The 70,757-nt window shown below is 43.4% G+C and overlaps 2 protein-coding genes and 1 pseudogene across 5 annotated transcripts in view; all 3 read right to left on the bottom strand.

Moving 5' to 3' along the window:
* Positions 1-26,710: 26,710 nt before the first annotated feature.
* On the bottom strand, positions 26,711-34,390 carry LOC124251189 (zinc finger protein 547-like). 4 transcript variants are annotated; one of them, XM_046683753.1, is made up of 4 exons: positions 34,170-34,385; positions 31,233-31,257; positions 29,773-29,857; positions 26,711-28,545 (listed from the first exon to the last, which is right to left on the bottom strand). In XM_046683753.1, the coding sequence occupies exons 3-4, from the start codon at positions 29,804-29,806 to the stop codon at positions 27,113-27,115; spliced, it is 1,467 nt and encodes a 488-aa protein (XP_046539709.1). In that variant the 5' UTR covers positions 29,807-29,857; positions 31,233-31,257; positions 34,170-34,385; the 3' UTR covers positions 26,711-27,112. The 4 variants fall into 4 exon arrangements, with proteins under 4 accessions (XP_046539709.1, XP_046539707.1, XP_046539706.1 ...); XM_046683751.1 differs by lacking the exon at positions 31,233-31,257 and adding an exon at positions 33,424-33,654 and having other exon boundaries at positions 29,773-29,899; XM_046683750.1 differs by lacking the exon at positions 31,233-31,257 and having other exon boundaries at positions 29,773-29,899; positions 34,170-34,390.
* Positions 34,391-42,102: 7,712 nt separating this feature from the next.
* LOC124250256 (zinc finger protein 17-like) lies at positions 42,103-44,583 on the bottom strand (annotated as a pseudogene).
* A 23,118-nt stretch (positions 44,584-67,701) lies between these two features.
* Positions 67,702-70,757, bottom strand: part of LOC124250008 (zinc finger protein 543-like) — a 30,929-nt gene continuing 27,873 nt past the window's right edge. The window contains exon 5 of the mRNA XM_046681683.1: positions 67,702-70,743. Within this exon, the coding sequence (XP_046537639.1) occupies positions 69,707-70,743 (1,037 nt within the window). The 3' untranslated portion in view covers positions 67,702-69,706. The remainder of the gene's footprint in view (positions 70,744-70,757) is intronic.

Below are 70,757 nucleotides of genomic sequence, written 5' to 3' on the forward strand. Positions count from 1 at the left end.
CCTCGGGATAAAAACCAAGTGGCAAGCCCAGGGGTCTTGGGACAGGGAGTTCCAGGCCTCCCCAGAAGGGGCGGGCTTCGCTTGCTCTTAAAGGGAGCGTACCCAGATTTCTTGGAGCTCAGTCTAGACAGTCAACAAAAGGTTAAAGACCTGTTATTTCAGACCCTATCAAGTAAAGCAAGTTACACATCCAAAGGGACCACCCTATTGTAGTGACACTCTGTGACCACTCACAGCCCTCAGCTATCTTATCTCTTTTCAAATACATGTAGATGAAGTCAAGTTAATGAGCTTCTGCGATATGTGGCACAGGAAAGAAAGACTCCAGACACACCCACAGCGGGAAAGATGGAGGAGGGATGGCAGCAGACAGAAACACGGAGAAAGGATGAAGCCGTGCCTCTGGTTCCCAGAAAAACATCTTTCCTGCCCCTGTAGTCGTGATCATGTTTGAACCCAGTGAGCAAAAGATTTCTTCAAATAATATTAGTCCATATATTTTCTTAATCTTTTAAGAATCTGAACCCTATCTGAAAAGAATAGTGACATCACATGCCATCTTCTGCCAGGACAGTGTGTGCTCTTGGGAGCATCTTCTCCCCAAGACAAAGCTGTGAGATCCGATCATCTCATCTCCTTGCGGAGAAGTAACTTATCATGTCACCTAAAACTGAAACAATAGTGTCTTCACAGGGAGTTCAAATTATTGTGAAACCATTTGTGAAATGGAAATTACTGAAAGGAATTAAAAAGGATTATGTAGTTATCCAAAGAAAGCAGAAATACTTCTAGGAAAACATACCTGTGACATAAAAAAGTCAGACCTCAGTGAAGGTTAAGCCAGAGATAGTGAAGTCTGAAAAGCCAGAGAATGAAGCTGAGGATGTGGCTGTGCTGTAACCTTGGCCACACTCAGGCTTTTGTCTCCAAAATGTGATTCTTTTTCATACTTGAAAATGTGGCTCGTTAAATGCTTGGTGGGATAGAAACAATATTTTGAAAGACTTGCCAGAAAAATGAAAATGAATAGGGAAGCTGTGCGCTGTAGTTACTGATCTAAGCAATGTTCAAGGAGCACCTTCTGGGTTTCAGGCACAAAAGCAGGAGTAGTGGACACCCCAGGAAGGGGGTTGCCAGCTGCCTGCATATAAAGGACTGTTCTGTCGTCTTAGATTCTGTATTGGTCTATTTAGCATTCATTTATCACAAGGCCAAACTAAAAGTCAAAGATGTGTACTTCTCCTTCGTGCAAGTCAGCTTGCACAGGCTTGCAAAACTTATTACAAATAGCCCAAGGACAAACTCTAATGTGTTCTGGCTTCCTGCCCTAGGGGATGACCACCTGTGTACTCCCTGGCACTTTAGTCACAAAGGCGTAATCCCAGATTCTCCCCTGCCCCCTCCTTCCTCCATGTGACAAGATTTCATGTGGGCCTCCCTGGTGTGCCCTGCCTCTCATTTGCAGGGTGTGAAGAGTTTAGCTAAGTTACTCCATGGTATCGCTGCCTCGGCATCCATTTTGTTTGGCCTAGCAGCCTGCAGGGACTCTAAACCAACACTCACCCCCCTCACAGAAGCACATGCCCCAGACAGCAGCCCGCAGAGTCACAAGCAAATCTAAGTTCCTGACATGACTTTCCAAAGCCCTTGTGATCAAGTCTTCCCTGCCTCCCAGCACCTGTGTGTCCCATGTCCCCCTGGAGCTTACCAAAACTCTGCTCTTTTCGGTATGAATTGACCAACCTGGACTTATCCCGGGAACCCCAAGGCACTGCACCCACAAACCCTAAGAAAGGCATGTGCCCCAGGTCCTGCCACTCTCTCTCTGCCTGACCCTGCCTTGACCTCCCTGTGTGGCCCCTGGAGGTGTGCCATGTACTTCCTCCACCACCTGTGAGTAATAAACTTCTCCACTTCGACTTCTCTTGTGGTCTTGGTCTGTTGTGGAACTCACCATCTGGCACCCTGTGCTCGACTTCACAAACGTTAATTTAAGAAAGTCATCACACAGCTGTTGAGTGTTGTGTTGAGTAACACAACTTCCCATTCAATGCCCCAGACATCTCCATATTGCCATTCACTCGCCTCTATATGAGGATCTGGGCACAATTCAAGGACATGACCTGTATTTGATGAGTTGGTCCTGCTTCCTATATTGCCTTTGTCAGGATGCCCTCAACAGCCTGTATTCAGCTTTTTACAATACATCACAAAATAGTCAGGTTAGGGACTTGATTAATTCCTGGCACCTTCCCTAATTTTGGCCACTTCCCACTTAGGACCAACCAGAAAAAGCCAACTATGTACCCCTAACGAATCACACAGGAGTCCCACTTCTACTTCACATGTCAGCATTTCATAATCAGGGCATAGTGGACATCTTACCTTTTTTCTGTTATAAAGTATTCCCAATCCTCTGCTTGCCTTTGAGTCTCTGCCAAATGCAGGTGATGGTGAATAAATAGGCTTTATTTATAAAGAGTGGAACAAAACTCATTGAAATAGAAAACAGAGTAAATTTATACCAGAAAAAGCGATGAAACAAAAAGTGTTTCTTTTGAATGGTGAATGAAATTGACAACGTTAGGTAGACTGACCAAAAAACAAGAAAAAAGAGAAATTAAGAAAATCAGGAATGAAGGAGAAATCTGACAACTGACTCTACATAAATTAAAAGTATCATAAGGAGGGGCCAGCCCGGTGGCGCAGCGGTTAAGTGTGCACGTTCCACTTCAGCGCCCTGGGGTTCGCTGGCCCAGATCCTGGGTGCGGACATGGCACCGCTTGGCAAGCCATACTGTGGTAGGCGTCCCACATATAAAGTAGAGGAAGATGGGCATGGATGTTACCTCAGGGTCAGTCTTCCTCAGCAAGAAGAGGAGGATTGGCAGCAGATGTTAGCTCAGGGCTGACCTTCCTCAAAAAAAAAAAAAGTATCATAAGGAAATAGTATGAACAACTTATCTACCCAAATTTAAACGAGTTAGATGAAATGCACAAATTCCTTCAAAGACAGAAATTCTTACAATTGACATGAGGCAGAAAATCTATAGAGAACTATACTAAGTAACAGTCATTGAAAATCTTCCTCACAAGGAAATCCCAAGCTCACAATGCCTTCAGAAGGGAATTCTATCAAACATTTAAAAGAAGAAATGTCACTAATCTTCACAAATTCTGCAAGAAAATAAAAGAGATGGAACATATCCCAACTCATTCTATGAGATCAGAATTCCTCTGATCTCAAAGTCAGACAGAGACAACACATGAAAACTACAGACTAATTAACTCTTATCTATATCTAATGGGCACAGATGTGAGCTCAGGGCCAGTCGTCCTCAGCAAAAAAGAGGAGGATTGGCAACGGATGTTAGCTCAGGGCCACTCGGCCTTGGGGGGCAGGGGAGAATCCATATACAGAACTTACAGTTTACACAAAACTCCACTCAAAATGAATCACAGACCTAAATGTAAAACACAAAACTATGAAATCCCTAGAAGATAACATAGAAGAAAATCTAGGTGACCTTAGGTTTGCTGGTAAATTTTGAGATACAACATCAAAATAAAAATTTATGAAGGAACTGGATAAGCTGGAGTTGATTAAAACAAAAATATCTTTTCTGCAAAAGACATTGATAAGATGGTCAACATCATATGTCATTAGGGAATTGAGATAAACAAAAAACCAAGTTAAAAAACAATAAGATGCCACTACTTACCTATTCGAATGGCTAAAATTCAAAACACTGACAACATTAAATGCTGACAAGGATGTGGAGCAACAAGGCAGTTTGACAATTTCTTTCAAAACTAAATATACTCTTGTGATACGATACAGTAATTGTGCTCCTTGACATGTACCCAATGAGTGGAGAAGTGATATCCACACAATACCACCACACAGATGTACAGCAGCTTTATTCATAGTTGTCAAAACTTGGAAGCAACCAAGAGCTCCTTACATAGAAGAATGGATAAACAAATTCTGGTACATTCATACAAGCAATATTATTCAGTGATAAACAGAAATACACTATTAAATCATGAAAAGACATGGAAGAACCTTAATTACATATTACTAAATGAAAGAAGCCAGTCAGAAAAGGCTATGTAGCAGATGATTCCAACTATATGACAGTCCAGAAAAGGCAAAACTACAGAGATACTAAAAAGATCACTGGTTAGAGAGAAAAGGCAACCAACTGAATGGGGAGAAAATATTTGCAAACTATATATCTCATACAGGGTAAATCTCCAAAATACACAAAGAACTCCTACAACTCTATAACAAAAAACTAACAACCTGATTTAAAAATGGGCTAAGGCCTTGCATAGACATTTCTCCAACGAAGACATACAAATGGCCAACAGGTATGGGAAAAAATGCTCATTGTCACTAATCATCAGGGAAGTGCAAATCAGAACCATAATTAGATATCACCTCACACCTATCAGGATGACTATTATGAAAAAAGCAAGAGAAGTCTTGGGAAAGATGTGAGAAACTGGAACCCTTGGACACTGTTAGTGGCAAGGCAAAATGGTGCAGCTGCTACAGAAAACAGTATTGAGCTTCCTCAAAAAACTAAAAGTAGAACTACCATAGGATCCAGTATTCCCACCTCTGCGTATTTATCCAGAAGAACTGAAATCAGGACCTGGAAGAGATACTGGCAGTTCCACGTTCACTACAACACTATTCACAATAGCGACGATAGGAAACAACCTAAATGTCCACCAACAGATGAATGAATGATTAAAATGTGATATTTACATATAGTAGAATATTATTCAGCCTTTAAAAAAGGAAATTTTGCAATATGTGACAACACGGATGCACCCTGAAGATATTATGCTAAGTTAAATAAGCCAGACGCAGAAAGACAAGTACTATATGATTCCACTCATATGAGGAATCTAAAATAGTCAAATTCAGAAAATCAACGACTGGATTGGTGATTATCAGGGGCTGAGGGGGAGGGGGAAACAAGGAGTTACTAATCAACGGGCACAAAGTTTCAGTTAAGTAGCATGAATAAGCTCTAGAGACCTGCTTCACATCATTGTACCCACAGGGAATAATAATGTATTGCAAATGTAACATTGGTTAGATCTCATGTTAAGTATTCTTACCAAAAAGACAACAACAAAACCCAGTGGTTGCCAGGGGAGAGGAGAAAGGGGAATGTGGGTAAATGGTGGAGCACAGGGGATTATTAAGGCAGTAAAACTATTTTGTATCATACTGGAATAGTGGCAGTATGATGTTATGCATGTGTCAAAACCCATGGAATGATGAACACAGAGAGTGAACTCTAATGTAATCTGTGAACTTTAGTTAATAATCATCCTTTGGCTCATCAGTTCTAAGAAATGTGTCACACTAAAACAAGATGCCGTATCGGGAAACTTCCAGTGTGAGGATGGTGGTTGTGAAGGGGAATATGGGAACTCTGCACTTTCTGCTGAATTTCTCTGTAAACTCAAACATGTTCAAAATATAAAGCTTGATTTTAAGAATGTTAATCATTCGCCAACTCTATAACCCTGCCATTCTGTTCCCAGGTATTTAACAATGGAAAATAAAACAGACATGATCACTGCAGCCCTAGACCCTCCTGTGAGGTATACATGATTGCTTCCACATCACCTCACACCTGCTTCCCAACGTTTAGTAATTTGAAGGACTTACAGTAATATCCTTACATTTAATTTGCTTTCCTTTAATACTAATGAGTTCCAGCATCCATTCATAGTCTTGATAGCCATCTGCCTTTCCTCTATTGGTGATGATACAATCATACTTTAGTTCATCTGCAGGGCCTTTCACAACATATTCCGAAATAAGAATCTAAATCTTGTTGGTCTAATACTGAGCAGATGTAGATGTATAAACATCTTCTCTCAAGCCTGCAACTCTATCTAAATTCTGACTGTCATGAGTTTTATGGAACAGAAAGCATTAAATTTAGACAATTAATCAATTTTTCATCTAATATGTTACGATATGGAATTAAAAAATACTACCAGAGATTAAAATCTGAGATTGGTTCCCAGATATCTATCTCTTTCTATCTCCTGTATCATACTCCCTGTTGAATTTTCTCAAATCAGTCAACAGGTTGAGTATTTCATGGGATGGTCTTGTGAAAGCCCCTAACTCAAGACATGTCACATGATAGGTAGTCAGTAAAAATCAAATTTTCTCCTGTTTCTTCTGTATCATATTATCTGCCCTTACATTATTTCCTCGTTTTATTCTACCCCCTCATCTTTTAACTCCTGCTGTTTTTTTCATTCTCCTATCCTCTTATGTAAAGTAAATTGAAAAGAAAAACACGAAAGATCCCATTCCCAATGGCAATGATTTCTTGGATATGACAGCAAAAGCATATACAACAAAAGCAAACGTAGATAAATTGGACTACACCAAAAGAAAAAACTTCTGTACATTAAATGACAAAATTAAAGTGAGTTAAAAGGCAACCCAAAGAGTGAGAAAATATTTGCAAATCATGTGTGTGATAAGGGTATAATATCAGACTATACAAGGACGACTAAAGGTGAATAACAAAACAAATAATTCAACTTAAAAATAGGCAAAGGTTCTGAATAGGCATTTCTCCAAAGGTGATACACAAATGGCCAAGAAGCACATAGAAAGATGCTCAAGACTACCAACCATGAGGAAAATGCAAAACTAAATTTCAGTGAGACACCACCTCATACACAATAGCACAGCTATCAAAAAAACAAAAAGTTCTGGCAAGGATTTGGAGAAACTGGAACCCTGTGCACTGTTGGTGGGACTATAAAATGGTACAGCCACTATGGAAAACAGTTCCTCAAAAAAACTAAAAATTGAATTACCATATGAACCAGCAATTTCATTTCTGGGGATATACTTATAAAGAACTGAAAGTAGGGTTTCAAAGATATCGCTACACTCATGCTCCTAGTATTATGCACAATAGCCAAATAGTGGAAGCAAACTCCTAAGGCCTTTTCCAGTGAGAAGTCTCCAGTGCAGAGGAGCGTAGAGCTGCATCTCAAGAACTTTCCTCAATGGCTAACCTCCTAGGGACGCTCTCCAGTGTGAACTCTAATGTATACCAAGGTTAGAGCTGTCCCTAAAAAAGCGTCCACATTTGCAGCACCCATAAGGCCTTTCTCCAGCAAAACTCTCCTACCTTTAATAGACTGGCACTGCACCTGAGGAATTTCCCACATTTGCTCCACTAATGAGGCCTGTCTCCAGTGTAGATTTTCTAGTACTTAACAAGTTTCTGTTTGAGGACAAAAGTTTTCCCACATTTCACTACACACATAAGGCCTTTCTCCAGTGTGAATTTTCTGATGTTTATTGACGCTGGAGTTAGAGCTATAGGATTTCCCACATTCATTGCACTCATAAGTTGAACAAGTTGAAGCTTTCTAAGAAAGACCTTTCCAAGTGCACTGCAGTGATAAAGCCTTTCTCCAGAGTGGATTTGCTGATGCTCAAGAAGCATACATTTTATGAAGGCCTTCCCACATTCACTGCACTTATAAGGCTTTTCTCTGCTCTGTTGCTTAATGAGACTGGAGCTGCCTGTAAAGAGGTTCCTGCATTTACTGCACTCATAAAGCCTTTCTCCAGTGTAAATTCTCTGATGTGTAACGAGGTTAGAGATGTACCTAAAGACTGTCCCACATTCTCTACACTCATAAGGCCTTTCTCCAGCATGAATTCTCTAATGATTAATGGCATCAAAATAGTCTGTGAGACTTTCCCACATTTGCTGGAATCATAAGACCATTCTTGACTGTGTATTGTCTGATGCTGATGGAGTATGGACTTTGTAGTGAAGGCCTTCCCACATTCATTGCAGGCATAAGGCCTTGCTCCAGTGCAAACCCTCTTATGATTAATGAGACTGGAGCTGCAGGTAAAGACTTTCCCACATTTTCTCCACTCATAAGGCCGTTCTTGAGTGTGTATTGTCTGATGTTGAAGGAGCTGGAGTCTTATAATGTGGGCCTTCCCACATTCATTACAGTCATAAGGCCTTTCTCCACTGTGAACTCCCTGAGACTGGGGTTGAGCCTAAATAATTTCCCACAATGGCTGCACTTAAAACCCTTTCCCATACTGTGATTTCTCTGAAGTTTAATGAGGTCCTAGTCATGCCTAAAAAAATGTCCCATTTTCGCTGCACTCATAAGGTCCATTTCCAGTATGGACTTTTTGGTGCTCCACAAGTCTATGTCTGCGGCTGAAGGCTGTTGCACACTGAGTGCACCTGTAACCATTTTGTCCACTTTCAAAGGCCTCCTCACACTCGGTGTCCCTGTGTGGCTCCCCTCACTGTGAGGGGCTGGGTGCTAGAGAAGAACTGTGCCAGCTGGGAAGCCTTTCCCACCTTCAGTGCATGTCAAGGTCTGCTCTGTCATGTGAACTCCATGGTTTGTGACAAAGGAAGGGCTCCCATTATCCTTTATGGAATGTTTAACTCTAGTCTACTTCTTTGGATGCTGGTGCAGGCTTGTCCCATAAGTGTACAGCCCTTGATCAGAGGATGTTCCATCATGCTTAGCCAGGTGCAAAACCTCTTTCAAGAGTGGGCCATAAGTAACACATGTGGGCCTTCTGGGTGGCTGGACCCAGATTTGAGGTGCTGACCTGTGACACTCACATGGAAACACCTTGCTCAAAAGGTGCCTCTTCATCCCCGGCTCCATGCCAACTACCTGTAAGCAGAGAGACGCTGGTGAAGTGCATGCTGACTCTGGTGGCAGGCGGCAGCCCCACTAATGAGTGTCAGTCACATCCATGAATAAGTCCATGGAACTGGTGAATGACAAGGGCTACAGCCAGTGAGAGGAAGGCTTTCTGTGCAGAGCCGGGCCTGGGAAGCTCACATGATGGGAAGGACGCAAGGAAAGGGTACAATGAAGGGAGGAGAGGCAAGGTCCTTAACTCACTCTTCTGCAAATGGCTTTCAACAAGGCCAAGGCTGCTGGTGACTGGTAAGCACTGAGTAGAAGGTGTGTCCAGATCCAGAAATGTCTGTGAACCAAGAGCTGGTGCTCACGGACTACTTAGGGATGGATATGTACAGACCTCTCAACACCTTCAGTGTAGGTCAAATGTTGGAGAGCCCTGCAAAGGAAGCCGTGGAAGAGAACGGGTGAGAGGTGGAGGTCAGAGTTGTGTGTCTGTTGGGGGAGTCAGGGCCTGAAGCTAGGGTAGAAATGATGATGAGGAAGAAAAAGTAGAAGTAAGATGTGGCCAATGATCCTGCATCACACAATGGTGGGCTCAGGAAAGGTTCCCAGCATGATGTGAACTCAGCTCTGAGTTCTTTCCTAGCTCCAATGCACCAGCCCAGGACGTTTTGAACTTCTCCTGCCATTGTTCTCCTGCAAGTGCACCACCCTACCAGGCACCAGGGAGTGGCCAATACGCACCCAGAGTGACCCACCGCATGACATCCCACATTCTAAAATTACAAGGTCAGAGGAAGGTCTTTAAAAAAACAACCCAGTAGTCCCCAGAAGTAGTGACCATGTTGGTGTCTGAAATTACTGGTCCCAACAGGCTGGCCCCAAGAAAGACTAAGAGGGAGGGAGAAGGCCTGGGAGACAGAGGTTCCAAGCATCGGGACAGAATCACTGGATCAGAGACAAGCTGGTGACATCTCTCAGACAAACTTCAAGATTTTTGACTCCTGAGCCCTGTCTTGCAAGCTCTTCAGAGCAGCAGGGATGGGGGGGCGCGGGGAGAGCAGGTACAATGCACACAGTCCAGCCCTGGCACCAATAACACATATGCCAGGAAACCAGGAAACGTAGTGGTACCCGTGGTCTCATGGTGAGAAGGACAGAACTGTCCCAGGAAAAGGAGAAGAATGGAACCCAGCCCAGCAACCAGGGTGAGTGTGAGGGCCTTAGCTACAGAGGACAAATGTGCAACAATCTCCAACATCACATGACGGTACAAGCATCTCTGAGGCTCATAAAGGAAGTCCCACTCCTCCTGGGAGAAATAAATGGCCACGTCCTCAAAGACCACACAGCCCTGTCACAACTGGAACAGTTCAGTCCATGAGCAGCTTCTTGTTCTGTGTTTTCTTGAATTTCTATTTATCTAATTGCCATCCATGAACTACAGAGCCAAGTGCCAAGTCCTGAGGGCCTTCCACTCACTCGCCTCCTCATGTACACATCACACTTTGAACTGTACCACTCCCATGAACCCAGTCCCTTCATTGTTGCAACACTTTCTGGCCACCTGGGACCATACCACAGACATTTCCATGGCCCCTGAACAGGCAACACTGCACATGGAAACTAGGCAATGCACGGCAAATGCAACCAGCATTATTATGCCCCAGGACACCCTTGGCACCTGGAGCAGCCTCTAGCCCTGACTTGAAGGTCTCCCCACCTGCTCCTGCTTGTAGCTTTAACACAGTCACTCAAACCTCTAGGAGGACCTCATGACCCTTGGCTCTCTCCCACTTCTGCACTGGACATGTTGCCCCATAAGCAGTCAGAACCTTCCTCACTCCACCTGAACATCACTCTAAGACCAATTGCACTGACTCCCAATCACTGTCCGCACTACAGGCCTAGCAAACTCCTAGCTCATCCCATTTCCCCTCAAATTCATCTACTAGCCTGAATTAATCCAGGCCCCACCAAGAATTACCACAAAACTCTGGTGAGTGATTAGAAGGATGATAAGACCCACACTGACATTACTGCCATCTTTACTGCTGCAATAAGATGCCTCAGCATCCACCTTATGACCCACCTCATGACCTCTTGGAGGCCTTGCTTACTCCTCCATCCTCCCTGTCACAGGCACACCACCTGATGACCACTGCACTTCTTCATCTGTCTTTGTGATGTCCACCACCACCACCACGACTGCCGTGCCCAACTTAGAGACCTAGTCCTTGGTCTACTTCAACCAAGGTTCTACTTCAACCATCTCATTGTTGAAACAAGGCAAAAAAAACCTGGAGCCTCCTTGACTTCCCCCATTCCATCCTACCTCCTAGGCTCACTTACTTGTCACAATATAAAATGTGGTCAGTTCTAGTTTCAAAACAGATTCAAAGGCCAAACTCTCATCCCACCTCCACAGCCACCAATCTTGTCCAGCCCCCACCAACACTCACCTGCACTGTGGTAGGAGCTTCCTCCCAGATCTCCCTGCCTACACCCTCACCCCTACTTCTTTCCTCCACTTGAGCCAGAGACAGCCTACTCAAATTGGACGAGATCACATCACTCCTCTGCTACAAACATTCCCTCACTCCCATCGCCCTGCACATTAGAGGCCCAGAAGCTGAGGCTGTCATTCCAGGCCTGATCCCTGGGCCACCCCACCACCCAATGCCAGCTCCATATTCCCAGAAGATACAACAGAGACTTGCAGTTTCCGGAAGATTCCAGCTCAGTCTCACCTGTAAACATTGAACAGTTTGGATCCTGTGCCCAGGACTCCCCGTCAAATGTTATCCCAACAGTTGTCAGAAAGGGAAACAGCACCGTACAACCTGAGAGTGAGGTCAGGACCTCTGGCCTGGTGAAATCACATTGTCCTCTCACCCAACAGTGGAAGGATAGGCGAAGAGTCTCAGAACATCAGCGTTCCCTATATGGTGATGTCAAAAACACTGAGGTGATAGTGAGTTGAGCAAAGGCCTGGGACACCCTCTACTCACCTGTGCAGGGTCCATAAACATTTCTGCCACCGACATGGGACCCCATAGGAAGAGGGAGGCCATGAGAAATGGGCAACCATAGTAGGATCCTACAGGCTGAGCTGCCCCACCTCCTATGCCTGCCCTGGTACAAAGTGATCTCAGGCGGATGGATGGTCTAAGCTTAGCTCCTCAGACCTCACTGCTGCTTCTTACCAGCTGTGTGACTTTGAACAAGGACTGCACCTCCCTGAGCCTCAGTGCCCTCATCTGTAAAATCGGGATAAGAATGGTTTCTACCTTACAGGGTTGATACTGATACCAAGCCTGCATGACAGACACTACAGATCAGCAATTACTGTCCACAGGATTAACAGTTTTGTTTATTATTTCAGTGCAAATGAAGTAATAGGATTTAGAAACTTGGGTATTTTTCCCACTTTTTGATGTTTAAAAAGATGTGATATATATATAAAGCCTTCCAGTGTAAGGAAATACCTAGAAGTAAATTTAAGTCCCTACCAATCATTAAGTGTTTGAATAAGTTTAACGTAATGAATATGTTCATCTCTAATTGTCTGCCAGTTGTACATACTCAGAGAAATACTGCTTAGCCGGTACTTAATAACAGTTTCACATGCTTTTAACTTATCCAATTGTAAGGAGGAGCTGAGCATGCAAGTCAAGCTACTAGTCCTTTCAGCAACCGGCCTGCCTGCACCACAGTCCTCTGAGGGAGCCTGCAGAGGCCTTGACTGGACTGCGGACCATCGTCTTGCTCTGAAGCCTGGAGGAGGTGAGGCCGCAGTGCCCTCGTCTGGGACCCAGCTGCTCCACCAGCCTGGCTGACCTTTCCCTTTGTCCACAGGGAGCGGCCTGAGGGTTTGCTCAGCCTACAGCCTGGAGAATCGAAACCACCTCACACCTCAGTCTCCATCTCAGGCCAATTCCTTACCCATGTAGACCTTTCTTTCTAGAGACACAGGCCAGAACCCTCCAAGGAAGGCTGTCTCATTTCCGGAGGAAGCATCAGGGATGCCCACCTCCCGGTCCCTCGTCCCCCAAGTCTCAGCCCTCCCCTGCCTCAACACGGGGCCCATCTGAAACCACCACCTTCAGACACTCCCTCCTCCATCGGATCCCCAGAACACGCCCTGGTCCAGTCCACACCCTCCACCCTTGCACACCTGCAGCCCAGCCCTCTGCCTGCTCTCCGAACCTTCATGGCCACCTACCCAAGCGACGTCTTCACCTTCTCACGACTCCATCCCAAGACCTCTCAGAATCACCGCGTCCAGAAGGAACCCGTCATCTTCTCCGTGAAGCCCGTTCCCTGCACTCACTTCACCATCTCTGTTCTTTTCAAGGTTCAGGCAAAAAGAAACTGGGGATGCTTCTCTCCCTACTTTTGCTCACCGCCACACTGCACGCAGCAGAGAATGCTGTGACCCTAAAAGTCGGTCCCAAATCCCATCACATACCTGCTCTACGCCACGGCTGTAGGCCAGCGCCTCCATCACCCCCCGGACTCCACTGCCCTGTCCTCCACCCCGTCTGGCCCCTTTAAGCGCCTCTCTGGGCACGTCCGCCGCTTCTCCCGCGTCACAACGCCCCGCTGCGGGCGGGACTGCTCCTCGCCCCCGCTCCCTGCGGACAAGACGGCCCCCGGCGCCCCCGAGACTGCTGACCCCGGAGCCCCCGCAGCCTCGGCCCGGCCGGCCCTGACGGAGCCCCGTCCACACCTCAGCCCAGCGGCTCCCACGGCACCGTGCCCGCCCCTCCACCCGGACCCCGAGGCCGCGCCCCTCCACCCGGGCTCCAGCGCTCGGAGGCGGGAGTCGGGCAGGGGGAGGCCCGGGGACGCGCCACCCACTCCAGGCGACGCCAGCGGAGCGGCCTCCGCCACCGACCGGCTGACCGGCGGACCGGCGGGGCCGGGAGCAGGGCCGCCGCGTCCCCACCGGCTCTGTCGGGCCTCACAGCCGCCTCTGCGCTGCGGGGACAACGTCCCTTCTCGAACTTTCCCATCCCTGAGATCCCAACCCAGGGTTCCGGAGTCCCAGAACGGCTAAAAAGACCCGAAAGCACCTATGCCACACGACAGCACGACGGCACCGCCGGCAGTGCAGCGCGGACGGGCCGCGCACGCGCAGAGCCGGCTGTAGGCGGAGTCCGCGTTGTTGCTGTTGGTCCTCACCGCGCGCTGCGGACCCTTCCGGGGGATGCGGTCCCCACGCCGTTTCCCGCGCTGTCTCAGAAGGTAGCGGGTTCGTGACTCTGGGCACAAAGGCCAAGAGCCACTGTGTCGGGCCCTGGGAAATGGAGTTGCGGGGCTCCTACCTGGTAGGGGCTGCTCCGAGTCTTAAAGGAGTCGTTCCAGATATCCTTGGGGTGCAGTCTAGGACGTCACGGAAATATTTACAGACTTATTCTTACAAATTCTATGAATGGGAGCCTATTTCCAAAGGGTACTCATCCAAAGGGGCACCCAAACCATGTCCGTCGGCGGCCACTCATCCTGGTCAGTTATCTTCTTGTTTGTCAAATACAGGTAGACTGAAGATTTGGAGTCATTTTTATACTCGTCAGTAGCTTCGGTTGGGGACAATAAGAGAAGACTCCAGATATGGCTATGACAGGGAAGGTGGAGGAGAGATGTCAGGAGGCACTGAAATAGGTAGAAATCGTGACGCTGTGCCTCCTTCCTGCTGAAAACGTCTTTCGTTCCTCTTAATCAGTGATAGTGTTCTCAGCTGGCAAACAATATTGTTATTCAGATATTACAGTATATCTGATCTATTTCTCTCTTAAGAATCCGAAAGCTTTCTGAAAAGAACGACTTATCACATGACTTTCCTGCAACGACAGTGTGTCCTATTGTAATAGTGGGACCAAATGTGCAAAAGGGGCATCTGATGCCTGAGATAAAGATTTGGGAATCCATAATCTCATCTCCTTGTTGGGAAGTGATATATCATTGCCCCTGTAATCTCTGCAACAGTATCAGCACAGGGAATGGAGATTATGTCTGGAAAACACTTCCAAGATGGAAAGTACTAAACTTATTAATAATTAGTTTTCAAAGATACTAGGTAGAAATAGAGAAAAATATCTGATGGGTAAAAAAAATGTTAAGATCTCAGTGAAGAGTAAGCGAGAGGCAGTGAAGTTCGAGAAGTCAGAGAATGAAACTGAATGAAAAGCCTGATTTTTGGCCAAAGTCCAAGGATGTGAACTAGTATCAACCAATTATTAGAGATCATTTCGTATTAGTATACATGCCCTGAAAGTGAACCCATCAACAAGGCCTCACCCCAGCAATTAAGCTTCTCAGAGTTGGCAAATGTTTTCTAGTCCCAAGTTTCAAAGATTCAACCAATTAGTGATCAAGCCAGGGAACAGCCAATCATCAAGTGTCTCTCTTCAGTGACTGGCTTCTGATAGTCAACAGGTCAACAGTAGTGACCACACAAACACACCTGAAACTCCCGTCGTCTTTAAAACCCCAGCTTCAGAAAGTTAACCTATCCCTGAATGTCAGACTTCCCAAAAGCTCACATAAGAGCAGCACCTGCTTTGGGAAACTGCTGACAACTATGGCTCTCCCTTCAGGCAAAAAGAGAGTTCACCGTTTTTGCATCAGATTTCAAGTTCAACTGACTGTTAGTTCACAATTTGCAATGCTTTCCCTGGCCAATTCTGTTTATGATTAGTTAGGAGTTCAGACTTGTGAATAACATAAACTGACTCAGACGTTAGCTTGTAAAATGCAAAGGTTTTGATTCTTGTGAAGGTTGATGTTAGCCACTTTTCATGTTTACTGAATAGCAAAGTACCAAAATGCATGTATAAACTTGTGATGAGTTGTCTGAAAAGTCGGCATTATTAGATGAGGAAAAACTCCTTTTAAAGGTCTTTGTGTCGTATGCAATTGTTCACTCAACATTGAAAATGATGGCTAATCAGATATAAACCAGCATATACCGAGTTGAACATGAGAAATGTATGATTTCCTCAACTAATAGCAAAGAAAATGATTAAAATAATACTTTTGAGAGAAATTTGATGAAGATAAAATATAACCATAACAGAAATTCTAATAGCCTTCCACACTGTATATCATCCTTACTCCTCCAGCTCACAATGCTACTGTTGAGCGTGTCTCATTAAGAAATGTTCACTGGGGGGCTGGCCCAGTGATGTGGTGAAGTTCGTGCACTCCACTTTGGGGGCCCAGGGTTTGCAGGTTTGGATCCTGGGCATGGACCTACACCTGGCTCATCAAGACATGCTTGTGGCAGCATCCCACATACAAACCAGAGGAGAACTGGCACAGAGTTAGCTCAGGGCCAATCTTCCTCACAGAAAAAAAATAATAAAATAGATAACTTCTAAACATTGCTTTAAAAAAAATGTTCAGTGGACAAAGGAACAAAATGGATGTGACTACGGCAGAAGCTATGTTACAATGTAAATGGAATGTAAACCATAACTGCAAGGAGTTTGGTAAGCAAATTCTGCAAAACAAGGAACTTTCAAGGAGAGGCAAACTATTAGAGAAATATAACTAAAGAAAGCATTTAAATACTTAAAATTCATTTCAGATAAACAACAAGTAATCTTTGTAAATATATCCTATGGAATATTTTTCTTTTGATCTTAGTGTACATACGGATAAGGAATTAGAAATAATCAAATTTAACTTTGCCAAATATTACTTACTAAATCTTATCATCCTATTCTTCCTCATCATTATACCTACTAACCCACTCAAATAATTTTTGCTCCTCATTCTCTGAACTGTAAGTACTGCTGGTTGGGAGGCCTTTGTTCTCAAAGGATGGAAAGCCTCCTCCAGGATATTATTAACAGTGAACTTGAACAAAAGACATCTATTTGGTTGTTTGGGGCTCTTTGTGCCACTTAGGCAAAACCAGATTGCTCTTTGGAAAAATATTCAGGTCCTTTGCCCATTTTTCAATTGGATTTTGTTACTTTTGCTATTAAGTTTTATGAGTTCCTTATATACTTTGGATATTAACCCCTCTTAAGATATATGGTTTGCAAATATTTTCTATCATTCTGTAGGTTGCCGTTTCATTTTGTTGTTTCCTTTGCTGTGCGGGAACTTGTTAGTTTGATGTAGTCCCATTTGTTTCTTTTTGCTTTTGTTGCTTGTGCTTTTGGTGTCAATTCCAAAAAATCATTTCCAAGACTAATGTCATGGAGCCTTCCCCTCGTTTTCTTCGAGTTATACTGTTTCAGGTCTTAGTTTAAGTCTTTAATCCATTTTTGGGTTCATTTCTATATGGTGCAAGATATGGGTCCAATTCCATTCTTTTGCATGTAGGTATCATTTTCCTATCATTTATTAAAGGGACTATCCTTTCCCCACTGTATATTCTTGGTGTGACTGTTAAAAATTTACTTGACTTTATATATGGGGGTATTTCTGGCTCTCTCTTCTGTTCCATTGGTCTATGTGTCTGTTTTTATGCCAGTACCAGACTGGGTTTCGTTACTGTAGCTTTGTAATATAGTTTGAAGTCAGGAAGTTTGATGCCTTCAGCTTTGTTCTCCTTACTCAAGATTTAGCTACTCAGGGTCTTTTGTTGTTCCATACAAATTTAGGACTGTTTTTTCTATTTCTGTGAAAAAATGTCATTGGAAAAATTGATAGGGATTGCACTCGTGTAGATCGCTTTGGGTAGAATGGACATTTTAACTACTAATTCTTTCAATCAATGAACATGGGATAGCGTTCCATTTGTGTCTTTGGTTTCTTTCACCAAGGTTTTATACTTTCTACTGCCAGATCTCTCACCTCCTTGGTTAAATTTATTCAAAAGTATTTTATTCTTTTTGTTGCTGTTGTGTGATTTTTTTGGTTAATGTCTTGTTCAGATAATTTGTTGTTAGTGTATAGAAACACAAAACTAATTTATGTTGATTTTGTATTCTGAACCTTTACAAAATTCGTTTATTAGTTTTAAGGTTTTTTGGTAGTGCCTTTAAAGTTTTCTCTATATAAGATCATGTCAACTGCAAACAGACATCTTTATTTCTTCCTTTCCAATTTGGATGCCTTTTAGTTCTTTTGCTTGCCTAATTGCTCTAAGACTTCCAGTACTATGTTAAATAAAAGTGGAGAGAGTGGGCATCATTGTCTTGTTCCTGATCTTAGAGGAAAGGGTTTCAGCTTTTCACCATTGAGTATGCATTCAACGGTGCATTTGTCATACATGCCTTTTATTATGTTCAGGTATATTCCTTCTATACTTAATTTGTTAAGGATTTTTATCATGAAAGGATGTTGAATTTTGTCAAATGCTTTTGCTGCATCTATTGTAATGAGCACATGATTTTTATCCCTCATTTTGTTAATGTAGAGTATCACATTTATTGTTTTGCATATGTTGAGCGACCCTTGCATCCCAGGGATAAATCCAATTTAATCATAGTGTATAATCCTTTTAAGATGCTGTTAAATTTAGTTTGCTACCATTTTGTTGAGGATTTTTGTGTCTATGTTCATCAGTCTCCAAATGTTTAAAGGTAAGAGAGACTTCTGGAAGAAGAATGGGAGTGAGCCGTGAGTTTTGATCAAAAACAGTGAATGCAAGTCTAGAATAATATCCTTAAAGAATGAAGTAACAATAATCTTTTAATTCAAGATCTTTTTTCTATGCAATATATTATTTAAAAGAGAAATTAACACTCATAGTCAAAATGCCCAAAATGAAGACATTATGCTAAGTGGAATAAGCAAGTCACAAAAGGACAAATATTATATGATTACTCTTATATGGGGTTCCTAGACTAGCCAAATTCAGAGAAAGTAGAATCATCGTTTCCAAGGGTCGGGAGGAGTGGAGATGGGGAGATAGTGTTCAATGGGTACAAAAAGAGGTTCAGTTGGAGGGGTTGGCCCCGTGGCCGAGCGGTTGGGTTCGCGCGCTCCGCTGCAGGTGGCCCAGTGTTTTGTTGGTTCGAATCCTGGGTGCGGACATGGCACTGCTCATCAGGCCACGCTGAGGCAGCGTCCCACATGCCACAACTAGAAGGACCCACAACGAAGAATGTACAACTATGTACCGGGGGGCTTTGGGGAGAAAAAGGAAAAAATAAAATCTTTAATAAAAAAATAAAAAAAAAAAGAGGTTCAGTTGGAGATGAAAAAGTTCTGGAAATGGATGGTGGTGATGACTGTACAACATCAATGGACTAAACACCACATACAATGGTTAATTTTGTGTTTCTACCTGGCTAGGCTATGGCACCCACATATTTGGTTAGACATTACTCTGGATGTTTCTTTCAGGGATTTTTAAGATAAGATTAACATATAAAATCAGCAGACTTTAAGTAAAGCAGATTACCTCCATTATGTGGGTAGGCCTCATCCAATCATTTGAGGGCATTAATAGAAAAGAGGTGATCTACATAAGCAAGAAGGAATTTTTTGCTAGCTTCCTTTGGACTTTCACTGCAATTCTTCCCTCAGTCTCCAGCCTGCCAGGTTACCCTGAAGATTTTGGACTTGCCAAGCCAACACAATCATGTTATCCAATACTTTAAAATAAATAAATCTCTCTATATACGTATGTATAGACACACACACACCAGTTTGGTTCTGTTTCTCTGGATAATTCTGACTAATTACAACAGAACTGAACACTTAACAAGAGATTAAAATAGTACATTTTATATTATGTATATCACTATAAAAAATGATAAACTATTTTAAAAGTTTCTAAGAATTTTTATGACCCAAAGGCGTAACATGAAGACACTAAAAAAAAGTATTCAAATATGAAGAGAAAATTCTAGAATGATGCTTTGGTGGATATTTGTGTAGAAGGCAGATAGTTCATAAAGTTTTATGGACAATCTCTTCATATGTAACTTAAATTTGAGTGACTTGTCTTATACTTCACTTCCTCACTTTAAAGAACTCTTATGCTCAGAGTTATTGTCCACACTTAAAAGCTCTTTTAGCATTTATACACGATGCAGCTCTAATACATGATGCAGTCTTGCTTATTCTTGGAAAACTAAAACTTGTGTGTTGATGCTGTATTTTTTATTAGAATAGCCAAAGGGAGTGTCCCAATCAAATTCCCCAAATTCCATGAGATAATTTACAGTTTTGTGTAATTATTCACAGCAACACAAATCCTACCTGATAGATTCTATTCCACTTGGACATAAAATAATCTCTGTTTGCTGCCGTAGAACCCATTAACAGGTAAGGTCAGGGGAAATTACACATGAAGACAGGGAAGTGTCAAGAAGAAGAAGAGCAAAGCCAGTGAGAGCTCATCATTCCAATGAGAGGGATATGACTGCCAAGGAGGGGGGCAGGTGCATAAGTAAATTAATTGCTCTGTTTTGTGCTTTAACATAAATCCCTTAAAATTTAGTTTAGTCTTACTAAAATACATTCTCATACAAGATTACACATTGGTAAGTAGCTAGACAGGAACTGCACTGAAAAGGGCTCAAGGGATACAGTGTGCAACTGCCTCATGGGGACTCTGGTTTGCTATTTTGCAAAGATTTATGTTTAAGAAAGATGTCAACTTCTTTCCTAGTTGTAAATCCTGGAAGAAATTAGTCAATGAAATGAAAAGGACTACAGAATAGAACATATACATGGAAACAAGGAATATATAGAGAATATGTGCAATTTTATAAAAATGGGACAGTAGTCCTCAAAATGTGGTTGCTCCACAGTAGCAACATCATCAACTGGGAACTTGTTAGAAATATGAATTTTCTGCTCTACCTCTGACTCAGTCAGAGCCGTTGGGGGGTACAGCCCAGCAATCTGTGCCTTTCATCAAATTCTGATGGAAGTTAAAGTTTGAGAAGCACAACAAAAGAAAACCAAGAATAATGTGAGGGCACTAGACATAAGAAAAATATTTAAGCTTAATATTTTGGTGCTGACATTTTGGTGGATCTTGAAAATTCTGAATTACCATATGATCCTTATCTCCCAGCAATTCCATTCCTTTGTATATACCAAAAGAAATAAATGCAGGGACTCAAACCAAAGTTCAGAGCAGCATTTCTGACAATAGGCAAAAGGTGGAAACAATTCACATATCCATCAACAGATGAATGCAAAATTAAAATGCTGCACACATACAATGGAATGTTGTTCAGTCTTTAAAAGGAAGGAAAGTCTCACACACATTACAACAGGAATGAACCTTGCAAACATGCATAAATGAGCCAGACACAAAAGGACATTGTATGATTTTGCTTCTATGATGTACCTAGAATAAGAAAATTCACAGAAAGTATAATACAGATTACAAAGGCTGGAGATGGGGTGAGGAATGAGGATTATTTACGGGGTACAGAGTTTCTGCTTGGCATGATGACAAGTTCTGGAAATGGATAGTGGTGAGGCTCGTACAACATTGTGAATATTTAAAAAAGATGCCAAGTTTTTTCCTAGTTGTAAATCCTAGTTATAATCCTAGCTGTGAATGTACTCAAGGCCACTGAATTGTACACTGGAAAATGGTTAAAAGGGTAAATTTTATGTTATATATATTTTATCACAATAGTAAAAAAAAAAAAAAAAACTATCAAGGTTACTAAAAACAAGGAAACTGTCACAACCAGGAGGAGCCAAAGGAGACATGAGGGCTAAATGTAATGTGGTCTCCTAGAAGGAAGCCCGGAACAGAAACTGGATTTAGGTAAAAACTAAGGAAATGTGAATCAAGCATAGACTTTTGCTATTAATAATTGATCAATACTCATTAATTGCAAGAAATTTACTATATTGATGTAACATGTTAACAGTAGGGAAAACTGGGTGTGGGATATATGGAAACTCCCTGTATTATCTTAGCAGTTTTTCTCTAAATCTAAAACAATCTAACATTAACTGTTCAAATAATTAGGTAATAAAAAAAGTTAATGAATTTGGACAGTTTGCCAAAAAAAAATTACAGATAACAAATAAGCATATAAAAAGATACTCAATATCGTTAGTCATTAGAGAAATGCAGATTAAAACCACAAAACCATGACACAGTTATTTAAATTGCTAACAAAAAAAAAAGACTGGTGGGGCCAGCCCCACGGCCTAGTGGTTAAGTTCAGCATGCTCCACTTTGGCAGCCCAGGTTCAGTTCCCAGGCGCAGACCTACACCACTCATTGGCAGCCATGCTGTGGCAGCAACCCACATACAAAACAGAGAAAGACCGGCAAAGATGTTAGCTCAAGGTGAATCTTCCTCAAACAAAAAGAGGAAGATTGGCAACAGATGTTAACTCAGGGCCAATCTTCCTCAGTGAAAAAACAAAAAAGACTGGCTATACCTATCACTGGCAAAGATGTGTTCCAAATGGAATTCTGATACACTGCTGGTGGGAGTATAAAATGGTATATTCACAGTGCAAATCAGTTTGGCCAATCCTTAAAAAGTTAAACATTCATCTATGAGCAACATTCCACTCCCAGGTATTTACTTATTTATGAACAGTCACCTAAGTTCTACTTGTAATATGTCAAAAGTGGAAACAATCTAAATGTCCAGTAATAGATGAATGAACACATTGTGGCAATGTACACTCAATGGAATACCACTCAGCAATAAAAAGGAATGAACACAATACAGACAAATCTCAAAATAGCCATGTTAAGAGTATACTGTAGGATTCCATTTATCTAAAACTAGGATGGAATAGAATGAAAACCAGCCATGCAAGAGTATACTGTAGGATTCCAAGTATACAAAAATCAAGAAAATGCAAACTAGCATATAGTGACATAAATAAAATCAATAGATACCTGGGGATGGAAAGTTGGGAAGGGAGGGGTGGAGAGATCAGAAAAGAGCACAAGGGAACTACTGGGCCAATGGATATGTTCATTATCACGACTTTGGTCATGGTTTCCATGTGCATACACGTATCACAGTATATTATCATCTATACTTTAAATATGTGCAGTTCAATGTATGTCAATCTCTCAATAAAGTTACTTTATAAATACATTCTGTATAAAATTTGGATCTCTCATTCTTCTTGGAATATCAAAAGACTTGCAAAGCTGGACTGGCTCCATTATCACACTCTTGCCATGTCTTAGGTGGATCAACTCTGATTCCAGGCAGCAAACTCTGGAAAGCCAGGAAGCTCATGTCCATCTTGCACCAGGAAGGATGGCTAGATTAGAAAAGACCCATCACTAGACTCTAAGATCTCCCTTCCTCAGTCTTGAAGTTCCTGCCTGTGCAGCTATGGTTTAAAGTAAATAACCCAGGGAGGCTACAGAAATCCATAAAACCTTTGGTTTAGTTGCTCTGGCAATGACCTTGGCTACTGGAAATACACAACTCCGTAGTTCTGGAGAATTTCTCTGCACTCTCATCACACATAGCCAGTTACTGACACCTTCAATGGAAGCTGCTTTAGAAGGGGCTCATCAACTCCACTTTACTTCAGTCTCTCCCACTTCCTATTAATCCAATCACTATTTCTGTACAGAATATGGTTACCTCCTGACCCCTGTATGTCTTACAGTTAAGGACATTTTTTTTTCTTTCTGACTTTTCTCCCCAAATCCCCCCAGTACATAGTTGTATATTTTAGTTTTGGGTCCTTCCAGTTGTGGCACATGGAACGCTGCCTCAACATGGCCTCATGAGCAGTGCCATGTCCGTGCCCAGAATCCAAAACAGCGAAACCCTGGGCCGCCAGAGTGGAGCACACGAACTTAACCACTCAGCGATGGGGCTGGCCCCAGTCAAGGACATTCTTGACTTCAGGACACAGGGCTCCTAGGCAGGTCATGGGAGATAGTGATCCCCCAACTATGCTGAGAACTATGGGACATCCCCTGTGTACAAGGGACCCAATTCATGCTGCTGCCAAATGTCCTGAAGATGAGTAAGCCAACTGCCCCATCCTCAACCCGACTCTGGGAAACAAATAATCTTCATATCCCAAGCAAGGAAATTGGTGTAGAAGTCCTTCAGACTTTCCCAGGAGGACCTGTGCAGCAATGCAAACTGGGCCAAACATGGACTGACGACAGCTATTCTTTATCCTCTTGCTATTCCCTCCTGAAAGCAAATACAGAGGAGAGGTCCCCACAAAAAACATTCACCTTTTCATTCTGGCAGAGCCTAATGCTGATCTCAATCCACAGCACACAGTGAATAAAACCCCCATGAGTAAATGTAGCTTAATCAATAAGAACTTTATGATCACAAAAACCAGCAGTGTGAGGTGGGGAGTCCCAGGTTGGGTGACTTTGAGGCTGGAAAAATCTACCCAAGCATCACAAGATGACCAAATATACTCACGAAGAAGGGAAATCTCCAAATGCTGCCTGCAGAAGCTGGCGGGAGTCCTCTTGTCCAAAGCTGGGTAATGTCCACACCCAAACCAGGCAGCAGGGAGGGACTGAGGCTCCCCAAAAGTCAAATGACTGGTGAACCCTTCAGGTGAAGGAAGAGAGCAGAGCTTTCTGCCTCCTGAGAGCACTTTAAGGTGATACATACACACTGTGGCACCCGGCCATGTGGTAGAGGAGGGAAGGCTTCTGTAATAGACACCAGCAGCGACTTAATTCTAGCAAGGACTACAGGCAGGTTGGAAAGTGCAAGGTATATTATGAAAGCTTCCAATATACTTGGTACTTAACAGAATCTCCCCAGGATGTTTGGATGTATGAGGTTTAATTTCTGGCTGATAACTCCTTCACGAAGACTAATCTCCAGAGCTTTTACTATGATGTTATTATGTAGAACAACGAAAGAGCACATAGCCTGCACTCCTAAGGTCTTTCTCTAGTTTGAAATTACTAGTGCTGTTTGAGGTTAGGCTAAAGGCTGAATAATCCTCAACATTTGCTGCTCATTTGCTCAACATACTACTATTCTGGGTGTGTGGCTGTTTTATTTTTATTTACTTATTTATTTTGCTGAAGAAGATTCACCTTAAGCTAACATCTGTGTTAACTGTCCTCTATTTTGTCTGTGGGTTGCTACCACAGTATGGCCCCTGATAAGTGGTATAGTTCTGTGCCTGGGAACCAAACCTGGGCCACCGAAGGGGAGTGCACCAAACTTAACCACTAGGCCACGGGGCGGGCCCATGTGGATGGCTGCTTTAGCAGATTTAAAGGTTCTTGATGGCAGTACACAACACAAAGACACTTGGATAGATAAAAGGCAGAATTCTGTTACTTAGGGTTTGGAATGAGAAGGGCATTGGGCAGGACTGCATGGCAGGTTGCAGAGGGGGTCATGGTAAGCAACCTGGGGCTGTAGGGGGCACCCTCTGTACTGTAAGTGGCCTGGAGCTAGCTAGGTTCCCCAGGCTCCCTGTGGATTGTCTAATTTGAATAATTTCAGGGGCTCTGGGCCATAGGGGCTGCCCCTAGTTACCCAATATCTGGCTCTGGGCCATAAGGGATAATGTATAGAGGGTGAGTGCCTGATAAGGACAGTGACTGGGGGCATGGACTTAATCAGCTGCTCCAAAAGAGAAAATGACCAGCATCAAGCCAGGGACTCAAAACTCAGTCAAGGGGCCAGCCCTGCAGCCTAGTGGTTAAGTTGGGCACACTCCACTTTGGTGGCCCAGGTTCAGTTCCCAGGTGCAAACTTACACCACTTGATGGTGGCCATGCTGTGGTGGTGACCCACATACAAAACAGAGGAAGACTGGCAGAGATGTTAGCTCAGGGTGAATATTCCTCAGCAAAAAAAAAACCAAAAAAACAAAACACAACTGAGTCAAGACAGTACTTTCATAAAATTATACATCAAAACCATGTAGTGCTGGCATAAAGACAAACACAGATCAGTGAAACAGAACAGAGAGCCCAGAAATGAAAGCCAGCATATTCAGTCAAATAACTGACAACAGTGCCAAGACAATTCAATGGGGGTAAAACAGTCTTTTCAACAAATGGTGTAGGTGAAAGTGGATATCCACATTGAAAGGAATGAAGTTGGACCCTTACCTTACACCAAACAAAAACAAACCCAAAGTGGATAATGTACACCCATAAAATTCTTAGATGAAAACAGGGCAAAGGCTTCATGACACTGGATTTTGAAATAATTTCTTGGCCATGACACCAATAGCACAGGAAACAAAAACTAAAATAGATAATTGGACCATATCAAAATTACAAACTTCTGTGCATCAAAGGACACAATTTAGAGTGAAAAGGCAACCTCCTGAATGGAAGAAAACATCTGCATATCATACTTGACAATCAGTTAGTATCTAGATTACATAAAGAACTGCTACAAGTCAATAAGAAAATAACCGGATTTAAAAAAAATGGACAAATGTAGACATTTTTACAAAGAATACACACAAATGGCTGAATCTATGATCATTAGTCATTAGAGAAATGTGAAATAAAACCACAGTGAGATCCTACCTCACACTCATAAGGATAAGGATAGCTGAGATTTCAAACAACACAGAAAATAAAGTGATGTTGATGAGGATGTGGAGATACTAGAATTCTTGTGGACCTTTGATGAAAATATAAAATTGTGCAGCCGATATAGAAAACAGTTCCTCAAAATATTAAAAATGGAATTACCATGTGACTCAGCCATTCCACTTCTGGTTACATACCCAAAAGAATTGAAAACAGGGTCTTGAGGAGATATCTGTGCACTCATTCTCATGGCATTCTTCACAACAGCCAAAATGTGGAAGCAGGGGAAGTGTCTAGCAGTGGATGAATGGATAAAGAAAATGTGGTATAAATATACAATGCAGTATTATTCAGCTTTAAAAGGGAAGGAATACTGAAACCTGCTACATGATAGGTGAAATTTGAGGTTATGGTAATTGAAGTAAGCTACTCACAAAAAGACAAACACTGTATGCTGCTTCTTACATGAGGAAGCTAGAGCAGTCCAATTCACAGAGACAGAAAACGGAATGGAGCTTGCCAGGGGCTGGAGGAAGAGAAGAGGAGTCATTGTTTAATGGGTATAGAGTTTCACTTTTACAAGATGAAGAGTTCTGGATATTTGTTGCACAACAATGTGAGTGTACTTAACAGTACTATACACTAAAAAAATACTTAAAATGGCAAAGTTTATGTATGTGTATTTTACAATGAAAACAAATCCAAAAGTACATAGCAGTACTACACAGTGCCAATCAGAGCAGACCTTTGGCTGAAGTCTTTTCCTCATTTGCTGCACTCATAAGTTCTTTCTCTGGTATGAACTTTTTGAAGCCAAACAAGTGAGAGTTATGGCTAAAGACGCTCCCACATTCATTGCATTCATAAGGCATTTCTCCAGTGTTGCAAATTCAACAAGGTTTAATGAGGCTGGAGTCGTATGTAAAGACATTCCCATACTCACAGTTCTCATAGGGACTCACATCAATGAGAACTCTAGGTGTGCAAGGAGTCTGGATTCATAGCACAAAAACTTCCCACATTAGATGCACTAATAAGGCCTTTCTCTAGTGTGATTTGTCCCATGTCTAATGAGTCTGGAGTTCCAACTAAAGAATTTCCCATATCACTGCACTCATCAGGCCTTGCTCTAGTGTGAATTCTCTGGTGTCTAATGAGTGTGAAGCGGTACCTAAAGAATTTCCCACATTTGCTGCACTCATAAGGCCTTTCTCCAGTGTGAACTCTCTGATGAATAATGAGTGAGGAGCTGTCCATAAAGAATTTCCCACATTCCTTGCACTCATAAGCCCTTTCTCCAGTGTGGATTTTCTGATGCTCAACAAGTTTATGTTTGCGTCTGAAAGCTTTCCCACATTCCTTGCACTCATAAGGCCTTTCTCCAGTGTGGATTTTCTGGTGCTCAACAACTTTGTCTTTGCGGCCAAAAGCTTTCCCACATTCTCTGCACTCATAGGGCTTTTCGCCACTATGGATTTTCTGATGCTCAACAAGTTTATGTTTGCGGGTAAAAGCCTTCCCACATTCACTGCACTTGTAAGGCCTTTCTCCAGTGTGAACTCTCTGATGTCGAGTGAGTGTGGAGTGGTTCCTAAAGAATTTTCCACATTCACTGCAACCATATGGTCTTTCTCCAGTGTGGATTTTCTGGTGACCAGTGAGTTGGGACAGTCTAAGGAAGGCCTTCCCACATTGGCTGCACTCAAAAGGCCTTCTTGGCCTGGTGTGAATTCTCTGGTGGTCACTGAGGCCACATATTTGTTTAAAGAATACTTCACATTCTGGGTGCTCATAAAGCCTGGCTTCAGTGTGGACTTTCTGCTCCTGATCAAGGTGGGACTTTCTAAGGAAGACCATCCTGCATTCTCTGTACTCATAAAGCTTCTCTCCACTGTGGATTTTCTCATGGTCAACAAGTATCTGTTTATTGCTGAAGGCTTTCCCACACTGAGTACACTTGTAATAATTTTGTCTATTTTCAAAGGCATCTCCACCTAGAGTATCCCTGTGTGGCTTCCCCCAACTGTGAGGGGCTGGGGGATGCAGAAGGACTGTGCCAGCTGGGAAGCCCTTCCCACCTTTGAGGCACGTCAAGGTCCTCTCTGTCATGTGAACATTGCTTTTCTTCACAAATAAAGGCCTCCCGTTGTCCCTTCTAGAAAGTTTCTTGCTAATCTGTTGCCTTTGGTGCTGGTACAACTTTGCATCACAAGTGTACAGTCTTTGTTCAGGGTGTGTTCCATTGTGCTCAGCCAGGCACAAAATGTCTTTCAAGAGTGAGCCACATCTTTCACAGGGCTGGACCTTCTGGATGGATAGACTTGGCTTTGGAGTCCTGACCTGTGACACTTCCACAGAAACACCTTGCTCTGAAGTTGCCTCCTCATCCTGGGCTCCATGCCAACAACCTGTAAGCAGATAAATGCTGGTGAAGTGCACATTGACCTTGGTGGGAGGAGGCACCCCCACCAGAAATGTGTCAGACACACCCACAAATAAGTCCATGGGATTGCTGAGAGGTAATGGGAACTAGAGCCAGTGAGAGGAAGGCCTGCTCTGCGGAGCTGGGCCTGGGAAGCTCACATGATGGGAAGGACACAAGGAAAGGGGTACAGTGCAGGGAGGAGAGGCATGGTTTCCAACTCACTCCTCTGCAAATGGCTTTAAACAAGGTCATGGCTGCTGGTAACTGGTGAGCACTGAATAGGAGATGTGTCCAGACCCAGAAATCACTGATTGCAACACAGTAGCTGATGTCCAAGGACTATTTAAAGATATCGGCAGACCTCACAACACCTTAAGTGTAGGTCACATGTCAAGAGCACCACAAAGGGAGCAATGGAAGGGAAAGGATGAGAGGTGGAGGCCACAAAAGTTGAGGAGCTGGGGACCCAGGGACTGGAAGATGAGAAATGACAATGAGAAAGAAAAGATAGACATGAGGTATGACCACTGTCCCTGGCATCATGCAATGGTCGGCACAGGCCTGGTTCCCAGTGTGACTGGAACCCAGCTCTGACGACACACACTTTCCCAGCTTCTAGGGCTATTTCCTGCTGCCACTGATGGGGTAATGTCCACCTGTCAGGCACCCAGGCCCCTCTCCCTTCTTCAAGGTGAGCACCTACACAGGACCTGGAAGAGTCCAACCTAGGTGAAATGCAGGGCAAGGGAGTGGCCAGTATGCCCCCAGAGCAATCCAACACACAACAGCCCACAATCTAAAATCAAAAGAACTTGAGAGGAGAGTCTTGCAGAACCAGTGGTCTCTACAAATAGTGACCACATTGGTGGCTGAAATTTTTCGCACCAGCACGCCCCAAGAGATGTCAGGAAGAAGGGGGAAGGCCTTGGGTTCCATCAATCTGAACAGAGTCACCCAAGCAGGAACAGGCCAGATTTGAGGGATCACTCAGACAAACTTCAAGATTTCTCACTCCTGAGCCCTGTCTTGGAAGGCCTCAGAGCAACAGGGAAGGGTCTGCTTGAGAAGAGCAAGTCCAGTGCACACAGTCCAGCCCTGACACCAACAACACATATGCCAGCAAACCAGGAAAGGAAGTGGTACCCATGGTCTCATTGCAGGAAAGAACAGGACCCAGTCCAGGACACTGGGGTGGGTATGAGGGCCTTACCTAGTGATGATAAAAGTGCAAAGTTCTCCAGCATCACATGACGGTACAGGCTTCTCTGAACCTCATCAAGAAGGCCCCACTCCTCCTGGGAGAAACGTATGGCCACGTCTGTAAAAACCACAAGTCCCTGCCCACATGAGGACAGTTCAATCAATGTGCAGCTTCTCTCTCCAGGATCTTTAGTCTTTCTCCCCACAATTCCATCCCCTCCTCACGCTCTACCCCAACTTCCCAGTGTGGAAGAGATGCCAGGTCTGGTGGCACCGGTGTCTGCTCTCTCCTCATTTCCACTGACCACTGTGTCCAGAACACAGTAAACATGGAGGAGAGCACAGAAAAGTATAATCTAAACTCTGGGCCTGGAATGAGGGCTCTATCCCTCTTTTTACCAGTATATATCCTCAGGTCCCCCAGAACTTGCCTCCCAGACAAGGAAACTTGAACTCATCTTTCTCCCTTAGGCATCCAGTGCCAGGGCCTGCGGCTAAACATTAACATTCCTCCTCACCTGCACATCATTCTTACACTAAACCTCTCTACACATTTGGGTCCTCCACTTTCGCAACTCGGTTACCGAGACCCGATGGCCCATGCTAAAGGCATTTCTTTCTTTTTTCTTTTTAAAGATTGGCACCTTTGTTAGCATCTGTTGCCAATCTTCTTTTTTTCCCCCCTTCTTCTTCTCCCCAAAGCTCCCCAGTACATAGTTGTATATTCTAGTTGTAGGTCCTTCTGGTTGTGCTATGTGGGATGTCACCTCAACATGGCCTGATGAGCAGTGCCATGGCCACACCCAGGATCCAAACCAGCGAAACCCCCGGCCGCTGAACTGGAGCACACGAACTTAACCACTTGGCCACGGGGCCAGCCCCTAAAGGCATTTCTGTGGCCTCGCAACATGCCACTGTGCACATGGAATACAGGCAGTATTTTGCAAATGGAATCAGCATTCTATTTTGCCCCATCCTGCCCCAGAATGCCCATGTTCCTTATCACAAGAGAGCTCCAGGGTCCCTTTGTGGTTCTCCCCACCTGGCCCTGTCCCCTGTGTCACACTCAGCCCCCAAAACCTAACATGAAGGCCTTATGGACTCCTGGCCCTCCACCCCTTCTTCACTGCACATGCTGTCCTATAAGCAGTCATGAACATTCTCTCTTTACCTGACCCTCACTACAAGCGCAGCTACGCCTAACTCCCCATCCCCAGCCCAGACCTAGCAACGCTCCTCGCTGATCCTTTCACACCTCAACTAATCTACCAGCCTGAATGAAATAATCCAAGCCTGACCAAGAGTCACCACAATACATTTCTAAGTCCCAAGACGCCCTGACATGTGGCCTCCTTCATGGAGATGCTTCAACATCTATCTCCTATCTTCAACCCCCCTTGAAAGCCTTCCAGACTCCTCTACCCTTATCCCTCATAGGCACACCCCATCACAGCCACTCTATTTCCTCACCTGTCTTTGTGATGTCCACCAACAACTACCATCCAGGATCCCAACAAGAGATACAAATCAAATCTTAGCCTCCTCCTTCCCCTGCCTGCCATAACCTAACAACATCCCTTCTGAAAACTGATGCACAGCAACACTTTGTTCCACACACTGGCTACTATATTGTGGCTATCGGCAACCTAAATACATCCCCTGGACTCCAGACCTGTGTGTCCAACTGCCGACTGGGCACCTCCACTCGGAGTCTCTGGAACATCTATGACAAAACCTGACTCTTCCTATTCCCTCTGAAAACCCCTCCTATTGCTGACTTCCCCATCTCAACTGAGAGGACATCCATCCTTCCAGAGAAAGCCAAAAACCTTGAGGCCATCCCTGACTCCCCCTTCCATCTCATCTCCCAGCTCCCTCACTCTCCTCGTCCCTAAAGGGGGGCAGCTCTGTTCAGAACACATCCAGAAGGTAACCACTTCTCTACCTCCATAGCCACCACACTTGTCCAGCCACCACCAATGCTCACCCACACCGCCACAGTAACTTCCTCCCAGGTCACTCTGCCTCCACTTTGGCTCCCAGAGAATCTCCTCCATTCTGCAGCTAAACATAGCCTGTTAAAATCCAGGTCAAATCACCTGGCTCCTCTGCTCCAAACCTTCCCTAGCTCCTACTTCCCTCAGATTAGAGGCCCAGAAACTCAGGTTGTAGTTTTAGACCTGACAACTGTGCACCCCTATCCTCCAAACACTCCCCCCGCTCCCGTGTATTCCCACCAGATATCAGACTTTCAGTTCCCTCAACAATCCAGCTATCTCACCTGCAATCATTTGAAAATTCTGGATGCTGTGGACCCTTCCACAGTTTACCCCAATGGCTGTCAGAAATGGGAACTACTCCATAGAATCCAGGACTGAGTTCAAGACCCTGGGCCTTGGAGAGACCACAGGGACTTCAGACCCAAGGGAGGGAGAAGGAATAGGTGAATAATCACAGGACAGCATCACCCTTTATATGGGAGTGGCAAAACCATCGGGGTGATAATTGGGGTGGATGAAGGTCTGACACATCTTCCATTCACCTCTACAGGGTCCATAGGCATTTTTGCAAATGTCATGGGAACCTGCAGGAAGAGGGAGGCCAGGAGAAATGGGTAACCATGGTAATATTCTATAGCCTAAGCTGGACCACCATCCCTGCCTTGCTCTGGAGCAAAATGATCTCAGCCTGATGGTGTAAGCTCAGTTTCTTTGACCTCAGTGCCACTACTATCAGTTGTGTGACTTTGCATAAGGACTGAACCTCCCTGAGCCTCAATTCCTTTACTGCAAAATGGGGATAACAATGATTCCCACCATATAGGGTTGATAATAGTATTAAACATAAACAGTACACGCTACCCATCAGCTGTAACTCTCTAAAGGATTAACAATTTTGTATGTTTTCAGTGCAAATGAAGGGAGAGGGTTTTGAAAATCTGGGTTGGCATAACTTCTACTTTTGAAGGTTTTCAGAAAATGGATATATAACATCCACTGTTAGAAAATATTACAGAGAAATTAACATTTCAATCAATTTTTATAAAGTGTGGGCAGATTTAATTTATTGAAGATGTTCATTTCTAACTGCCTACCTATGCGTAAACATTTATAAGGATGTTGCTTACGCTGTTTTGATCAATAAGTGTTTCATACACTATGGACTTAATGAGTTGTAGGGAGACTCTGAGCAGGCAGTTCAGCTACACTTTTGTTCAGCAAACAAGCCTGTCTGCTACACAGTCCTCTGAAAGGCACTTGCAGCAGCCCCTTGAGAGTAGTACTCCATTCCTCTTGCCCTGAGGTGTGGAGGTGAGACAGCAGTGCCCTTGTCTGAAATCTGTCTGCTCCACAAACCTGACCGTTTTTTGTCCCACAGGGATTGTCCCAGAAGATCAGTTGACCTGCAGGGCTGAGTCTACACCACCTTACACTTCTATCTCCATCCAGGCCACCAACTTATCACATCCAGGCATCCTGTTCCACAGACACAGGCCAGAATACCTCCTGTGCCAGATATGCTCCTTTATAGAGGGAGCACCAGGAATGGTGAAACCCCTATGCCCGACACTCAAAGTCTCAACCCTCCTGACACTTACTAGAGGACCCATGAGAAATAACAACCTTAAGACACTCTCCTTAATCTAATTCCAGGTCATTACCCGGGCCACTCCGAACACTCGACCACGTTGAAAGCTCCATCCCAGGGCCCTTCCAGGGCCTCCACACCTTTACGTTCACAAACTCATGTGATGTCTCCATCTTAGGGCATCTCCATCTTGACACATCTTAGGATCACACGTCCAAAATCCAACTCACGATCTTCCCGGGGAAACGTGCTGCTTGCGCTGACTTCCCCATCTTTACACTTTCGGAAATTCAGGCAAAGAAACCTGGAGACGATCCTTCAATCCCTACTTTTGCTCACAGGATACGTGAAGCATCAGGACAACCTATAGGCTCCACTGCTGAGATCTAACCAAAATCTCATCACGTCTCCCCTCGACCGCAACCACCCTGGTCCAAGCCGATCATAAATCTCCGCGGTCTGTTGCGGGGACCACACTGGGCTCCACTCGCATCCTAGTTTTACCCGCTTCAACCTCCAGCTCCAGGCGGGCCTCTCCCGACCGCCGCCCCTCTCAGCCTCCAGGGCTTCCGGCTGCTCAGGCCCCCACTGAGGGCGGGACTCCTCCTGACCCCCGCTCCCTGCGGACAGGACGCCCCCAGCGGTCCAAAGGCTGCCGACTCCCCAGCCCCCGCAGCCCCGCCCCCACCACAGCCCAGCGGCTCCCACTGCACCACGCCCGCCCCTCCGCCCGGACCCCGAGGCCGCGCCCCTCCACCCGGGCTCCAGCGCTCGGAGGCGGCATTCGGACCGGGTGAGGCACGGGGAGGCACCACCCACCTCGGGCGACGCCATCGGCGCTGCCTCAGCCACCGACCAGCGGACGGGCGGAACCGGGACCAGGGCCGCCGCGTCCCCACCGGCTCCGTCGGGCCTCACAGCCGCCTCTGCGCAGCGGAGACAACGTCTCCTGTCGCGCTTTTCGGCTCCGTCACCTCGGTGCCCACAAAGCGCCTGCGACGCCCTGAACCGGCCAAAAACCCGAGCCCTACCAAGTGCACGAGAAGGAACGCCGGAAGTCCCGCCCTACACGATGCGAACGCACGTAGGCGTCCCACTCCTAACCTTTCACTGGCTCAGTTGCTGCCGCTCACCGTAGAGGCTTCTGGGTATTGTAGTTTCTACTACAGGCACCTCGCTCGAATCTTAGACCTTAAGTTGCTCCCTACCCTCGGGATAAAGACGAAGTGGCAAGCCCAGGGGTCTTGGGACAGGGAGCTCCAGGCTTCCAAAAATGGAGCGGGATTTCGCTTGCTCTTAAAGAGAAAGTACCCAGATTTCTTGGAGAGCAGTCCAGCAAGTCAACGAAAGGTTAGAAACTTCTTTCAGAGCCTATGAAGTACAGCAAGTTACACATTCAAAGGGACCACCTTATTGTAGTGACACTGTGACCACTCACAGCCCTCAGCTATCTTGTCTCCTTTCAAATACACGTAGTCTGAAGTCAAGTTAATGAGCTTCTGCGATATGTGGCGCAGAAAAGACTCCAGACACAGCCACGGCGGGAAAGATGGAGGAGGGATGGCAGCAGGCACAGAATCACGGATGAAGCTGTGACTCCAGTTTCCAGAAAAACATCTTTGTGTCCCTGTAGCCGTGACCGTGTTTGAAACCAGTGACCAACACATTTCTTCAAATAATATTTCTTACTCCATATGAGATAATTTTCAATCTTTCAAGAATCTGAAACCTATCTGAAAAGAATAGTGACTTATCACACACCATCTTCTGCCAGGACAGTGTGTGCTCTTGGGAGCATGTTGTCCCCAAGACAAAGGTGTGGGATCACATTTTCTCGGTCAAGTTTTAGCAAGAGACAGTTAAGTCTGAAAAGCCAGAGAATGAAGCTGAGGATGTGGCTGTGCTGAAACCTTGGCCACACTCAGGCTTTTGTCTCCAAAATGTGATTCTTTTTCATACTTGAAAATGTGGCTCGTTAAATGCTTGGTGGGATAGAAACAATATTTTGAAAGACTTGCCAGAAAAATGAAAATGAATAGGGAAGCTGTGCGCTGTAGTTACTGATCTAAGCAATGTTCAAGGAGCACCTTATGGGTTTCAGGCACAAAAGCAGGAGTAGTGGACACCCCAGGAAGGGGGTTGCCAGCTGCCTGCATATAAAGGACTGTTCTGTCGTCTTAGATTCTGTATTGGTCTATTTAGCATTCATTTATCACAAGGCCAAACTAAAAGTCAAAGATGTGTACTTCTCCTTCGTGCAAGTCAGCTTGCACAGGCTTGCAAAACTTATTACAAATAGCCCAAGGACAAACTCTAATGTGTTCTGGCTTCCTGCCCTAGGGGATGACCACCTGTGTACTCCCTGGCACTTTAGTCACAAAGGCGTAATCCCAGATTCTCCCCTGCCCCCTCCTTCCTCCATGTGACAAGATTTCATGTGGGCCTCCCTGGTGTGCCCTGCCTCTCATTTGCAGGGTGTGAAGAGTTTAGCTAAGTTACTCCATGGTATCGCTGCCTCGGCATCCATTTTGTTTGGCCTAGCAGCCTGCAGGGACTCTAAACCAACACTCACCCCCCTCACAGAAGCACATGCCCCAGACAGCAGCCCGCAGAGTCACAAGCAAATCTAAGTTCCTGACATGACTTTCCAAAGCCCTTGTGATCAAGTCTTCCCTGCCTCCCAGCACCTGTGTGTCCCATGTCCCCCTGGAGCTTACCAAAACTCTGCTCTTTTCGGTATGAATTGACCAACCTGGACTTATCCCGGGAACCCCAAGGCACTGCACCCACAAACCCTAAGAAAGGCATGTGCCCCAGGTCCTGCCACTCTCTCTCTGCCTGACCCTGCCTTGACCTCCCTGTGTGGCCCCTGGAGGTGTGCCATGTACTTCCTCCACCACCTGTGAGTAATAAACTTCTCCACTTCGACTTCTCTTGTGGTCTTGGTCTGTTGTGGAACTCACCATCTGGCACCCTGTGCTCCACTTCACAAACGTTAATTTAAGAAAGTCATAAAGGGGCCAGCCCCGGGGTCAAGTGGTTAACTTCGCACACTCCACTTCACGGCCCAGGGTTTCGCCAGTTTGGATCCTGTGCGTGGACATGCCACTGCTCATCAAGCCATGCTGAAGCAGCATCCCACATGCCACAACTAGAAGGACCCACAACTAGGGTATACAACTGTGTACTGGGGGGATTTGGGGAGAAAAAGCAGGGAAAAAAATAGTCATAACACAGGGATGTGTTGAGTAACACAACTTCCCGTTCAATGTCCCAGACATCTCCATATTGCCATTCACTCACCTCTATATGAAGATCCGGGCACAATTCAAGGACACGACCTGTATTTAATGAGTTGGTCCTCCTTCCTATATTGCCTTTGTCAGGATGCCCTCAACGGCCTGCATTCAGCTTTTTACAATACATCATAAAATAGTTGACAGGTAGGGACTTGATTAATTCCTAGCATCTTCCCTAATTTTGGCCACTTCCCACTTAGGACCAACCAGAAAAAGCCAACTATGTACTCCTAATGAATCACACAGGAGCCCCACTTCTACTTAGCCCCCCTGCTGCTTCACATGCCAGCATTTCATAATCAGGGCATAGTGGACCTCTTACCTTTTTTCCATTATAAAGTATTCCCAATCCTCTGCTTGCCTTTGAGTCTCTGCCAAATGCAGGTGATGGTGAATAAATAGGCTTTATTTATAAAGAGTGGAACAAAACTCATTGAAATAGAAAACAGAAAATCTATACCATAAAAAGTGATGAAACAAAAAGTGTTTCTTTTGAACAATCAATGAAATTAATGGTAGGTAGACCAACCAAAAAATAAGAAAAAAGAGAAATTAAGAAAATTAAGAATGAAGAGGACACCTGACTACTGACCCTACAAAAATTAAAAATATTATAAGGCGGGATGGCCAAGTAGAATAGTGGTTAAGTTCACATGCTCCACTTTGGCAGCCCGGGGTTCACTGGTTTGGATCCCAGGTGCAGACCTATACACCACTCATCAAGCTATGCTGTGGTGGCATAGCACATACAAAACAGAGGAAGATTGGCACAGATGTTACCTCAGTGACAATCTTTGTCAAGCAAAAAGAGAAAGATCGGCAACAGATGTTAGCTCAGGGCCAATATTCCTCACCAAAAAAAAAAGTATTATGAGGAAATAGTATGAACAACTTATCTACCCAAATTTAAATGAGTTAGATGAAATGTACAAATTCCTTCAAAGGCAGAAATTCTTACAATTGACATAAGAGGGAGAAAATCTACAGAGAACTATACTAAGTAATAGTTATTGAAAATCTTACCACAAGGAAATCCCAAGTCCAAATGTCTTCAGAAGGAAATTCTATCAGATATTTACAAGAAATGTCACTAATCTTCACAAATTCTGCCAGAAAATAAAAGAGAAGGAACATATCTAAACTCATTCTATGAGGTCAGAATTCCTCTGATCTCAAAGTGAGACAGAGACAACACATGAAAACTACAGAGTGATTAACCCTTATCTACATAGATATAACATGTATAAAAAATTACCATAAAACCAATTCTGCGACATACATAAAGGATAATACAGCGTGAGCAAGTGGGATTTGTCTAACCGGGAATGCAAGATTGATTATCATTTGAACATCAATCAATGGAATATATCATATGAGGGAATAAAAGACCAAAACAAAGAAACAAAAGAACTCCACCCCTTGAACATCTCAACAGATGCAAAAACAATTCGGGGAGCCCAGAAATAGATCCACGCAAATACTGTCCACTTATCTTTGACAAAGGAACAAAGGCAGTTGAATGGAGAAAGGATAGTCCATTCAACAAATGGTGCTAGAATTGAATGGCCATATCTAAACAAAATGAATCCATACACAGAACTTACACTTTCCACAAAAACGCACTCAAAATGGATCACAGACCTAAATGTAAAACACAAAACTATAAAACTCCTAGAAGACAACATAGGAGAAAGCCTAGATGACATTATGTTTGGTGGTAAATTTTGAGATACAACACCAAAATCACAATTTATGAAGGAAAACTGGCTAAGTTAGAATTGATTAAAATAAAAAATATCTTTTCTGCAAAAGACACTGTTAAGAGAATATGAAAACATGGTCAACATCATATGTCATTAGGCAATCGAGGTAAACAACCAACCAAAATTTAAAAACCAACGAGATACCACTACCCACCCACTGGAAAGGCTAAAATTAAAAATACTGACAACATTAAATGCTAGAAAGGATGTGGAGCAACAAGAACTCTCATTCATTGCTTGTGGGAAATCACAACCGTATAGCATCCCTGGAAGGCAGTTTGAAAGTCTCTCACAAACCTAAATATACTCTTGCCACGGAATGCAGCAACCATGCTCCTTGACACGTACCCACTGAGTGGAGAAGTGATGTTCACACAATATCGCCACGTGAACGTTCAGGAGCTTTATTCACAGTTGTCAAAATTTGGAAGCAACCAAGATGTCCTTACATAGAAGAATGGACAAACAAATTTTGGTACCTTCATACAAGCAATATTATTCAGTGATAAACAGAAATGTGCTATCAAATCATGAAAAGACATGGAGGAACTTTAACTGCATATTACTAAATGAAAGAAGCCAATCAGAAAGGGCTGTTGTGGACGATTCCAACTATATGACAGTCCAGAAAAGGCAAAACTACAGAGATACTAAAAAGATCACTGGTTACAGAAAGAAAAGACAACCAACTGAATGGGGAGAAAATATTTGCAAACTATATATCTCATACAGGGTAAATCTCCAAAATACACAAAGAACTCCTACAACTCTATAACAAAAAACTAACAACCTGATTTAAAAATGGGCTAAGGCCTTGCATAGTCATTTCTTCAAAGAAGACATACAAATGTCCAACAGGTATGGGAAAAAATGCTCATTGTCACTAATCATCAGAAAAATGCAAATCAGAACCATAATTAGATATCACCTCACACCTATCAGGATGACTATTATCAAAAAAGCAAGAGAAGTCTTGGGAAAGATGTGAGAAACTGTAACCATTGAATACTGTTGGTGGCAAGGCAAAATGGTGCAGCTGTTACGGAAAACAGTATAGAGTTTCCTCAAAAAACTAAAAATGGAACTACCATAGGATGAAGTATTCCCATCTCTGCGTATTTATCCAGAAGAACTGAAATCAGGACCTGGAAGAGATATTAGCAGTTCCATGCAATATTGAAGATGAGAAAACAACCTAAATGCCCATCAACAGATGAATGGATGATGAAAATGTGACACACACAATAAAATATTATTCAGCCTTTAAGAAAGAAGGAAATTTTGCAATATGTGACAACATGGATGCACCTTGAAGATACTGTGCTAAATAAGCCAGACACAGAAAAACAAGCACTGCATGATTCCACTTATATGAGGAATCTAAAATAGTCATTCATAAAATCGAAGACTGGAATGGTGGTTACCAGGGACTGGGGGGAGGAGGAAATGAGTTATTAATAAACAGGCACAAAGTTTCAGTTAAGAAACATGAAGAGCCTCTAGAGACCTGCTGTACATCATTGTACCCATAGGCAATAACAATGCATTGTGCAAACCTAACATTGGTTTGATTTCATATTGTGTTCCTACCAAAAAAAAAAAAAAAAAAACCCAGTGGTTGCCAGGGGAGAGGACAGAGGAGACAGTGTGTAAACAGGTGGAGCACAGAGGATTATTAAGGCAGTAAAACTATTCCATATGATACCAGAATAGTAGCAATACGGCATTATACATTTGTCAAAACCCATAGAATGATGAACACAGAGAGTGAACCCTATGCAATCCGTGAACTTTAGGTAATAATCATCATCATTTGCCTCATCAGTTGTAAGGAATATGTCACACTAAAACAAGATGCCGTATCGGGAAACTTCTACTGTGAGGATGGTGGTTGTGAAGGGGAATATGGGAACTCTATACTTTCTGCTGAATTTCTCTGTAAACTTAAACCTGCTCAAAAAATAGTTTAATTTTAAAAATGTTGATTATTCACCAACTCTATGAACCTGCCATTCTGTTCCCAGGTATTTAACAAAGAAAAATAAAACATACATCATCACTGCAGTCCTAGACCCTCCTGTGAGGTACACATGATTGCTTCCACATCACATCACACCTGCTTCCCAAAGTTTAGTAATTAGAAGGACTTGGCGTAATACGCTTACATTTAACTTGTTTTTCTTTAATACCAATGAGTCTGAACATAAGTTCATAGCCTTGACAGCCATGTGGTTTTCCTCTACAGGTGATGATATGCTCATACTTTGGTTCATTTGCAGGGCCTCTGACAACATATTCTGAAATAAGAATCTACATCTTGTCTAATACTGAGCAAATATAGACATTTTAAATGTTTTCTCTCAATCCTGCAACTCTATCTAAATTGTCATGAGTTTTATGGAAAAGAAAGCATTAAATTTAGAAATACTATCAATTATTCACCTAATATATGTTGCACTATGGAATTAAAAACTACTACCAGAGATTAAAATCTGAGATTGGTTCCCAGATCTCTAACACTATTCTCTTTCCATTTCCTATATCATACTCCCTATTGACTTTCCTCAAATGAGCCAACTGGTTTGAGAATTTCATGAGATGTTGCTTGTGAGAGCCCCCAACACAACACATGTCACATAACATGTAGTCATAAAAGTAAAATATTCTCCCCTGTTCCTTCTGTATCATATTATCTGCCCTTACTTTATTTCCTTTTTCTTCTATCTCCTCATCTTTCAATTCCTACTGTTTTTTTTTCATTCTTCCATCCTTTCCTCTAAAGAAAAAACAAAAAGAAAAACTAAACACACCATTCCCAATGGCAATGATTTCTTGAATATGACACCAAAAGTACATACAACAAAAGCAAAAATAGATAAATTGGACTATATCAAAAGCAAAATCTTTTGTACATTAAAGGATAAAACCAACAGAGTGAAAGTCAACACACAGAGTGAGAAAATATTTGCAAATCATGGATCTAAGGGGACAACATAAACAAGGACTCCTAAAGGTAAGCAACAAAACAATTTAACTTAAAAATAGGCAACAGATTTGAACAGGCATTTCTCCAAAACTGATACAGAAATGGGAAACAAGAACATAGAAAGATGCTCAACATCACCAACTATGAGGAAAATGCAAATCTAAACCACAATGAGACATCACCACACACACATTAGGATAGCTAGTATCAAAAAAACAAAACTAAGAAGTTTTGGCAAGGATGTGGAGAAAGTGAATCCCTGTGCACTGCTGGTGGGAATATAAAATAGTACAGCTACTATGGAAAACAGTTGCACAAAAATACTAAAAATTCAATTACCACATGAACCAGCAATTCCATTTCTGGGGATGTACTTTTAAAGAACTGAAAGCAGAGTCTCAAAGAGATGTTGCTACACTCATATTCGTAGTATTATGCACAATAGCCAAACAGTGGAAGCAAACTCAGTTCTTTTCCATTGTGAAGTCTCCAATGCTTACAGGCGTGGCGCTGCATCTCAAGAACTTTCCACAACAGTTAAACTACCAAGGCGTTTCTCCAGGGTGAACTCTCTGATGTATACTGAGGTTTGAGCTGTCCCTAAACAATTGTTCACACTTGCGACACCCATAAGGCCTTACTCCAGCAAAACTCCTATCTTTAATGAGACTGGCATTGCCACATTCACTGCACCCATAAGGCTTTTATTTACTGTGGATTTTCTGGTGCTCAACAAGTTTATACTTGAGAATGAAAGCTTTCCCACATGCACAACACACATAAGGCCTTTCTCCAGCGTGAATTTTCCGATGTTTACTGAGACTGGAGTTAAAGCTATAGGATTTCCCACATTCACTGCACTCATAAGGCCTTTCTCCGGTGTGCATTCTCTGGTGATACACAAGTTGAAGCTTTCTAAGAAAGGCCTTTCCACATACACTGCAGTGATAAGGCCTTTCTCCAGAGTGGATTTTCTCATGCTCAAGAAGCATACATTTGAAGAAGGCCTTCCCACATTCACTGCACTTACAAGGCTTTTCTCCACTGTGAACTCTCTGATGTTTAATCAGGTAGTAGTTGCATGTAAAGAATATCCCACATTCCCGACACTCATAAGACTCTTCTGCAGTGTGGGTTTTCTGATGCCTAACAAGTGTAATATTGCTGTGGAAGGCTTTACCACATTCACTGCACTCATAAGGCCGTTCTCCAGTGTGGACTGTCTGATGCTGAAGGAGCTGGAACTTTCTAATGAAGGTCTTCCCACATTCAGTGCATGCATAAGGCTTTTCTCCAGTATGAATTCTGCGATGTGTAACGAGATTGGATTTGTATGTAAAGACTTTGCCGCATTCACTGCATCCATAATATCTTTCCCCAGTGTGAATTCTCTGATGGTTAATGAGACTGCAGTTGTCTGTAAAGACTTTTCCACATTCACTGCACTCATAAGGCATTTCTCCAGTGTGAATTCTCCGATGTTTAATCAGATTGGAGTTGTATTTAAAGACTTTGCCACATTCACTGCACTCATGCCTTTCTCGAGTGTGAATTCTCTGATGTTTAACAAGACTGGAATTGCATGTAAAGACTTTCCCACATTCTCTGCACTCAGAAGGCCTTTCTTGAATGTGAAGTCTCTGATGTTTAATGAGACTGGAGTTGCATGTAAAGATTTTTCCACAGTCTCTGCACTCATAAGACCTTCGCCTGGTGTGAATTCTCTGATGTTTAATGAGACTGGAGTTCTCTGTAAAGACTTTCCCACACTCACCACAATCATTAGGCTTATCTCCAGTGTGAATTCTCTGATGTTTAATGAGATTGGAGTTGTATGTAAAGCCTCTTCCGCATTCTCTGCACTCATAAGACCTTTCTCAAGAGTGAATTCTCCGATGATTAATGAGATTGGACTTGTCTGTAAAAACTTTCTTGCATTCTCTGCACTGATGAGGCGTTTTTCCAGTATGAATTATCTGATGTTTAATGAGACTGGAGTTGTATATAAAGACTTTACCACATTCTCTGCACTCAAAAGGCCTTTCTCCAGTGTGAATTATCTGATGTTTAAGGAGACTGGAGTTGTAGATAAAGACTCTCCCACAATCTCTGCACTCATAACGCTTTTCTCTACTGTTAATTATCTGATGTTTAAGGAGACTGGAGTTGTATGTAAAGACTTTCCCGCATTCTCTGCACTCATAAGGCTTTTCTCTACTGTGAATTACCTGATGCTTATTGAGATTGGAGTTGTATGTAAAGACTTTCCCGCATTCTCTGCACTCATAAGGGCTTTCTCTAGTATGAACTGTCCGGTGCCTAATGAGACTGGAATTGCATATAAATACTTTCCCGCATTCACTGCACTCATAAGGCCTTTCTCCAGCATGAATTATCTGATGTTTAATGAGACTGGGATTGTATATAAAGACTTTCCCACATTCTGGGCACTTAGAAGGCCTTTCCCTAGAGTGAATTCTCTGATGTTTAATGAGTTTGTAGTTGTACCTAAATAATTTCCCACACTGGCTACACTTAAAACCCTTTTCTTTAGTGTGATTTTTCTGCTGTTTACTGAGGTCAGAGTTGTGCCTAAACAATGTTCTACTTTTGCTGCACTCATAAGGTCCACCTGCAGTGTGGACTTTCTGGTGCATCACAAGTATTTGTTTACGGCTAAAGGCTTTCCCACACTGAGTGCACTTGTAATCATTTTGTCCACTTTCAAAGGGCTCCTCACGCTCAGCGTCCCTGGGTGGCTTCCCCTCACTGTGAGGGGCTGGGAGCTGGAGAAGGACTGGGCTGGTTGGGAAGCATTTCCCACCTTCAGTGCATGCCAATGTCCTCTCTGTCATGTGAACTCCATTGTCCATGACAAGGGAAATGTTCCTGCTGTCCTTTATGCAAAGTTTATCTCCGGTCTGCTGCTTTGGATGCTGGTGCAGGCTTGTCCCATAAGTGTACCGCCCTTGATCAGGGTGTATCCCATCATGCTCAGCCAGATGCAAAATCTCTTTCAAGAGTGAGCCGCACCTATGACATGGCTGGGTCTTCTGGGTGGATGAACCTGGCTCTGGAGCCCTGACTTGTGACACTCCCACAGAAAAACCTTGCTCAAAAGGTGCCTCTTGATCCTGGGCTCCATGCCAACAACCTGTAAGCAGAGAGATGCTGGTAAACTGCATGTTGACTTTGGTGGCAGGCGGCAGCCCCACTAATGAGTGTAAGTCACATCCACAATTAAGTCCATGGGACTGGTGAATGACAACAAGGGCTACAGCCAGTGAGAGGAAGGCTTTCTGTGAAGAGCTGGGCCTGAGAAGCTCACATAACAGGAAGGACACAAGAAAAGGGTAAGGTGCAGGGAGGAGAGGCAGGGTCCCTAGCTCACTCTTCTGCAAGTGGCTTTCAACAAGGCCATGGCTGCTGGTGACTGATGAGCATGGAGCAGATGTGTCCAGATCCAGAAACGTCCGACTGTGACAGTACCTGGTGCTCAAAGACTATTTAGGGATATGTACAGACCTCTCAACACCGTCAGCATAGGTCAAATGTTGGAGAGCCCTGCAAAGGGAGCCGTGGAAGAGAACGGGTGAGAGGTGGAGGTCAGAAAGATGTGTGTCTGTTGGGGGAAAGACAGGACCCAAAGTCAAGAGTATAAATGATGATGGGAAAGAAAACATACAAGTAAGATGTGGACGTGATTCGTGGGATCGTGGAATGGTGGGCTCAGGAAGGGTTCCCAGCACGATGTGAGCTCAGCTCTCACCTCACAACCTTCCCCAGTTCCCATGCACCAGCCCAGGTTCTTTTAAACTTCTCCTGGCATTGTTCTCTTGCCAAGTGCACCACTGTGTCAGGCACCAGGGAGTGGCCAATGTGCACCCAGAGTGAGCCACCCCATGACATTCCAGATTCTAAAGTTACAAGAACTTCAAAGATGAGTCTTCAAAAAAACAATGCCACGTTCCCCAAAACTAGTGACCACGTTGGTGCCTGGAATTACTGGCACAAGCAGGCCCCAAGAAATGTCAGCAAGAGGGAGGGGAAAGGTCTGGGACACAGAGGTTCCAAGACAGAGTCACCCAACCAGGGACAAGCTGTGGGATCTCTCAGACAAACTTCAAGATTTTTGATGACTGAGCCATGTCTTGCAAGCTCCTCAGAGTAGCAAGGATAGGGGACTTGGGGAGAGCGGAAACAGTGCACACAGTTGAGCCCTGGCACCAGTAACACACTTGCCAACAAACCAGGAAAGGCAGTCGTACCCACAGTCTCATGGTGGGAAGGACTGAGCTGCCCAGGGAAAAGGAGAAGAATAGAGCCCAGCACAGGACACTAGGGTGAGTGTTAGTGCCTTACCTATGGATGAGAAACGTGTAACAATCTCCAGCATCACATGATGATACAGGCATCTCTGAGGCTCATCAAGGAGGTCCCACTCCTCCTGGGAGAAATAAATGGCCACGTCCTCAAAGACCACACAGCCCTGTCAAAATTGGGACAGTTCAGTCCATGAGCAGCTTCCTGTTCTGCGTTTTCTTGAATTTCTATTCATCTAATTGCTATCCATGAACTACAGAGCCATGTGCCACGTCCACAGGGCCTTCCATTCATTCTCCTCCTCATGTACGCATCACCCTGTCTCCAGCGCCTCCACAGTTGCAATGTTTTCAGGCCACCTGGTACCACATCACAGACATTTCCATGGCCTCTGAACATGCAACACTGCACATGGAATCTAGGTAGCACACGGCAAGTGAAACCAGCATCCTATTCTGCCCCAGGATGCCCACGTCCCATAGCACCTGGGGCAGCCTCTAGCCCTGACTTGATGGTCTCCCGACCTGGTCCTGCTTGTACTTTAACATAGTCACACAAACCTACGGGAGGACCTCATGATCCTCAGCCCTCTCCCACTTCTGCACTGGACATGTTGCCCCATAAGCAGTCAGAATCTTCCTCTCTCTACCTGAACATCAGTCTAAGCGCAGCTGTACTGACTCCCAAGCACCATCCTCAACACAGGCCTAGCAAACTCCTAGCTCATCCCATTTCCCCTCAAATTCATCTACCAGCCTGAATTAAACCATCCAGACCCCATCAAGAATTACCGCAAAACACTGGTCACTCATTAGAGGGGTAATGAGACCCACACTGACCTTACTGCCAACTTTACTCCTGCAATGATGCCTCAGCATCCACCTAGTGACCCTTCTCTTCTTGGAAGCCTTTCATTTTTTTATATATAATGAGTTAATTGTTCACAACACTGAAATTGCAGCTGTACATTACTACTCGTCCATCACCATATAAGTGCTCCCCTTCACCCTCTGTGCCCAATACCCATGCCCTCTGCCCCCAGTACCCATTGATCTGCTCTCTTTGTCCATGTGTTTATCTTCCCCATATGAGTGAAATCATCTGGTGTTTGTCTTTCCCTTTCTGGCTTATTTTGCTTAGGATAATACCCTCCAGGTCCATCCATGTGGTTGCGAGTGGGACAATTTTCTCTTTATTTATGGGTAAGCAGCATTCCATTCTTTATCCAATTATCAGTCTATGGGCACATGGGTTGCTTCTGCATCTTGGCTATTGTGAAGAATACTGCAATGAACATCAGGGTAAATCTCTTTCAAGTGTTGATTTCAAGTACTTTGGATAGATACCCAGTAGTGGGATGGCTGGGTCATGTGATATTTCTATTTTTAGTTTCTTGAGAAATCTCCATACTGTTTGCCATAGTGGCTGCAACAGTTTGCATTCCCACCAGCAATGGATGAGGGTCTCTTTCTTCTACAACTGCTCCAAGATTTGTTATTTTTTGTCTTGGTGATTATAGCCATTTTAATGTGTGTAAGGTGATATCTAAATCTAGTTTTGATTTGCATCTCCCTGATGATTAGTGATGTTGAGCATCTTTTCATGTGCCTATTGGCCATCTGTACATCTTCTTTGCAGAAATGTATGTTCATACCCTCTGCTAATCTTTTCATCGGGTTGTTTTTTGGTTGCTCAGTTGTGTGAGTTCTTTATATATTATGGAGATTAACCCCTTGTTGGATATATGATTTGCAAATATTTTCTCCCAATTGGTGGGTTGTCTTTCTGTTTTGATCCTGGTTTCCTCTGCCTTGCAGAAGCTCTTTAGTCTGATGAAATCCCACTTGTTTATTTTTTCTTTTATTTCCCTTGCGGAAAACTTTCTTACTCCCCCACCCTCCCTCTCACACATACCTCACCTCACAACCACTGCGCTTCCTCATCTGTATTTCTGACGCCCACCACCACCATCCTGGTGCCCAACTGAGAGACCCAGTCCTTGGCCCTTTCCTTCACCTTCTTTGCTCCCCAATGGCATCACCACCATAACCTGAACAGGCCCACTCACAGATCTGACCAGCAGTTTCATTCCAGTTCACAGTGGATACTATGTCATGGCTGTTTCCAACCTGAACACCTCCGCTGAACACCAGACCTGCGTGTCCAACTGCCAAAGGGACACGTCCACTTAAGAGTCTCTGGAACATCTGGGATGTGGCCAAAATATAACTCTTCATTTTCCTCCTAAAAATTCGTCCTACTGCTGATTTCAACCATCTCATTGATGGAACAGGCATCCTTACAAACAAGGCCAAAAATCTTGGAGCCTCACTGACTCCCCTGCCCTCTTCCATCTCACCTCCCAGGCTTCCTCGCTCACTACATCATAAACTGTGGTTCTAGGTTCAAAACAAATCCAAAGGCCAAACTCTCATCCCACCTCCACAGCCACCAATCTTGTGAAGCTCCCACCAACACTCACCTGCACTGTGGTAGGAGCTTCCTCCCAGATCTCCCTGCCTACACCCTCACCCCTACTTCTCTCCTCCACTTGAGCCAGAGACAGCCTACTCAAATTGGATCAGATCACATCACTCCTCTGCTCCAAACCTTCCCTCATTCCCATCGCCCTGCACATTAGAGGCCCAGAAGCTGAGGCTGTCATTCCAGGCCTGATCCCTGGGCCACCCCACCACCCAATGCCAGCTCCATATTCCCAGAAGATACAACAGAGACTTGTAGCTTCCTGAACATTCCGCTCAGTCTCACCTGTAAACATTGAACAGTTTGGATCCTGTGCCCAGGACTCCCCGTCAAATGTTATCCCAACAGTTGTCAGAAAGGGAAACAGCACCGTACAACCTTAGAGTGAGGTCAGGACCTCTGGCCTGGAGAAATCACATTGCCCTCTCACTCAACAGTGGAAGGATAGGCGAAGAGTCTCAGAACATCAGCGTTCCCTATATGGTGATGTCAAAAACACTGGAGTGATAGTGAGGTGAGCAAAGGCCTCTACTCACCTGTGCAGGGTCCATAAACATTTCTGCCACCGACATGGGACCCCATAGGAAGAGGGAGGCCATGAGAAATGGGCAACCATAGTAGGATCCTACAGGCTGAGCTGCACCACCTCCTATGCCTGTCCTGGTACAAAGTGATCTCAGGCGGATGGATGGTCTAAGCTTAGCTCTTCAGACCTCACTGCTGCTTCTTACCAGCTGTGTGACTTTGAACAAGGACTGAATCTCCCTTAGCCTCAGTGCCCTCATCTGTAAAATCAGGATAAGAATGGTTTCTACCTTATAGGGTTGATACTGATACCAAGCCTGCATGACAGACACTACAGATCAGCAATTACTGTCCACAGGATTAACAGTTTTGTTTATTATTTCAGTGCAAATGAAGTAACAGGATTTAGAAACTTGGGTATTTTTCCCACTTTTTGAGGTTTAAAAAGATGTGATATATATATAAAACCTTCTAGTGTAAGGAAATACCTAGAAGTAAATTTAAGTCCCTACCAATCATTAAGTGTTTGAATAAGTTTAACTTAATGAATATGTTCATCTCTAATTGTCTACCAATTGTACATACTCAGAGAAATACTGCTTAGCCGGTACTTAATAACAGTTTCACATGCTTTTAACTTATCCAGTTGTAAGGAGGAGCTGAGCACGCAAGTCAAGCTACTAGTCCTTTCAGCAACCGGCCTGCCTGCACCACAGTCCTCTGAGGGAGCCTGCAGAGGCCTTGACTGGACTGCGGACCATCGTCTTGCTCTGAAGCCTGGAGGAGGTGAGGCCGCAGTGCCCTCGTCTGGGACCCAGCTGCTCCACCAGTCTGGCTGACCTTTCCCTTTGTCCACAGGGAGCGGCCTGAGGGTTGCTCAGCGTACAGCCTGGAGAATCGAAACCACCTCACACCTCAGTCTCCATCTCAGGCCAATTCCTTACCCATTTAGACCTTTCTTTCTAGAGACACAGGCCAGAACCCTCCAAGGAAGGCTGTCTCATTTCCGGAGGAAGCATCAGGGATGCCCACCTCCCGGTCCCTCGTCCCCCAAGTCTCAGCCCTCCCCTGCCTCAACACGGGGCCCATCTGAAACCACCACCTTCAGACACTCCCTCCTTCATCAGACACTCCTCCTCCCAGAACACGCCCTGGTCCAGTCCACACCCTCCACCCTTGCACATCTGCAGTCCAGCCCTCTGCCTGCTCTCCGAACCTTTATGGCCACCTACCCAAGCAATGTCTGCACCTTCTCACGACTCCATCCCAAGACCTCTCAGAATCACCGCGTCCAGAAGGAACCCGTCATCTTCTCCGTGAAGCCCGTTCCCTGCACTCACTTCACCATCTCTGTTCTTTTCAAGGTTCAGGCAAAAAGAAACTGGGGATGCTTCTCTCCCTACTTTTGCTCACCGCTACACTATACGCAGCAGAGAATGCTGTGACCCTAAAAGTCGGTCCCAAATCCCATCACATACCTGCTCTACGCCACGGCTCTGGGCCAGTGCCTCGCTCACCCCCTGGACTCCACTGCGCTGTCCTCCACCCCATCTGGCCCCTTTAAGCACCTCTCTCGGCCCGTCCTGCCACTTCTCCCGCGTCACAACCCCCCCCCCCCCCCCCTCCCCTGCGGGGCGGGACTCCTCGTCCCCGGCTCTGTGGGAGGCATTCCCCCACTCTAGTTACCATTGTATTGTGACAAGATCTGGCAATGGAAGGAGAATCGTGCAAGGCACTTTGCCAGGGAACATAATTCTTTAGGCAGAACCCATCATCCTTCCACGTTTGCTGGTTAATTCGATGATCAAGAACTATCTATATATTATTCTTGACCTTCTGCTTTCTGTTAAAATGTTACAGAGGTTTTCTCCTAAAAGCAATAAATAATAAATAACTGATGAGTAGAAGGGCCGAGGGGTGCAGGGATGCCCCTTGGTGAAGAACGGCCGGTCGACACCCCTAATATTTTCTGAATTCTATGTGTAGGGGAGGAAGACATTTCCTCTTCCCAAATGGGGGTTCGTCTGGCCGGAGAACGAATTAAATTCACATGAGACAGAATAGCAAGAGAAAATTAAACAAAGCTTTATGAGGAACCATGGCCCGGGGCCCTTCTTCCCGAAGGAAGAAAGGGCACCGAAGAAGTGGGGTGCACAGAGTGGTTATATACCCCCAAATAGGGTGTTTCACATGTGATTGAAATGTCCCTCCCACAATAGTCACAAGATTGCCCTGTCAGCACAGTGCTTGATGGACACAGCAGGTAGTGGTCTGCTGTCTCAGAGGGCGTAGCAGGAGGCAAGTCGATTGTCTGGAGCTGGGTGGTCACAGGTGACCACAGCAATCAGTTCCTAGCCTAAGGAAAGATGCTTAATCCTTAAGAAATGCCAAAGTTGGGAGGGGGAGGGAAGTCAGTTACAGGAGGTTACCAGACAAGCACAATAAAATGCAGGTTTAAGTCGTTGCCTTTGGTATTGATTAAGAGCTTTTAGAGAGAAGGTCATCTCCTTTCTTCTTCCTGGTACAGAGAGGGAGGCACCTTTTACAGATAGAGATTTACCTTACAAATGTAAAGGTGTCCTAACAAAGGGCAAGTTCCATTCCTCCTTCCCTGTCCCAGTTTATCAAAAGCAATCAGCCTCAAATAATCCTGATGCCAAAGAGACATATCTTGGGGTGGCTAATTTCAGGTCCCCACAAGTAGTAAGAGGGAAGAAAGAAGGCATGGGACAAATTCTGAAAGTAAAACAAAAGTCATAGAAGGTTTGTGGAAGAGGAATCCTGAGGAAAGAGTGCATGGTCAAGCTGGCTAAGATCAAAACGAATTTAATTAAGTAAATAGTTTTGACAAATAAAAATGGCAAGTGATAGGATATATTGGGGTATATGAGGAAGCCATTTTGTGTAAACCTAATTTGGCCTGACCTTGTCTTTCCAAAAGGGCCTGACCACGGCCCTTGAGCATGCATTGTATATCTGCATTAGATATTCCCTATGGCAAGAGCAAAGGCCCTTGAGACAAAGGTGCAACTTCTCTCCCCCTCCCAACGTTGGCATTCCCTTGAGGATTAAGCATCTTTCCTTAGGCTAGGAAATGACTGCTGTGTTCACCTGTGACCACCCAGCTTGAGACAATAGGCTTGCCTCCTGCTACAACCTCCGAGATAGCAGACCTACTACCTGCTGTGTCCATCAAGAGCTGTGCCGACAGGGCAATCTTGTGACTATTGTGGGAGGGACATTTCAATCATATGTGAAACGTCCTGTATAGGGGTATATAACAACTCTGTATACCTCACTTACTTGGTGCCCTTTCTTCCTTCGGGAAGAAAGGCCCCGGGCCATAGTCCTCAGATTTCAGCTCAGAATTAACTCACCCAAATTTCCATTTATAGATTGGTTATGGATTATTTTCGTCGACAGTTTTAATATAAAAAATAAGCTGGTGCTGTTACTGAGCAAGGGCTTGACACCCAATGTGCATAAAGAGCCAATTATTATTATAGCTTCTAGGGAAAGAAAAGCAGCTTTACTTGTAGAATCCATCTGCAAGGGGATGGAGGCATATATTATCAGATCTGTCTCCTGGATCCAGGGCTTGGGGCAAAATTTATGGGATGAAGGGCAGAGTGGTCTGAAGTGTGGAGATAGATGATTGGAGAAGTGAGGTAATTGATCTGCGCAAGCATAGTCAAGCTCCATGGCTCTTCATAGGATGTGTGTTCACAAAATAGTAATGTTAGCATGATCTGAGGGTGGAGCTTTCAGCCCCTTGACATCAAAAAGGTCTCTTATGGGGCTGGCCCCATGGTCGAGTGGTTGGGTTCGTGCACTCCGCTTTGGCAGCCCAGGGTTTCGCTGGTTCGGATCCTAGGCATGGACATGGCACTGCTCATCAGGCCATGCTGAGGTGGCATCCCATATGCCACAACTGGAGGAACTCACAACTAAAAATACACAACTGTGTATCGGGGTGGGGGTGGGGTTGTGGGGAGAAAAAGGAAAGATAAAATCTTTTTTTAAAAAAAGTTACTTATCGGGCATTTATGCAGGCCCAGTTGATGGGTTGGTGGTCTCAGTTGGCCTGAATTGGATAAGGGGTTTCAGTTCCTGAAAAACCACACTTAATTATTCTGTTGATAAGATGGGGTCAGTTGAACTAGTCCTAGGGCGCCTGGGGTTACAGTGAAAAAATTAGAATTTGTTTTTCTCTGTCTCTTAAAAGGATAATTTTCTTGGACTTCTAGCCTGCTCTTGATAAAGAGATTATAAAAGGTTTTTCTTTTCTTTGAGTAAGTTTGTGAAAAAGACAGAAATTCTATGTTTTGTCAAAAATAATTTCCTATGTTCTAAAGGGCTGAGGTCTATTAAAGGAACTAAGCTTTTTTATATTGTCTCTCTATGTTTGTCTTTAACACCTTCTGTTGTCACCTTGGTTAAACAGGTGAGTAAGCATTGTTTCACAGTCAGCTATGATCCTATTTGACCAAGTGTTTTAAACCTTTTTATATATATATTTTTTACATTTTATGGATTTTTTTTTACTTTTTATTAAGATTATGATAGTTTACAACCTTGTGAAATTTCATTTGTACATTATTGTCAGTCATGTTGTAGGTGCACCACTTCCCCCTTTGTGCCCTCCCCCCATCCCCCATTTCCCCTGGTACCCACCAATCAGTTCTCTTTGTGTACATGTTTAACTTCCACCTATGAGTGGAGTCATACAGAGTTCGTCTTTCTCTATCTGGCTTATTTCACTTAACATAAATACCCTCAAGGTCCATCCATGTTGTTGTGAATGGGACTACTTTATCCTTTTTTATGGCTGAGTAGTGTTCTGTTGTATATATAGACGCCATATCTTCTTTATCCAGTCATCAGTTGATGGGCACTTAGGTTGCTTCCATGTCTTTGCCATTGTAAATAATGCTGCAATGAACATAGGGGTGCATGGGACTTTTGGAATTGCTGATTTCAAGTTTTTTTGATAGATACCCAGTAGTGGGATGGCTGGGTCATAAGGTATTTCTATTTTTAATTTTTTGAGAAATCTCCATACTGTTTTCCATAGTGGCTGCACCAGTTTGCATTCCCACCAACAGTGTATGAGGGTTCCTTTTTCTCCACAACCTCTCCAACATTTGTTACTTTTTGTTTTGTTTATTTTTGCCATTCTAACAGGTGTAAGGTGATATCTTAGTGTAGTTTTGGTTTGCATTTCCCTGATGATCAGTGATGATGAACATCTTTTCATGTGTCTACTGGCCATCCATATATCTTCTTTGGAGAAATGTCTATTCATGTTCCCTGCCCATTTTTTGATACGGTTGTTTGATTTTTTGTTGTTGAGATGTGTGAGTTCTTTATATATTATGAAGATTAACCTTTTGTCACATATACAACTTGTAAATATTTTTTCCTAATTGGTGGGTTGTTTTTCTGTTTCAATCCTGTTTTCCCTTGCCTTGAAGAAGCTCTTTAGTCTGATGAAGTCCCATTTGTTTATTCTTTCTATTGTTTCCCTTGTCTGAGAAGACATGGTGTCCAAAAAGATCCTTTTGATACTGATGTCAAAGAGTGTACTGCCTATATTTTCTTCTAGAAGTCTTATGGTTTCAGGTCTAATCCTTAGGTCTTTGATCCAATTTGAGTTTATTTTTGTGATTGGTGAAATAGAATGGTCAATTTTCATTCTTTTATATGTGGCTGTCTAGTTTTCCCAGCACCATTCGTATTCTGTTTTGCTTTGAAGTCTACCTTGTCTGATATAAGTATGGTGACACCTGCTTTATTATGTTCATTATTAGCTTGGAATATTTTCTTCCATCGCTTCACGCTGAGTCTGTGTTTGTCATTGGGGCTGAGGTATGTTTCCTGGAGACAGCATATTGTTGGGTCTTGTTCTTTAATCCATCCTGCTACTTTGTGTCTTTCGATTGGAGAATTCAATCCATTTATATTTAGAGTGATTGTTGAAATGTGGGGGTTAATGCTGCCATTCTATCGCTTTTTTTCCTGGTTCACTTGCATTTCCTTCATTTCTCGTCCCGTGATTTTTGGACTACCAATTCAGGTAGGTAGTTTTCTATATTGGCTTTCTTCTTATTTGTAATTTGTGTCTTTATTCTTGATATTTGTTTAGTGGTTACCATGTGGTTTGTATAAAACATCTCATAGATGAGATAGTCCATTCTCTGATAGCCTTTTATTTCCTTAGATTAAGCCATTCCATTCCTTTCCTCTTCCCCTTCTAGGTTGTTATTGTCAGTTTTTTTTTTCCTCCTTCTTGTGTTGTGAGTTTGTGGTTAAAATGACAAGATTATATTTATTCTTGGTGTTTCCCTTCCTTTTATCTTTATTTTTTTTTTTAAAGATTTTTTTTATTTTTTCCTTTTTCTCCCCAAAGCCCCCGGTACATAGTTGTATATTCTTCGCTGTGGGTCCTTCTAGTTGTGGCATGTGGGACGCTGCCTCAGCGTGGTCTGATGAGCAGTGCCATGTCCGCGCCCAGGATTCGAACCAACGAAACACTGGGCCGCCTGCAGCGGAGCGCGCGAACTTAACCACTCGGCCACGGGGCCAGCCCTTCCTTTTATCTTTAATGTTATACTTAGCCTTTTCTAACCTGTTCTGATGGAGAGCTGCAACTTTCTGATTTTGTCTTTCTACTTATCTCCTTTGCTCTGGGTTTTGTAACCCCTTTCCTTTTTTTGATTTTTCAGGTATCAGGGTTTTCCTGAGCATTTCTTGTAGGGGAGGTCTTGTGGCAATGAACTTCCTTAACTTTTGTTTATCTGGGAAAGTTTTTATTTCTCCATCATATTTGAAGAATATTTTCACTGGATAGAGTATTCTTGGCTGCAAGTTTTTGTCCTTCAGAGTTTTGAATATATTATTCCACTCTCTTCTAGCCTGTGAGGTATCTGCTGAGAAATCTGCTGACAGCCTTATGGGGGTTCCTTTGTAGGTTATTTTCTTCTGCCTTCCTGCCCTTAGTATTTTCTCTGTCATTGACTTTTGCAAGCTTCACTACTATATGCCTTGGGTTTGGTCTTCTTACATTGATAAAGTTTGGAGATCTATTAGCTTCTGTCACCTGGAGTTCCATCTCTCTCCCCAGGTTTGGGAAGTTCTCAGCCATTATTTCTTTGAACAGGCTTTCTGCCTCCTTCTCCTTCTCTTCCCCCTCTGGGATACCTATAATCCTTTGTTGCATTTCCTAATTGAGTTGGATATTTCTCAGGGAGTTTCTTCATTTCTTTTTAGTCTTAGTTCTCTCCCCCCCTCTATCTGCAGCATTTCTATATTCCTATCTTCAAAAGTGCTAATACTGTCTTCTATATTATCGACCCTACTGTTCAGAGAGTCCAGATTTTTCTTAACCTCCTCCATTGTGTTCTTCATCTCCAACATTTCTGATTGGTTCTTCTTTATGGTATCAAGCTCTTTTGTGACATAGCTCCTGAACTCGTTGAGTTGTCTATCTGTATTCTCTTTTATCTCACTGAGTTTTTTAATGATGGCTATTTTGAATTCCCTGTCAGAGCAGACTCGCTGGGACTCCAACTTGCCACCGCCCACTCACACGGTCTCTCTGGGTCTCCCTTGCTCCTTCAGGGCAACAGCAGGACTTTGAGTGTCAGAGGCGGCTGGCTGGCGGGTTGCTACTTGGGCCGGGCTCCTTTTGTTCCCAGGGCCTCCCAGTGTTCTGAATGCTGGGTGGAGCCTCTCCACTAATGCTGAGTAGAGGCTTTCCCTGCGGCTGCTGTGGGACCATGGATTTTCCCACTGGGGTACGGAGCAATCGTGGGGGGCTTAGGTAGGGCTGTAGTTACCTGTTTCCACCATTGCACCACTGATGAGCACAGATGCCCACCCTTGGTGCTGTGGCGATGCTATGAGTGTGTCAGCCAGTAGAAAGCTGCTTGCAGGTACTAGGGTGTCCAGGAGTCAGAGAGTTTTCACCTATCTCCACCTCCTCCTGGGGGGAAGTCTGTCCCCCTTCAGATGTATAGCAGCACGGGTCTCTCAGGCATCCTGAGATGCTGTGTGGATATCCTTAGTTGACTGATGAATGTCCAATTAGTTATTAGTTAGTCCAATTAGTTCTAAGGGGGAGAGACAAAGAAAACTTCTCACTCTGCCACGTTGCTGATGTCACCAACCTTTTGGTATTTTTAACAAACTTCCCCTGAGACTTCTCAAAGAATTTGTTTTCTCTTCCTATGAAGAGGAAGATATTGAACTAATTAGGCTTATTTGGAATGTTAAATTACATGGGAAATATTGTCAAATAAATGATGATAAAACTTCGTAGGTTATACTGCGTGGATGAATGTTATTAATATGTGTTTAAAAATTATATGTAATAAATAACATATATATGTATATATAAAATTAAATATATTATATATATGACATTCCTTTAATTCTGATCCACCCTAGTTATCAATCATAATTCTAGTTAGTATCTTAAAGTGTTGCATGTCATAGAAATAGCCAAGTTTCTCTAATTGCCATTTTTGAGTCTTCTGTCATTTATAGACAGTTACTGTTTTACTCTGATGCTTTTGCAATTGTTTCAACTTCAGAGAGATTCATGGAAAGGACTCTGACACTCTAGAATACAGGTTTCTGATAAACTTTCAGATCATAAAACTGAACTGGGTAAGAAATTATAAAACTCTAATGGAGAAACTAATGACTTCATGAAATTGCTAACAGAAAATCAAGATCAAGAGTTGGTTACATGGGACTGAATAAACTGATGAGGATTATTATAGTGTGTATGACTTTTTGTTTAAAATATATTGCTATTGTTAAAATATATTGCTCGTTTTTAATGTTTTGTTTTTCCAGACTTAAGGAAAACTTTTCCTCCTTTCTCTTATGCTATGACTTATAGCAATTTGGTAAATTATACCTTTGTAAGCAGAATTGAAACATTTATCTTTCTCTCTCTACCTGATCCCTCCAGAATTTGGAAACTCTTAGTGAGTGAATATTCTTATTTTCATGGCAATATACTTATTTCCATAAGTTCAATAAGAATTTGTTCTCCTTTGGGCCAGCCCAGTGGTACAGAGGTTAAGTGCACACGTTCCACTTTGGCAGCCCTGGTTTCACTGGTTTGGATCCTGGGTGCGGACATGGAACCGCTTGGCAAGCCATGCTGTGGTAGGCGTCCCACATATAAAGTAGAGGAATATGGGCATGGATGTTAGCTCAGGGTCAGTCTTACTCGGCAAAAAGAGGAGGATTGGCAGCAGATGTTAGCTCAGGACTAATCTTCCTCCAAAAAAAAAAAAAAAATCTGTTCTCCTTATAGCAGGACACAGTTGGAAGTATTGGTTATATTACCAAGGCTTTGACTGGAATATCATTTTTTTGGGTTTTTTTTTTTGTTTTTAGATTTTATTTTTTCCTTTTTCTCCCCAAAGCCCCCTGGTACATAGTTGTACATTCTTCGTTGTGGGTCCTTCTAGTTGTGGCATGTGGGACGCTGCCTCAGTGTGGTTTGATGAGCAGTGCCATGTCTGCGCCCAGGATTCGAACCAACGAAACACTGGGCCACCTGCAGCAGAGCTTGTGAACTTAACTACTTGGCCATGGGGCTAGCCCCAGACTGGAATATCATGTTTGAGAGAAACATGAAATGACCAAAGAAATGACTCAGAAATGACCAAAGAGCTTTGGGGATCAAGGACTGACTTTATGAAGTAAAGCCACTTGAAAATTGACCTGGTATCTTCCTTACAGGATTCCCAGCAACTTTAGCAGGTGAGTAAAAAAGGGCACTTCCTTGGCACGTGCAAAGAACCTCAGAAGACTGGCCTGGTGACGCAGTGGTTAAGTCTGCACATTCTGCGTTTCGGCGGCCTGGGGTTCACCAGTTCAGATCCCAGGTGTGACCATGGCACTGCTTGGCATGCCATGGTGTGGTAGGCATCCCACATATAAAGTAGAGGAAGATGGGCATGGATGTTAGCTCAAGGCCAGGCTTCCTCATCAAAAAAGAGGAGGACTGGCAGTAGTTAGCTCAGGACTAATCTTCCTAAAAAAAAAAAAAAAAAAAAAGAACCTCAGAATATTCGTGGGAAACTCAAGAGAAGAGAGGAATTCACCCAAATCATAGGTATTACAGGTGGAGTCTGATGACAAGTCCTTGGCTTGGCCTGGCCTCAAGAGGCCTTTAAAGTTCACTCTGAGGTTCCTTGTATAAACTTCCAGCAAAGCAGATATAAAGAGCCTATATGATCAGTTGATAGTCTTGCTGTACTTATGTAAATGATTTGGCCAAGTCTACTGAAACTAGACTTATTTTGCAAACCAATCAGTCTTAATTTGGCTTTGTTAAAAAATGAGGATGATTTTAGAGAGAAAAATTATGTATCAATAAAAACTGTAGTGCACATTCATGGATATTAGATTCTAGTTCTTTTAATTGTCTCTGAGGTTTTTGTTTTCTATCTGTAAACAGGACTGGATCCTGAGTTCTTCTAGTCTCTTGAAATATCTGGCTACAAATCTCCAAACTAATGTTTCAATTGTTTCCATCCTTTTCATTTGGGATCATTGAGACCTAAAACCACTCTTTTTCCTGAAGCCCTGCAAACTGAAGCTGGACAACTTGATATAAACTTTAGGAGACAGTCATGCTTGTTGCTGTATAAGCCACTCAAAAATATACCTGAACACCCAGAGACAGCATCAGAGACATTTCAAACTGTGAAAGATGCTTCAACCCTGACATCTAGAAATCTTCTTGACTAGCTACTCCCTGGATTCAGACACTGGTTTATAATTTGCTCCAACTATTAACTTTGTTTTTCTAGAAATGCTTCTTATTAAAAACCTGGTTACTTGCTTATACAATATAGGCCTAACTTTGGGAAATTCTTCCTGTTGATAAAAGAGACCCTGAGGGAACTCAAATTAAGGAACTGGACACTGTCAGATGTTCCTCTGTACCATCTTTTTTGTGGAGACTGGGTCTTACTGAAATCCTGGAAGCACAAGCACCCAGATCAACTCTACCTCTACTGAACTGGGCCCTATGAAGTGCTGCTGGTAACCTACTCATCGACAAAGTTGAAAGGAATTAAGCCATGGATCTACCATACATACTCAGGACACTGATTTCTCTGAATGGACAAGTTAACCTTGATAGACCTCAGGTTGCTGTTCAAAAGGCGGTATCCTAAAGATAAGTAATGAATGACTCCCAGGTTCTTACTTTACTTGTTGGACTGTTTGGCCTTTGTAATTTTCTACTTGCTTATGATTTATTGTGTACTACCCAAAAGGCTAAATCACTTCCTGTGTAAACCTAATCAATAGATTCTATTATAGCTTAAGTGAGATAAAGACCACACATTGGACTATAAACATGATTGCCCTTTTCCTTTTCTGTTATGCTTCCTTGTTGACTTTGACTCCCCAAGCCTGGAGGGACAATTCGATGATTGGAATTTCTCAGACATTGGCAAAGGCAGGTAATCTTTCCAAATGTTGCATGTATTACCCCAAATCTTATTCAGCATATGACCATGGGACCCCATGATAATTCCAGTTTATAATGTCACGGGTCTCTCCCTTAGAAATTAAAAATGTAATCTATAAACATGTCACACAGAGTCCAGCTGGGCCACCTACCCAATCAGACAAGCTATCTGGCTGCAGCAAGTATCCCCAGAGGTGCCGGCTCTAAACTGGTTTTCAGAACTGTTCTCTTGGATTCCCCAAGGAATTAGATCTATTCTTCAGGGACTATTAAAATTTGAGTTGTCTATATTTCTTATCCTTCTGGCCAGATATTTGATTATAAAATGTGCTTTTAGGGACCAGCCCAGTGGCATAGTGGTTGGGTTCACATGCTCCGCTTCAGCGGTCCAGGGCTTGCCAGTCCAGGTCCCAGGTGCAGATCTGCACACTGCTCATCAGGCCATGCTGTGGTAGCGTCCCATATACAAAGTAGAGGGAGGTTGGCACAGATGTTAGCTCAGGGCCAATCTTCCCCACAAAAAAAATTTTTGCTTTTGGATGTTGTACTCAAACTATTGAATGAGGTGAAAAATCCTAATAATACAAAATGTCAACCCAAAACCAGGAATAAGGGAATATTTCCAAATGAGTGCTAAAGAATGTCATACCTCAAGTCCTTATTAGGCCCATGTCCCTTACCAGCAGAAAGTAGTTAGAGCAGTTGTTGCCCCAAACTCCTCAAGAATGAACCAAGACAAGGGGGGAGTAAAGTAGGGGGCAAACTTGCTTTAACTATACTCAGTTAGTTGTCTGTTTGCAAAAGTAGTTAGACAATGCATTACTAAAATCTACCCTATAGATAACATCTTTGACACTCATGTCATCATGATAACAGGTGGTGTACTTAAGTTTTTCAGGAACTGAAAGTTGACTCCTTGTCCAGTTTGGGCCAGTTGAGACCATCCACACATCAACTGGGCCTGTGCAGATGATGGATAAGTGACCCTTTGATGTCAAGGAGATGAAAACTCCACCCTCAGGGCATGGTAAGACCGCCATTTTGGGAAGATGCACCTTATGAAGACTTATGAAGCTTGACTATACTTGCACAGATCAATTACCTCACTTCTCCTTACTTCCAATCATCTATTTCCACTTTAGACCACCCTACTCCCTTATCCCATAAAAATTCCTAACCTCCATTTCTTGGGAAGGCATATTTAAGATTGGTTCTCCCGCCTCCTCACTTGACTGCCCTGTGATTAAATTCTTTCTCTTTCCAAACTCATTGTCTCAGTGATTGGCATAATCGTTTGCAAGCAAAATTAACCTGGTTCAGTAATGGAAGGACTCCCACTCCAACAAGAATCAACTCCCTTATCTGATACCCAGCTTTGACCCACTGCCAAGACCCCTGCCATAGACCTGCCATTGGAGCAGAAGCAGACATCTGAAGGAGACAGCTTTCCCAAGATTCTGGACCAGGCCTGTAGCCCTCCTCCTCATGACCCCACATGAAAAACAGCTGAATCTTCTCATACTGCTCTTCTTGTTTTTCATTTTAACTGTTGCTCGTATTTTCCTGTGCCCTCCTGGTACTGCCCTTCTTCATTGTTTTCCAAGATTGATTTGATGATGCTATTTGCCATACTGTTGCTCTAAATCATTCTAGATTACTTTAAAAACTGTCCTGATATTGTAAACAGGTTACAACAGGATCCATCTTTAGAAGAGCAAGTGCTCCCTGAGACTGGGACCTCTGGGATCTTCCTTGGTTTGAATTCCTTAATAATGGATCCCTCTATGGCACCCCTTAAAGTGGCGTACTTGACTACCTTTTTTACCTGCATTTGCTGTGGTCTTCTGACTCCTTCCATAACTCCCATAACTCCTCCACCACATTTGTTTTTCGCCCACCCCTACCTTCCTATCATACAGAATATTGCTTTCAGGACCAATCTCTCCTCCCATTGGATCTGTACAGATTGAAATTATACCCTAGAAGACTCCGACCTCATAGGGGTACCCCCGTCATTCTCCACTTTGCTTAAGGCTTCTGGCAAATATACTGGGTTTGATTATGCAGCTTACACAATCACACACGAGGCCTTGGCGAGCAAGGCCACGGATGGAAGATGGATATGCCAACTGGAATCTGGCTGACCCTGCTGCTTCATACCCTGAGATTTTAGGCCAAGTGCATACTTTACCTTATAAAGCTTCATTATGCTTTCGCAATGTAGATGGCTATGGTCACTCCTAGGTTTTCTCAACCACGTCTTGCTTTGCAATAACTCCATTGAACACAACGTCACAGAACATATCTTTAATTCTTGTAAACAATCAGACCAATTATGAAGTCACTGAATTGGATTCAATTGTTACCGTTCTTTGGGGAAACTTGTTGGTGAATGCTTCTGGTGCCTGGAAGCCTGAACTGTTAAGCTTTGCAGACCCAAATATTAATGAAAGCTGAGGAATAGACCAACATTCAGGAAACTCCTGGCTGATGGTCAATTCAACCAAAGTCTCCTATAATCTTACTAATTCCACCACCGTATTACATTCCCCAAACCTTCTCACTCTTCTATACAGTAATCTTTACTGCTCTTTCAATTACTCCCACAAATCCAAATGTCCTGGGCCACTTCCACCCACTTTGCGCTGATGATTATATGCCCACCTACAAACCCTTCTGGATAACTGACCCATGGCAGCCTCGGGACGGTTATTCTTCCTGCTTCTGTCCAAATTAATACCACCCACACAACGGTCTAGGCCCAGGGATCTACCTCGGCCATATCCCTACAAGGATCAGGTTATTGCTTTCCATGTGGCACTAAATTTACATGGTCCTTCCAAAGAGATGGAGAGGAACCTCTACTGTCATCTCACTGCTCCCTGAAGTATATAACTTAACCTCCCTGGGACCCTTAGCCTGCATCCATAATTTGGGATCTTTTGTCTCTACAGCCCTAACTGCTCAGTGACAAGAGGTGAAAAAGAGACCTTGACTTGGGAATCTTGTTCATAGCTAGCCCTATCATAGATAGAAGTGGCCTAGGACTCACCTCTCTATACAGGATTCTTTCAGTTCACAGGCATCCCAGAATTGGAAAAATCAATAAGAAACATTTCTCTTTTGGTTGAGCAATCTTGGAAAGCCACTAGCTCTGCTGTAACCCATCAGCAAGCAATGACAGACTCTAGCTGAGGTAGTCAGTCCTCCAGAATGGCAGACCTCTTAACACACTCACAGCTGATGCAGGGGAAACTTGTGCCATGTTAGGAGAGGACTGTTGCTTTTATGTAAACCCTTCTGGCAAAGCTACCCATGATCTAGAAATACTTAAAAAGAACATAAAACACTGAAAAAAACTGAACCAGACCCCTGGAATGGACTGGGAATATTGGGAGACCTTTTCAGTTGGCTTCCTGAGGGAATAGGCTTGTTCTTATGATCAGGCCTCCAATTTGTCATGATCCTTGTTATTCTAGGACTCAGCATTTGGCTCCTCTTTAAACTTATTCTTCCTTGCTTTAAGTGGTGTCTGGATGCCACTCCACCACTGGCAACCTGCATGATGCTGGCTCAAATCACCATCTATGTTCAGCCCATGCTGACCTCTGGTGCCTCCTAAGTGAGATTGGATAGAACCTAAGCAACCGAGGGGGCACTTGGGAATCAAGGGACTTGAATACACCCTGAAGTGATAAAAGGTGTTGCCCTGGTGAACCTATCATCAAAAGGGGAAAATGAGGGGCCAGCCCCCTTGCTGAGTGGTTAAGTCTGCGCACTCCACTTCAGCGGCCCAGGATTTCACCACTTCGGATCCTGGGTGCAGACATGGCACCACTCACCAGGCCATGCTGGGGCAGCATTCCACACGCCACAACTAGAAGGACCCATAACTAAAATATACAAATATGTACTGGGGGGATTAAAAACAAAAACAAAAACAAAAGAGGAAAATGATAAAAGAAAGAGATAAGAACTGGGCCAGAGTTGACGTGACGGTTACCATGACCACTTCAAGGCTGAACTATGGACAGAAACAGAAAATTGCATTTAACCTTGACCAACATGAGACAGCCAGAGAATACTGCTAAAGTTTGGTTTTTTTCCCTGTGATTAGCACATTTAGAAAGCCCGGACACAAGATAAACTGTAACTGGAAAGGGCAACCAATCCGAAACTGGACTCTGCCTTATATAGTCTGCAATTTTTGCCTTTATAAACCCAGCCACCCCAACACTGGAGGGCTCACTTATCAACTTATGAGTTGGGGTGTACATCCATAGCTTGCACAGCTTTCACAAAGCCTCTCTTTTCTTTAAAACTTTATCTTTGCCTCGTAAAGCTGCTCATTTTGGTTAACACTAGAAAAATACCTTCTTGCAACATTTGAGTTACAGAGGTGCTGATGTAACAGCAGCTGTTAGATGTCATTTTATCAATGGGTTTAAATCTGAACTGGAGATCTAATTCAAAAACAGAAATCAGAATAATAAATACAATAAATACACCTTAAATACAACAGCTGACAGTACATTTTGAAAGGGCTTTAGAATAAAAATGAGACAGGACCCAAAGTAAACTTGCCCCTCTGCAGATCAAACAGCTAAGGGACCCATTCCCCAACAAATGACCCATTGAAAACGAATTTCAATATATTGTAAACAGAAGGGACACTGGAGAAAAGATGGTCCATCTTAGGAAAGAAAAACCAAGACAAAGAAAATCCCTCAATTCAGATCAATGAGGGTCCTCTGAGGAAGGAAAAAGAGCTCAATAACCTGCCACATCCTTAAGCACTCAAGATGAATTAATGACAGACAGTCATCCTCATCAATCCGTGGAAGATAGGGGTGCTACTTTTTCTACATTAAACACTTTGCTCAAAATATTCTTCAGAATGGAAGGTTTCTTTTTTTTTTATGCTTTTGGGTGAGGAAGATGGGCCCTCAGCTAACATCTGTTGCCAATCTTCCTCTTTTCTTTTTTTTCCTTCCCAAAGCCCCAGTACATAGCTGTATATTGTAGTTGTAGGTCATTCTAGTTCCTCTATGTGGGATGCTGCCACAGCATGGCTTGATGAATGGTGTGTAGGTCTGCACCCAGGATCTGAACCAGCGAACCCCAGGCCACTGAACCAGAGCACACGAACATAACCACTTGGTGACAGGGCAGGCCTCCCCAGAGTGGAAGATATTCCTAATAACTCACAGATTTCTTCCATTTCAAGCCCTTAATTGTAACACTTGGGCCCTTGACTGAAAAATTAAAAGCATTCCTCCAGCTCTGTGGTAATAGCCCTGAAAATTTAATAGAGAAAAACTTATTAAGCCACACACTGTCAAATATCCTATGAGTCAAAGGAGAAATTACAAGTTAAAATTTAAAAACATAAATATTTTGAACTAGAAGAAAATAAAAATGCTACATACAAAAATCGATGTGACGCAGCTAAATTAAATGATCAGCGAGAAATGTACAGCTTTAAACAACTTATTACAGAAAAAGAAAGACATCAATAACCTAAGCTTCCACGTTAAGAAACCAAGAAAATAAGACTAAACTAATCCCAAAGCAATGATAAGAAAGGAAATAATAAAGATTAGGACAAAACTCACTGAAATAGAAAACAGAAAAACACACACACACACACAAATCAATGAGACAGAAAGTTGGTTCTTTCAAAAAAATCAAAACAATTGACAAAACTTTAGGTAAGCAAACAAAGAAAAGAAGACAACAAATTAACAAAGTCAGGAATGAAGACGCTAGTGACCATACAGACATTAAAAGCATCATAAGGGAATATTATAAACAATCTTTATCCTTCAAAATTAGACAGTTTAGTTGAAATGGACAAATTCCTAGAAAGACACCAATTATCAAAACCGACATAAGTAGAAAAATCTATACAGGACTATACTAAGTAATGTTTATTGAAAATCTTCCCACAAGAAAATTCCAGGCTCAATTCCCTCACTAAGGAATTCTAGCAAATATTTAAAGAAGAAATATCATTAATCCTTCAAAAACTCTTTCAGAAAATAAAGGAAGATGAAATTTCCCAACTTATTCTATGAGGTCAGAATTACTGTGATAGCAAAGTTAGACAGAGATATCACAAGAAAAGAAGTTGACACCCCATTATCCCTCGTCAATATAGATGTAAAATACATTTAAAAGGTATCAGATACTGATTTGGCAACATGTACAAAGAATTATACATCCTGACCAAGTGGGATTTGTCCCAGGAAATGCAAGGTTAGTTTAACATCTTAGTATCAATTGATGGAATATACCACATAAATAAAAGACAAAAAAAGCCATACCCACACAATGATTATCTCAAGGGATGGAAAAATTGGAAGAGTCTAGAAATAGAACCACACAAATACAGACAGCTGATCTTTGAAAAAGGAGTACAGGCAATTCAATGGAGAAAGAACAGTCCTCAACAAATGGTGCTGGAATTACTGGACATCTTCATGTATAAAAAAATGATCTAGATACAGATCTTATGCCTTTCACAAATATTTGCTCAAAATGAATAACATACCTAAATGCAAAATACAAAACTACAAAACACTTAGAAGATATCGGAGAAAATGTAAGTGACCTCAGGTTTGGCAAGGACTTTATATAACAATGACTTTAGATACAACACCAAAAACACAATCCATAAAAGAAAAATTGGGTAATTCAGACTTGATTAAAATTAAAAACTTCTGCTCTGCAAAAGACACTGTTAAAAGAACGTGAAAAGATACTCATCATATGTCATTAGGGAATTGCAAATTAAAGCAACAATGACATACCACTACACAAGTATTTGAATGGCTAAAATCCAAAACACTGATAGGACCAAATGCTGACAAGAATATGGGGCAACAGGGGCTGGCCCTGTGGCCGAGTGGTTAAGTTCGCACAGTCTGCTGCAGGCAGCCCAGTGTTTCATCAGTTCGAATCCTGGGCACGGACATGGCACTGCTCATGAAGCCACGCTGAGGCAGCATCCCACATGCCACAACCAGAATGACCCACAACGAAGAATATACAACTGTGTACCAAGTGGCTTTGGGGAGAAAAAGGAAAAAAATAAAATCTTTAAAAAAAAAAAGAAAAGAAAAAGAAAAAAAGAATATGGAACAACAGGAACTCTCATTCACTGCTGGTGGGAATGCAAAATGGTAAAGCCACTTTGGAAGACAGTTTCTTACAAAACTAAATATACGTTTACTATATGATCCAGCAAATCATGCTCCTTGGCTTAAACCCAAACGAGTTGAAAACTTATGTGATCCACACAAAACCTACATACAAATGCATATTGCAGGTTTATTCATAATTGTCAAAACTTGGAAGCAACCAAGAGGTCCTTTAGTAGATGAAGGGATAAACAAAGTGTGCTACATCTAGACAATGGAACGTTATTCAGTGATAACTTGTACACAAATCTTCATAGCAGCTTTATTTGTAACAGCCAAAAACTGGAAACAATCCAAACATCCACTAATAGCTGAATGTGTAAAAAATAATTGTGGTATATCTATATAATGGAATACTACTCAACAATACAAATGAACAAACTGTTAATACATGCAACAAGATGGGTTAATCTCAAAATAGTTATGGTTAGTAAAAAAGGCCAGAGTCCCCACTCCCCAGAAAGTATATACCATATGATTCTGTTCATATAAAATTCTAGAAAATGCTTGCTGTTGCTTGTGAGTTGTGGGAAAGGGGGTTAGAAAGAACTGGGAGGAAAGGACTATACAGGGACACAAGGAATCTTTTGGTTGTGTTGGATACGTTCATAATTTTGATTGTGGCGATGGCTTCACAGGGATACACACATGCTGAAACACAACACATTTTACACTTTACATATGTGCAGTTTATTTCATGTCAACCGAACCTCAATACAGTTAAGAACTAAATGCTCCTCATAAAAATCCGTATTTACTCTCCCTCTTGGAAAGTCACAGCTGCTAACCATTTTGATTCTATCATATCCCTCTCCCCCAATTTAGCAGGGACAGCAATGGAGTCTACATCCATTTCAATCATTAGGAATGCTGGCTGGGTCAGAGAGGCCTATCCCTGGATCTCTTTTGTCGGTGCTGGGGCTCCTGCCTGTGTAATGATGGCCATGACATCAACAGCCCAGGGAGGTACAGGAATCCACAAACCTTTAGATTCTTTACTCTGACTGTGGCCTTGGCTACAGGAGATACAGATGTCTGAAGGTCCTGAGAATTTCTGTACACTCTCATCTCACACAGCCATAATCTCATGGACATGTGGAGATGCCTCCTTTAGAACAGATACACCTCCTCTCATTTGCCACAGTGATCCCCACTCCACTACCTCAGTGTTTCTGAACCAAGTATGATTCCCACCTTGCCCTACAGGCCTTCCAGTCCATGGGATTCTGGACATCAGGGACTGGTTCCTGTATAGGTCCAGAAAAGAGAAATCCCTCAAAAGTGCAGGGGACATTCCCTAGGAACAAGGGACCCAATTCATGTTGCTTCCAGAAGCACTGGAGATTTTCACATCAACTATGATGTCCTCAGAATGAACTCTGGGCTCACAGGAAATCCTGACTTCCAGGCCACAGGAGGAGGCACACAAAGCTCTTCAGTCTTTTCTACCAAGACTTGCCCCACAATGCAAATTAGGCCGAAGCAGACTGAGATCTGCTCTCTGCCTGCCTGCTGTCCCCTCTGAGGCACATGAAGTTGGTGCCGACAAAAGGAGCTCCTCCCTTCACATTGGCAGAACTCACTTCTTTTCTCAACCTGTTCCACAAAGTACAAAGACCCGTCCCAAGAGTAAAGACTGCCACAACAGGGCTTTATCACTGCACAAAGCAGAGCAGCACAGGGCAGGCAGTTCCAAAGCTGGGTGATTTGGAAGCACAGCTCTCATGTTTACAGTCAACATTGTCCATAAAAAAGGGAAATCTGGTCTGGAAATGCCTGGCAGTCACCAGCTCAGATTCTTCTGGCCAGAGCTTAGATCAAGTTCACTCAGAACCCAGTCATGGGGGAGAAAAGGCGGGCTGTCAATGGGCTCCAAACACACGATTCCCTCCAGGGAGTAGGAGAGAAGGCACAGGGATCTGCCTTCCCTGAGCATATTAGAGTGACTGACAGACTGTGTGATCCTGACAGCTGGTAGCAATGAGATGGCTTCCGTCACAGGCACTGACAGTTATATATCTTTGTCAAGAGTGCTGGACAGTTTAGGAAGTGCAACATATCTCACGAAAGCTTTCCACCTACGTGGTACTTACCGGGAATCTCCCCAAGGTGGATATATAAAGGTACAAGGTTCATATCCTGGCTGATGGCTCCCTCACAAAGGGTACTCACAGAGCTTTTCGCTGGTGTGAGCTCTATTAGGGTGAACAAGGAGATAGTACATTTTTTGCATTTATAAGGCCTTTCTGTAATATGAAGTTTTTGGTGCTAAACTAGTTTAAGAGATGCAGCTAAAGGACCACCAAAACTGCTGCATTCATGAGGCCTTTCTCCAGTGTGAACTTTTTGGTGCCGAACAAGATGGGAGCTTCTGCTGTAGGCTTTTCCACATTGACTGCACACATAAGGCTTTTCTCCAGTGTGAACCCTCTGGTGTAGAATGAGGCTAGAATTGCGGCTAAAGAATTTCCCACATTCATTGCACTCATAAGGTCTGGCTCCAGTGTGAACTTTCTTGTGTTGAACAAGGTGGGAGCTACTAATATAGGCTTTTCCACAGTCACTGCACACGTAAGGCCTTGCTCCAGTGTGAACTCGCTGGTGTAGAATGAGGCTGGAGTTGTGGCTAAAGCATTTCCCACATTCACTGCATTCATAAGGCTTCGCTCCAGTGTGAATTCTCTGGTGTACAATAAGGTTTGAGCTATGGCTAAAGAATTTCCCACATTCACCACACTCATAAGGCCTTTCCCCAGTGTGGATTTTCTGGTGCTGCACAAGTGTGTCTTTACGGCTGAAGGCTTTCCCACATTCGCTGCACTCATAAGGCCTTGCTCCAGTGTGAATTATCTGGTGCTGAACAAGTGTGTCTTTGCAGCTGAAAGCCTTTCCACATTTGCCGCACACATAAGACCTTGCTCCTGTGTGGACTCTCCGATGTTTAATAAGGCTGGAGTTATGACTAAAGAATTTTCCGCACTCAAAGCATTCATAAGGCCTTGCCCCAGTATGAATTCTCCAGTGCTCAATAAGGTGGGAGCTTTGGCTAAAGAATTTCCCACATTCACTGCACTCGTAAGGCCTTTCTCCAGTATGAAATCTCTGGTGCTGAACAAGCGTGTCTTTACGGCTGAAGGCTTTTCCGCATTCACTGCACTTATAAGGCCTTTCCCCAGTGTGAATTCTCTGGTGCTGAACCAGGTGGGAGCTTCTGCTATAGGCTTTTCCACATTCGCTGCAGTCATAAGATCTTTCTCCAGTGTGAACTTTCTGGTGCTGGACAAGTGTGTCTTTGCGACTGAAGTCTTTCCCACATTCA

Source organism: Equus quagga, chromosome 13, assembly GCF_021613505.1.
Source record: "Equus quagga isolate Etosha38 chromosome 13, UCLA_HA_Equagga_1.0, whole genome shotgun sequence".
NCBI classification, from domain to species: Eukaryota; Metazoa; Chordata; class Mammalia; order Perissodactyla; family Equidae; genus Equus; species Equus quagga.

What these genes read in the sequence shown, in the direction of transcription:
- LOC124251189 (XM_046683750.1), bottom strand. An exon ending in TGCACTTTTATCATCACTAG is followed by an intron (nt 28,546 to 29,772) that starts GTAAGGCCCTCA and finishes ATCTGCTTACAG; the next exon opens with GTTGTTGGCATGGAGCCCAG.